The sequence below is a fragment of the Nuphar pumila genome, chromosome 9, assembly GCF_984573655.1.
Source record: "Nuphar pumila chromosome 9, dmNupPumi1.hap1.1, whole genome shotgun sequence".
Classification (NCBI taxonomy): Eukaryota; Viridiplantae; Streptophyta; class Magnoliopsida; order Nymphaeales; family Nymphaeaceae; genus Nuphar; species Nuphar pumila.
Window position 1 is genome coordinate 62,135,570 of NC_143257.1, and position 72,089 is coordinate 62,207,658.

The window sequence follows — 72,089 nt, forward strand, 5'->3', positions numbered from 1 at the left end:
TAATTGCTTGAGTCACTAGACCTTCTATTCTAATAGTTTACGTATAGTCTTCCTCTCGTCATATGCAATGTCTCTATCTCTTAGGCTTTCTATGCAGTTCATGTAACAAGCTTTCGAACTGGTGGCTCCCAAACCAGCTGGCTTTGGGGCACCAAGTGTAAAACACCCTTCAGATTCTACTTACTCGAACTACAAAGGCCACAGATATCAGCTAGACAAGAAGATGATCTCCTTCGTTATCCTTTTCGTCGAAAGACTCAAACACTTCATCTCGTGTCTGAGTTCCACTACTAGGATTCACGAAGACATCAACAACTAAACATAGCTCTATTCTTTTAACTCATTTTTCTAAAACATCTTTCCATTGCTTATTTCTTTCACAAAACATATTGTGCATACTTATACTAAAGTGATTCAAAATTTTCTAACGATCAAATACTATTTTTTCTTTGAATTTTCTCATAAATAACTACTCCATTCGAATTAGTTCAGAGAAAAAGAAATTTTTTATGGGGCTTAAAAATTTATAAACTGTTAGATTATGCCAAAAACAATCATATATGCTACAACTTGTTCTCAAATGCCTACTTTAATTACCAGTCATAAAAAAAAAAATTGAAATTTTTGTGCATCTAAACCACCCCCCCATGCTTGAATGACACTGTCCCTAGTGGCATACAAAATATATAACAATATGATGCACATACACTAAAAGACCATAAGAATATGGGAGAAAGGATAGATACAACCTGATCTGCTCTGAGCTTCTGAAGTTGAATTTCATCTGATCTTTGAATTCTTTGAAAGCTCTTCTCTGTACCTGGTAACTTGATATATTAAGTGTTAGATTCATCTTGCATACATCAAAACAAATGTTAGCACATATGAAATGAAATACTGAATAAAGAAAAATACTGAAATGAAAAATAAACTAGTGTACATATGATACATCCATCTGGTTGAATCCTCATGCCTTTGTGAGATGCACTATCTCACACTCACCATCCTGCAAGGAATTTGAAATAAAGGGCTTCAGTCTTTGCCCATTTACCTTGAATGTACCTTGGGTCATAGGATCGAATAATGTCACTGCTCCATGGGGAAATACTTCTTTCACAATGTACGAACCTGTCCATCTCGATCTCAACTTCCCTGGGAATAAATGCAAACGAGAATTGTATAGCCACACTTTCTGATCTGGCTCAAACACTTTCCTGATAATATGCTTATCATGAAATAATTTCGTGCGAGCTTTGTATAATTTGGCATTCTCATACGCATCATTCCTGAGTTCCTCTAATTCTGAGAGCTGGAGTGCTCTCTCTTTGCCAGCCTGGGTAAGGTCAAAATTCAATTTCTTGATAGCCCAATACGCTCTATGCTCTAGCTCGACAGGAAGATGGCATGCTTTCCCGAATACAAGGCGATACGGGGACATGCCAATGGGAGTCTTAAATGCAGTTCTATATGCCCAAAGTGCATCATCTAAGCGCTGGGACCAATCCTTGCGGTCCGGGCGAACTGTCTTTTCTAAAATTCGCTTAATCTCCCTATTTTACACTTCAACCTATCCACTAGTCTGCGGATGATATGGAGTGGTGAATCTATGATTGACAGAATATCTTCTCAGAAGAGAAGCTATTTGTACATTCCTAAAATGCTTGACACCATCGCTAATCATCGCACGTGGCACACCAAAATGACTGAAAATGTTGTGCTTAATGAACTTAAGCACTACTCTATGATCATTGGTCTTGGTTGCCACAGCCTCGACCCACTTGGACACATAATCAACCGCAACCAGAATGTATAAATTTTCGAATGAAGGCGGAAATGGTCCCATGAAATCAATGCCCCAAACATAAAAAAATCTCGACTATCAAAATCGGAAGCAAGGGCATCATGTCCCTCTTGGACATGTTCCCAATCTGCTGACATCAAAGACATCGCCTACAGAACTCATGAGCATCCCTGTGGAGTGTAGGCCAATAAAATCCTGACTGCAAAACCTTTGCAGCTGTCTTCCTACTGCTAAAATGCCCTCCACAGGCTAATGAATGGGAAAAATTAAGAATGGACTGGTACTCCTCCTCCGGAACACATCTCCTAATGATCTGATCTACACAGTATTTGAACAACTCTGGTTCATCCCAATAATAGTGCCTCAACTGAGATAGGAATCTCTCACGCTCATTTTTGTTCCAATGCTCAGGTATCTGCCTCGAAACCAGATAGTTCACAATATCTGCAAACCAAGGTAACTACATTGTACTGACTGACATGATCTGCTCGTCGGGGAAAGAATCACTGATCGGTCTCTAATCCTGCGTGGTCTCCACGATCAGTCTGGGCATGTGGTCTGCTACTACATTCTCGCTTCCCTTCTTATCTTGAATATCGAGATCAAACTCCTGTAGTAGTAGAACCCAACGAATCAATCTCGGTTTGGTGTCTTTCTTATTCAAAAGATATTTCAATGCCGCATGGTCAGAATAGACAACCACTTTCAAACCAAGTAAATAGGATCTGAACTTATCCAATGTGAAAACTACCACAAGTAGCTCCTTCTTTGTCATAGTATAATTCATCTGAGCATCAGACAGAGTTCTACTAGCATAGTAGATCACATAGGGCTTCCTATCAATGCGTTGTCCTAAAATAGCCCCCATAGCATAATCAAATGCATCACACATAATCTCAAATGGGAGACTCCAATCCGGAGGTCTCAAAATGGGTGCAATAATCAAGGTCTCTTTGAGAATCTCAAAGGCCTTCATACAATCCTCACCGAAAAGAAAGGGCTGGTCTTTCTTCAGTAAAGTACATAGCGGTCGAGAGATTTTACGAAAATCTTTTATGAACCGCCTATAAAAACCCGCATGCCCTAAAAATTACCAAATCTGCCTCACAGAGGTGGGTGGAGTCAGACAGGAAATAGATTCTACCTTCGCTCTGTCAACCTCAATGCCTCGCTTGGACACAATGTGTCGAAGCACAATCCCCTCCTGGACCATAAAATGGCTCTTTTCCCAACTAAGGACAAGATTTGTCTCTGCACACCTACTCAGTACTCGAGTAAGTTTTTGGAGGCAATCTTCAAAAGAAGAGCCATAAACTGAAAAGTCGTCCATGACAACTTCCATCACATCATCAATCATGTCTGAGAAGATAGCAAGCATGCACCTCTGAAAAGTTGTCGGGGCATTGTAGAGCCCAAACGGCATACGTCTAAACGCGAAGGTGCCATAAGGACATGTAAACGTAGTCTTCTCGTGGTTATCAGGATGGACAACTACCTGATTGTATCCTGAGTATCCATCTAGAAAGCAGTAGTAGCTCTGTCTTGCGAGCCTCTCTAAGATCTGATCAATGAATGGCAATGGGAAATGATCTTTCCTAGTTGCCACATTCAGCTTCCGATAATCGATACAAACTCGCCATCCTGTGGTGGTTCTCATCGGAATTCTCTCACCCTTCTCGTTCTCTACCACAGTGAGTCCTGACTTCTTCGGCACAACCTGAATCAGACTGACCCACTGGCTATCAGAAATAGGGTAAATGATTCCGGCATCCAACCACTTCACCACCTCGTTCTTCACCACTTCCTTCATGTTGGGATTTAGCCTTCTCTGCATATCCCTAACTGGCTTGACTTCCTCATTACAATGAATTCTATGCATGCAGAATGAAGGATCAATCCCCTTCAGATCAGCAACTCCCCAGTCAATCGCTGTCTTATGCTCTCGAAGAATAGTCAACAATCTCTGCTCCTGCTCCTCAGTGAGAAGGGACGAGATGATCACAGGCAGAGTCTCATTGTCTCCGAGATATGCATACTTGAGTGAATCCGGTAAGGGTTTCAACTCGAGTTTCAGAGGTGACTCGATCGAAGATTTGGCGGGGGTCTCCGCAAGTGGGGGAAGAGTCTTAATGATAGCTCCCCAAGGTGGTCTCTCTGACGACACTCTAGACACATCTACACTATCTACACCACTATTCTTCTCTATATGGTACAAATCTAAAGAATCCTCAGTAATATACAAATTGGGCTGCTCCTCCACTAACTCATGTGCAATATCTACATGAAAGCAGTCGATGTCTCCCACTGGTCCCATCGCGGCATTGAAAATATTTAGCTTGACCTTCCGATTGCCGAATGAGAGATCCATGGCTCCGGTCCTACAGTTGATGCACGCATTGGCAGTCGCCAAGAATGGTCTGCGTAAAATAATCGGAGTCTGGTGCTGGCTGTCTACTCCTTCCATATCAAGAATAATGAAATCAACTGGGAAATAAAAATCATCCACTTTAACTAGCACGTCCTCCAAGACACCTCTCGGTACCTTGATAGAACAATCTGCCAGCTGCAGTGTAATCGGAGTCGATCTCATCTCTCCTAGCCTGAAAGAATCAAAGAAATACCCAGACAGAGTGTTCACACTTGCTCCAAGATCGAGCAATGCGCGTTCTATCCAGATGTTCCTTATGGTACACGCAATGATAGGGGCTCCAGGGTCCTTGAGCTTTGGTGGTGTATGATGCTGAAGTACTGAACTCACCTGCTTAGTCAGATGGACCCTGTTAGGAACTCTCTCTCTAGATTTACGCTTCTGCGTACATAGCTCCTTCAGGAATTTGGCATATGTCGGCACCTGCTGAATCGCATCGAGCAAAGGTAGGTTGATCTGCACATGCTTGAAGATGTCAAGCATGTCCTGGATCTTCGCACCTTGCTTCCCTCTAAAACCGGGAGACTCTAATGCTTTGGGATAGGGTGGTGGGGGAATATACTCGGGTGGTTCCTTCTCTTTGTGAGAAGGCTCACTCCTATCCTTCTTCTGCACTGAGGATGAAGATGAAGATGATGATGGGGATGGGGCTGATGATGATGGCTGAGCCAACGTAGGTGAAACGATGGTCTCTGGCTCCTCTATCCTCTCTCTACTCTCTCTCTCTCTGCTCTCGACGTGATACTCACCTCCACTCCTCAGGTGCATAACAGATTTGGCCTGCTGCTGTGTCTCAGTATAAAACAGGCCTCCAGTCATCTGGTCCTTGCCCTTCGGGTTCATGACAGCCTGACTCGGCAATGTACCCTCGGGTCTCCTACTAATAGCCTCAGCTAACTGTCCCATTTGCGACTCTAATTTCGCAATGGACTCCGTATGTGAGCTTAATATCTGGCTACACTTCTCGAAGGCATTCTGATTAGAGGTTTTCACCTCTTGGAATGCCTGGAGAAGTCTCTCCTCAAAAGATGTCTGCGGGGCAGACTCCTGCTGAATCGGAGGAGGGACTGAAGAAGAAGACTGAGAATAGCTCTGTCTTTGGAATGACTGAGTAAAAGATGGCTGCCGAGCTGGCTGAGAGGATGTAGGCATCTGCATGGAAGACTGTGGATTCTTTCATGAAAAATTGGGATGGTTACGCCAACCCGGATTATATGTCGATGAGAATGGGTTGTTCGGCGGTCTGACGTAACCCTGAGCTGCCTGAACTTGTTCTTGAACAAATTCAGGATACTGAGCTGCCGAAGGGCACTCAGTGATATCGTGTGCCGGACTGGCACAAAGAGTACACACCTGATGTGTAGTGGTTGGTCTTGAGAGAAGCTGATCCAGCTTCTGAGCAATCATGTCTACCTTGCACTGTAGTGCAGTAGATGGACCAATCTCAAGAACACCAGCTTTCTTCTGAATGCTGGGTGTGGCTCTATCCGAATGAGAGCTCGAAGCATGGTGGAGGGAATTCTCGGCCAATGTATCAAATAACCTCCATGCTTCGTCCTCGCTCTTTAGCATAAATGTCCCTCCACATGAAGAGTCGATCATCTGACGATTCTTGTCAGACAATCCATCGTAGAAGCTCTGCACCAGTTGCCATTTCGGCACCTGATGATGGGGACATTTCCTGAGGAAATCCTTCATTCTCTCCCAGGTCTCATGGAAGTGCTCACCATCTAGTTCCGCAAAACTAGTGATGGCTCGACGATACTGATTCGTACGACCAATGGGAAAGTATTTCCGAAGAAACTCCTGTTGTAACTTCTCCCAAGACTGTATTTCTACAGAATCTAAGGACTTTAGCCAATACTTGGCTTTGTCCTTCAATGAAAAAGGGAATAGAGTCAACCGCAAGGCATCATCATCGAAATTCTGTATCTTTACCGTAGAACAGATTTTGAGGAATTCATCTAAATGGCGGTAGGGATCCTCGTGACTAAGGCCATAAAAAGATGGGAGCATCTGAATAATGCTGGCCTTAATCTCATAATGAGGCGCTCCTACTTCGGGTCTCCGAATGCAGGATGCCTGAACATAATCTGTGGGAATGAAGTATTCCCGCAGAGGACGTGGATGAGCTGGGGGTGGAGGTGGAGGATCCATGTCAGCCATTGTTGTCGAACTTTGATGAGAATGTAAAATTCTCTCTGGGTTGTCAACAAATGGGTGTAATGGGGTTCCTAGACCTCGTCGCCCCTGCATACATTGGTACTAAGACCAGATGTAAGCCAACGACCTAAATCTAAATCTAAACTAACACAGGTACTAAAATGTAAATAAAACAAATAACAGTACTACGAAACAGAGATGCTATCTATCTATGTCAGAATTCTATAACTAAATAAAGAAATAACAAAGTAAACTATTCTAAAATACTGAAACAAATAAATACAGGAAATCACAAACTAAGTTTTTCTAAAACCCACCTGTCTAATCGCTCCTTGCAGAATGAAAATTAAGTGAATCCTAGAAAGAACAGTACGTGAATCCTATATTTACTAACTATGTTAATACTATATTCACTTACTAATCCTACTAACTAAAAAGAAAACAACTAATTAACTAACTAAAACAAATTAATAAATCAAACTCTAAGAAATAAAGTAATTAATTCGCCGTTCCCCGGCAACGGCACCAAAATTTGGTTGATATTTTGAAATGATCTTTTTAAAACAATTATTTTCAATAAAACTTTGGAAAATCGTCAACCAAAAGTATAAAAACCGACTTTCCACAAAGTGGTAAGTACGGGTCGAATCCTCAGGGAACAGGAATTAATCAAGATATTTCTATAAAATTTAATTTATTAATTATAAATATCAATCTACAATTACAAAACTAATACAACTACAATTAATCACTAAAATGAAAATGAAAAAGCAACTAAGTCTTCTGCTCCACGCCAAGGGTATTTCCATCTTTTCACCAATTAATCACTCTTCGCATTTAGACAATAACCCTGGATAATGATTATGCTTTTCAACCTAAAATGAAGAAAAGACAAAGTTAGTATTCTATTCTGACAATGAAAACGATAAATAAAACTAAGTCTAATTTTATGAAATTAATAAAACAAATGCTAATTATCAGGCAATAATTCAATAAAATACTAAATTAATTCTAAAATTAGCTAAATTAATTCTACTAATGTTGTATGATAATTAGGCAGCTCCTAAATTGCATAAACTACTGAAAACAGGTCTAAAATGCCGAAACTAAGAAAATTACGAAACTGCCCCTAACTAGTGTAAAATAGAATTCTGATAGGTTGTCGGAAAACCACTGTTTGACAGAGCAAACTAGGTCCGATTTTCCAAAAATTTGTTCTGTTCTGCAACTGACAGATTAAAAAATCTAACAGTTGTTACAGAATGAAAAAACGATATCTGGAACTCCAGATATAAGCGTTTCAAAATTGGGAAAATTCAGGATATCGAAAGTCCTGTAATTTAAAAACCAGAAAAAGCGGTTTTTGCAAAACGCTTAAAAATCAGACCAAACCAGCACGGATCGAGCTGAAATTTGGTCTGCAGTTAGCTAACACGTTGATAAAGTGAATAGAAAAAAAAAATTCGAAAAACTCAGAATTTTTGCCTATGAAATTACGACAGTGCGATGCAGCAAAAATCAGTCCTTTCTTTCAATGCACTATTCACTCTATGAATCTATTTTACACACTAAGAATGTAATCTAAATGTAATGCAATCTTAAATGATCCTCTATGACTGATTATATGCTGATATTAACTACGATGAAGCTAAATGAGATCTAAATGAAGTATGACATGCATTTTATGACTCTAAGCTAAATGAAATAATAATGCAATTACAACTAACGCACTAAATCATGTATTTAACTATATGACTAAGTATTGCACCAAATATAAACTAAATGCACTATACTAACTAAATTATTAACATACGACAAACCCACAAACACGCATCAAATCAACAAATATAAAATTTAACTAAAACAATTAAATAAATAGCTACACTATCTATTCTAAAATCACGATGGATTAAATCTAAAAAGAATGAGACTAATAGGGACCAATCGGATACGGGGTTGAATTAGGACTAGAGGCGACTCTACTAGGCTCGGTTGACTTAGGTGGACTAGGTTTTGACCTAGCTAAGGTTGGATTAACTTGGCTAAGGTTGACTCGAACTAGGCTCGAGTTTGACTCACCCTGGGTTGGACTAAGACTCGACTAGGCTTAGGTTTTGACTAAGTTAGGTTTAACTAAGACTAGGTTAGACTCGGTTTAGGGTTGACTTAGTCAACTAAGGTCGGTTTGGTTTAGGTGGGCTCGGTTTAGGTTAGGTTGAGTGAGATAGGCTCAGACTAAGGTTGACTCAACTAGGCTTGGCTTAGATTAGGTTAGGTAGACTCGGTTGACCTAAACTTAGGTTAGGTTTGACTAAGACTTGACTAGGGTTAGGTCTTGGTCTTTGACTTGACTTAGACTAACTAGGTTTGATTTTGGGTTGACTAGGCTCGAGTTGGGTTAAGTAAGGATTAGGTTTGACTCAACTAGACTTAACCTAGGGTTTTGACTTGGGCTAAGGTTGACTCGACCTAGGCTCGGTTTTGACTAGACTCAGGTGGGTTTAGACTAGGGTTTGACTCACTTAATTAGGTCGACTAAATTAGTAACCTATTAATTATCCTAAAGTTAATACAAATCTAACGATTTTAATGTAGAAGGTTGGGAAAATAAAGTAATAATTATCAATGCTCAAACTTTGAAATAATTTGGATTCTCAAAAATCGCCCCACTTAATGAGGGAGTTACACTCCTTAATTATCTTTAAAGCTCACTTTGGAAAAATGAAAAGTCCAATCTAGAAACCCACGATTTTTGCTTTTCAAGATGGAATTGAATTGCTTTTAATTCTTTATGGAAATTGTGGAGCCTAGATTGGAGGTTTAATTAAATTTCAAAAACACTTTCCAAAGCTAAATAGTAACTCCTTCCTTAATGCAAACTCAAAATTTAAATCTCCCTTAAATGCCCGAACACGATTTTTGAAGAAACTATTCTTTCAAAAAACTTTTCAAATTCCATTACTTTAATTACCTTCCTTCTCAAAAATCGCCAACCCTAATGGTGCTACTTTCTAAACTAATGCAATTAAAACTACCTAGGGAATAAAAGGCATTAAATAGAAAAACGATTTTCTAGGATTAAATGCTAACCTAATTCCAAAACTTACTTAAATGACCCATAAAAACGGCTAGACAATAAAACCCTAATACATTAAATCTAGACAACCTAATTAAACCTACCTAATTGCAATTACTAATTACCAAAAATAGCCTAGAGCTCGAATTGAGCTCTAATGGCTGCCGCCCCTCCTTGGGGAAGAAGAAGACCAACAAAAATAAAAATATAAACTAAAAGAAACGATTAAATTTAAGTAACAACTATTTTGATAAAACTAAAACTAAATTAAAATATAATAAAAAAAAACTCCTAATTACACAAATGCAAACATGAACAAGACTATGCTGGAATTCATTAACAACATAAAGAAAATAAAACTCAATTTTTGTAATTTTTCAATAGACACAAAACACAAAAACACAAAATGATTAAATCGATTATTTAGAACAATCCTAAAATGCTAAACTCAACCACAACACACTTTGCAAAACTATAAAATCACCAAAAAGATGCAGACATGCAACATGAAATAGAAGATTACACGCACATCACGAACTTCCTAAACACAAGGATCGGCTAGAAGTAGTCTAGCTGATAAATTTTTTTTTTTTTTTATGTTCAAACAATGCTCAATCACAACCAACGAATACACTACATCAAATGAAATTTTTCAACATTTTTTTTCTGTAAAAACAACTTACTGGAACACGCTGGACAAAATAAAAATAAAATAAAAGAAATCGGCTAGATGAGGTTCTAGCCAATTTTCACAATTTGAATGAAAAATCTAAAAAAATCAAACGACAAACAAATCAAGCAATGACTCAAACCTAAACAGATCTGCAATAAACTCACTGAAATATGATCTCTGTAGGGTCTCTTAACCCAGCTTTGCTGCCAAAAACCGAACTAAGGCGAAAATGAAAGGTAAACCAAAATCGGCTAGAATGGATCTAGCCGATTTATTGGTTTTCAAAGAAAAACGCCTTTGGATCTAGACCCAACACCAAAAATAACTCAAACTAATCTTTTGAAAGGCTTTTTATGTTGAAATAACACAGACACACACGTTGGAGAAGACAACCCAAAACGGATAGAAGAACCTCTAGCCGATTTTCACATTTTTCTTGAAAAGCAATGGAAATCAATACTCGAACATGTAAACAATGAAAGAAACCTAGAGCTAACGTGATGGTCTATGCATGGATACTATTCTACGATTGAAACAATAAAAATTAAAGAAAACACACAGAAATAATAAAAGAAAACCAACACACAATTCGGTTTTAGCTAGAAGAGAAGGGAGAAGAAGACCTACCTCTTGGAAGATCCGACGACCGGGGGGATGAAGAAGATCGGACCGTGGCTTGATCTTGACATCTCAAACAGTTCGAGAATTCTGGACTTCACCAAAGAACAAAACTTTTTCAGCTGCTACACGTTGGAGATCCACCGAAAATGGAGTATGCGCCGATTCTCGATCGGAGGGTGTAGAAAACCGGATGGGGGTAGGGCCGACTCACCTTGTTGGTGTGTTTCGCACTCCCACACAAGGTTAATGGTCTCCACCTCTGCTACACCTGCAAAAGTACAGAAAAATGGTGAAAACACAGCAAGGAAAAAGAAAGAAATAGAGAGAAATCACAAGAGAGGTCGAAATATGCTTGGAAACCAAGCATGAACCGATCTTCAATGGCCAAAACGTGGGAGAATGAAGAGGAAGGAGGTGATGGATCTAGAGGCACTGCAAGGGGCGTCCAAACAAAGCCAAAGACGCCTAGGGTTCCTCTAAAAAATCTATTTATACTTTTTTGGAATTTCAGAAAAAGGGTTAAAAAATAAAATTTTGCTAGACGCCACTTTCTGGGTGGTTTTCTGCAAAACTTTTTGAATTGGATATGGATAGGCGTGTGGGTTGGGTTTTGGGCTTTCTAAGGGTTGATCCAAAGTCCAAATAACCTAATTGGGTCGGATATGGGTCCGATCCACCTCGAAATCCATGCCCAAACACTGAAATAGCCATAACTCTCTCATTTTAACTCCGATTTTTCTGAAATTTGAACCATAATCCCTTACTATCAAAATACATCTAAACATGGGTTTAAAACCTTAACTTGTTATAAAATGCATGAAAAACTTATAAACATGATGCGCATTTCATGCATCATCAGTAGGGACAACACAGTCTCATCTTTTGTCGATGTCTTCTAAATACTTCATTTCCAATCAATAAAAGATCAATTTTCTCTTCACATTTGATCATCTATCATTCTTATCTTATATTTTCTCTATGCCATTATTCCTTGCTTTATATGAAAGGCTCACTTTTTGACTTGTATTTTCTCTTAAAAACCTCCTCTTGGCATTTTCAGGACCATTAACTCCTGAATCAATGACAAAATTCGTTATCAATCCCAAATATCTAAAATTGGCAAGGTTTCCTGAGATAAAAGACAGAGCAGAGGTCAGTCAGGCAGCAGAGCAGACCGAAGAGCCAGCCGAATTTGATTCCACCATTCAGGAATTGCCAGAATTTGCTCACATTCAGAAGCAGGATGAACCCTCATCTTTGGTTCAAGATCCAACTGAGGATATCAACATTGGGTCGGAAGATGATCCAAAAATTCTCAAAATCGGGTCAGGTCTAAGCGAGGTTGAAAAAACAAGATTCATCCAATTCCTTAAAAAGCATCAGAAAGTATTTGCCTGGACTTACGAAGATATGCCAGGATTAGATACCAAGCTGGTTGAGCATCGACTCAAGTTGAAACCAGAAGCCAGACCAATCAAGCAGAATTGAGGAAATTAGACCCTCGAATTGAGCAGCAAGTCAAGGAAGGACTTGAAGACTTATTAAAAGCAGGCTTCATTCGGGCCATTGATTACCCAGATTGGTTGGCAAATATCGTAGCAATCCCTAAAAAGAATGGAAAAGTTTGGATCTGCATTGATTTCAGGGATCTCAATAAGGCTACCCCGAAAGATGATTATCCACTTCCTAATATTGACCTGTTGATCGATAGCACAGCAGGTCATGCCATGTTTTCTTTCATGGACGGATACTCAGGTTATAATCAGATCAAGTTGGCCGTTCGCGATCAGTCAAAGATTTCATTTACTACACCATGGGGTACCTTTTTCTATACACTCATGCCATTCGAGCTCAAAAATGCCGGAGCAACTTATCAAAGGGCAATGGTCATCATTTTCCACGATCAAATGCACAAAAATATGGATGCATATGTGGATGACAATTTGGTTAAGTCTAAAGAAGAAGAGGATCACCTTTATGCTCTTAGCCAAGTTTTTGAAAGACTTATCCTCTACAAGTTAAGACTTAATCCTCAGAAATGTGTTTTCGAAGTTGAATCCGGCAAATTGCTCGGCTTCATCATCAGAAAGAAAGGAATCGAGGTGGATCTGGCCAAGGCAAAAGCCATTATTGATATGCCGCCTCCAACTAATCTCAGAGAACTGTGAAGCCTTCAAGGGCGTATTCAGTCTATTCACAGGTTCATCTCTAATTTGGCTATGAGATGTGAGCCCTTCAATCATCTGCTAAGAAAAGGAGTTAAATTTCAATGGGGACCAGAATGTCAACTCTCATTTGAGCGCATCAAGCAATATCTCCTTAACCCACCAGTTTTGAAGCCGCCAAAGCTGGGAAAGCCTCTCTTGCTATATATTTCAGTCAATCAGAATGCCTGTGGTGGATTCCTCGCGCAGTATAAAGAGGGCAGCCTGATAAAGCACGCCATCTACTATGTGAGCAAAACTTTCATTGATTATGAAAAGAAGTATTCTCAGATGGAGAAAACTTTTCTAGCTCTGGTTTGGATGTGCCAGAAATTAAGACATTACTTGTTGGCTTCTGAAATTAAATTTCTATCGAAGCTTAATCCTCTCAGATATATTTTGGAACAACCATTTCTCACTGGACGGATTGCAAAATGGCAGGTCCTCCTAATGCAATATGACTTAGAGTATGTTTCTCAAAAGTCGATTAAAGGCCAAGCGATCACAGATCAGTTAGCAAATTTCCCTTTGACAGAAGAAATCAAAGCAGAGGATGATTTTCCTGATGAACACATCTGTAATATCCAACAGCCCCCAGTTTGGAACCTTTTCTTTGATGGCTCTAAAAATATGTCTGGTATAGGGATCAGAGTCTTGCTGATCACTCCAGAAAAAAATGATCCCTTATTCCCTCAAGCTTGGTGTCCAATGCACCCATAATATGGCCGAGTATGAAGTTATAATACAAGGCCTCAAAATCCTGCAGAATTTCAATGTCAAGAGAGTGCATGCTTTTGGTGACTCTTTACTTGTTGTCAGTCAAGTTAACACTGAATGACAAGTGAAAGATTCCAAATTGATTCCGTATCAGAAGATCGTCCTAACTCTTGTGGACAGCTTCAAAGAATTTCAGCTCAGTCATATCAGAAGAGAGCATAATCAAATAGCTGATGGTTTAGCTAGTCTGGGCTCCATTTTATCCTTCAAGGGCAGTGAATCATGTCGTTCTTTTGAAGTCGGCAGACTAGAGCAACCTGCTTTCGCTTCAGTTATGCAAGTAAACCAGGTCGATCAGAAGGAGAAGCCTTGGTACCAAAATATCAAAAACTACATTGAGACTAGTGAGTTTCCACCAGAAATGCCAAAAAATGAGCAACGTGTGATTCAACGTATGTCTACCCATTATTTCATTCTCGCCAATGTCCTTTACCGCCGTGGTTTCAGTTCTGAGTATGCAAGATGCTTAGACAAAGAAGAAGCTATGGAAATTATCCAAGAGGCACATGAAGGGATTTGTGGTGGCCATGTCGGCTATCAAACTCTCGTCAAGCAGATCGTCCGAGCAGGTTACTACTGGAATACCATGCAGCAGGACTGTCATAGATTTGTAAAGAAGTGCATCAAGTACCAGTTGCACGCGCCTTACATTCATGCTCCGGCCACATATCTACAATCAGTTGTTTCTCCTTGGCCATTTTCTATGTGGGCTTTTGACGTCGTGGGCCCAATTACTCCTTTTGCTTCCAACGGCCACAAGTACTTTCTGGCTGCTACAGAGTATTTCATGAAATGGGTTGAAGCTGTTACTCTACACACAGTAGAAGGTCGCCATGTGGTTTCTTTCATTCACAAGAACATTCTTTGCCGCTTCGGCATACCACATGACATTGTTTCAGACAATGGAACTCATTTTAAAAATAAGAGGATGAAAACATTTTGTTCTAAATTCAGAATTTCCCATCATTTCTCAGCTCCCTATTATCCTCAAGGGAACGGCCAAGCAGAGGCTACCAATAAGATTCTAATTCGTATTCTGGAAAGGACTGTGAAAACAGGTCGAGACTGGCATGAGAAGATTCATGATGCACTTTGGGCATACCGAACCATCATTCAGACTCCGATTAATGCCACTCCTTCGGAACTTTTTTACGGGACATAAGTGGTGTTACCTCTCCATATCCAAAAGCCAGCTCTCAAATTTGCTTCACTTATAGAATTGTTACTTGATCAGTATCAGCAGCAGAGATTGGTGCAACTAGATTTACTGGATGAAAAGAGGCTCAAAGCAGCAGAGCACACTCAAGCTTATCGACAAAGGATAGCTCGACACTATGCCAAGTCCGTCATTGAGAGAAAATTTTGAGTTAATGATTTGGTGCTCAAATCGACAGCTCATCTCAAGCACCGACCACGGGGCAAGTGGTCACTCAATTTGGAAGGCCCCTATGTGGTTAAGGAAGCATTACCTCGCAATTCTTATCGTCTGATCAATGCAGACGGGGTTGAAATGCCAGATCACATCAACGCTCTGCATCTGAAGAAATATTATACTTAGAATTTTTATTCTAAAGCCTTTATACTCTTCAAAAAGCCATTTCAATAAAACAATGCTCTTCTATCAATTCTTACATTATTCTCCATGATATTAGGGCATTTTATTGATCTATAATCATCTTCTTTCATCATATGCCGGCAGGATTAGACGAAAGATCTTTTCCTCAAAATTTTGTTAATTCTCATTTTAATCTCGTGATCTTTATTTTTTATTTCATTTGATTCACTTTTGGTTTGAGCAAATTTTCTTCAAGCTATTGCTCATCTCTGTCAAGTTTTAAACAAATTTTTTGATCTTACTAAAATTTCATCTACCTTTATCTTTAAAATATCCCCTTTCAGGTTAAGGGATAAACCTGATGGCTCCTTTCAATGAGGTATTTCTTTTTGTTATTTTTCCCCCGTTCAGGACAAGGGGACAAAATCCTGAAAGTTGATCACATGCAATTAAACTATGATGGTCCACTAATTTTTACCAAAGAATCTTTATTTTCTAAAAATTTCACTTTGTTAATTCAACTTTTACAACCCAGTCCTCGCACTAGGGTATTTCTCAAAATCTTCAATCATATATTAAAGCCCATTTGGGGTTCTATATTCAGTCCTTTGATCAAAATCTTTACTTTTACAAAATCCAAGTTCTAAATTAAGTCTCTCAAAAATTTGATGTATATACAAAAGATCCGACACTCGTTGGACATGTATTTCAAACGTTCCAGCTTCTTGCTTGTCAGATATTTCAAACGTTCCAGCTTCTCGCTGGTCAGATATTTTAAATGTTCCAGTTTTTTGCTGGTCAGGTATTCCAAAAAGATCCAACACTCATTGGTCATATATTTCAAACGTTCCAGCTTCTTGCTGGTCAGGTATTTCAAACGTTCCAGCTTTTTGCTGGTCAGGTATTTCAAAAGATCCGACACTTGTTGGACATATATTTCAAATGTTCCAGCTTCTTGCTAGTCAGGTATTTCAAATGTTCCAGCTTTTTGCTGGTCAGGTATTCCAAAAAGATTCAACACTCGTTGGTCATATATTTCAAACGTTCCAGCTTCTTGCTGGTCAGGTATTTCAAACGTTCTAGCTTTCTGCTGGTCAGGTATTTCAAAAGATCTGACACTTGTTGGACATATATTTCAAACGTTCCAGCTTCTTGCTGGTCAGTTTTTTCAAATGTTCCAGCTTTTTGCGGGTCAGGTATTCCAAAAAGATCCAACACTCGTTGGTCATATATTTCAAACGTTCCAGCTTCTTGCTGGTCAGGTATTTCAAACGTTCCAGCTTTCTGCTCGTCAGGTATTTCAAAAGATCCGACACTTGTTGGACATATATTTCAAACGTTCCAGCTTCTTGCTGGTCAGGTATTTCAAATGTTCCAGCTTTTGCTGGTCAGGTATTTCCAAAAAAGATCCAACAACTTGTTGGTCATATATTTCAAACGTTCCAGCTTCTTGCTGGTTAGGTATTTCAAATGTTCCAGCTTTTTGCTGGTCAGGTATTTCAAAAGATTCAACATTCGTTGGACATATATTTCAAAACGTTCCAGCTTCTTGTTGGTCAGATATTTCAAACGTTCCGGCTTTTTGCTGGTCAGGTATTTCCAAGAAGATTCAGCTTTCTATTGGTCATGTATTTAAAACGTTCCAGCTTGTTGCTGGTCAGGTATTTCAAACGTTCCAGTTGTTGTTGGTCAAGTATTTCAAACGTCCTAGATTTTCGCTGGTCATACATTTCAAACGATCCAGATTTTGTCGGTAATATATTTCCAAGAGACCCAGCTCTCGCTGGTCATATATCTCAAAAAGTCCCAGCTATCGAGCTCCCAAAACAACCTATTCCACAAATCAAGACTTCAGGGTGCAATTTCCCCATTCTCTAATTTCTAAGCCTTCGGGTTTCAACCTCTCAATTCTATCAAATTCCCCAACTTCCGGGTATAATGTTTATAACCAGTCGTGTATTTCTTAAAAGACCCAACACTCGTTGGTCGTGTATTTCCAAAATGTTCCAGTTTTGCTTGTCATGTATTTCAAAGGTTCCAGCTTTCGCTGGTCAGGTATTTCAAACATTCTAGCTTTCGCTGGTCAGGTATTTCAAAAGATCTCAACATGTATTCCAAAAGGTTCCAGCTTTTGCTGGTTATGTATTTCAAAAAGGTTCCAGCTTCCGCTGGTCATGTATTTCAAAGGTTCCAGCTTTCGCTGGTCATGTATTTCAAAGGTTCCAGCTTTCGCTGGTCATGTATTTCAAAGGTCCCAGCTTTTGCTGGTCATGTATTTCCGAAATCGAAGATTGCAACTCAAGTTCTCATCAAAATCTATATTGAGTGATTATTTCAACAAAGAATTCGTGAAAACTTTGCCAATTTGCTAAAAACACTCATTGATTCTAAAAATCTAATTACACAAAAGGATTTCTTCAGATTACCTCCAGTATTTCCTTCCGAAAAGGTGAAACTTTTTTGCGAAAAGAGGTAAAATTCAAATCGTTTTCTGATTGATCAACCAAAAGGATATAAGAAATGTCCTCGATATGATCAGTAAAAGAAATCTTTGATGATGTTGAAAAGCCAAAAATGAATTGATATTGATCTGGGCTATGGTGCATGTTTAAAAATGACTTGTTGGCAATCAGGCAGTAGAAATATCTTGAGCTATAAAAAGAATCCACTCAACCCATATCTTCTCATTCATTTTAAAGTTGCAATCAAATATCCGCAAAAGGGATCTCTCAATTGTCGTCAAGATGAAGACGAATATGCGAGCAGACCCTCGGGGCCAAAGAAGATTTGGATCATCTCCGAGATGAAGGGGTTTGTGAAGGATCCTTCCAGGGAAAGTTCAGATCACCGTCAAGATGAAGGCGAGTGCGATGAACCTACCAAAAAACCCTAAAAGATATTTGATTCCAGCTATCATCTAAAGACCTTTTGAGCCAATGTCATTAATAGAATCCTTGAGATAAAAGAAGGATCGGAACATCTCCAAGATGAAGGAGTTTGTGACGTACCCTTCCCTTGAAAAAGAGAGAAAAGTCAGAATACATCCAAATGAAGGATGATGTAAAAAACATGAGAAAGTTCAATGACTCAAAAAGAGTGCAAAAGGATCATCATGGGAAAACACCCAGATATCAAACTGCCAAAGTTGCCAGGAGTCACTGTTTCTCATGCAAAATTCCTTTATCAATATCTTTTCACTACTTGTTTTTATGAAATTAAGAATATTTCTTCTTTTCTCATATCAGAGAAATGGATAACTTCCTTGAAGAAAATCATTAGCGCTAAAATTTTGAATTTGACTCTTAAAACCGAGGAGTTAACCTCATTGGAGGAAATACTCTAGGTAAAAGAGGGAATATCTTCGCACATACGTGCACATTTCCAAGCATTTGAATCAGCTACAATTTTATCTCATTGGCAAAATTTGCTAGCTATTTCAAGAATGAAATAAACATTCAAAATCTATTTTGATGCAACTTAGCGTTGTTTATATCTTCCAGAAGAGTTGCCTCATTCAGTTGAAGTATCTCTTCCTGTCCCATCGTGGTTTCTTCAGTCAATGATTCCGTATGGTGTTCCCACTCAGGTTAAGGGTCAAAACCTGAATTTTCTGCGAAAGGTCATTTTCAAAAAGCTATATCAGTCTCAGCAAATGAGGCACCCAAAATCATTCCTTTTTCCAAGCTTTAGGGAACCCTATCTTCCTCCTTTTGCAAACCCCTTTCGGATTTGTTCATCCAAATTTCGAAGGTCCCATTATGGTCTCTCCATTTAAGAAACCAATATGGTAGATTTCCTATTCAGGCTAAAAGTTAACCCGGAACCTCGCTTCGCGAGGTATCTTCCTTGAAGGTTTGGGTTAAACCTGAGTCTTGTTCCTACAAAATTCCTCGTTTTAACGTGATGATTTCTTCCAATCCCATCATGGTTCTTCCCATCAAGGAACCCATGCTTTGTATATCCATCCAGGATAGGATCCTACTTGAGCTTCATTTTACGAGGCATTTTTCAAAGATGTCCCATCAAGATTCTCATGTATTCCTTTCCTCATTTCAAATTCATCTTGATATATCTTCATCCCATCCAGGTTAAGGGCTAAACCTGAATCATTCCAAAAAGAGTATCTCGTCTCACCCATGAGACCTGATCGAAATTCTGATTTTCCACCATTTCGGGATTCTCGTCCAAAGTCCCATCACGATTTCCTCATCCTCTATTATTCAATCATATCATTTTCGAGGATTTCTTCTCCCCAAAACCATTTAGGATAAGGTTTTAAGCCTGAGAAGTCATGTTTCCAAAATAATTCTTCCACACCCAACTCAGATCTGCTGACTGGGGCATTTTCAAAATTTGGAGTGTTATCTTTGCCACTAAGCTCAGCTTTCAACCGGCTTAGTAGCAAAGAGGGGCATCTGTGAACACCCCAAATTTTTCAAAGTTTTGTAAAAATGACCCTTTTTCCCCTGGCCCTCATTCTCTGAGAAGATAAAAGCAATTTCAAAGCCAAAATTCGGTTATTCTTTAGATTTTCTGAAATAAATTCCATATTAATGTATCCAACTTGATTCTGGATCCGAATCCAATGTTTTAAACTCATATTTCCTCAAAATCCGGATCCAAAGCCATTTCTAAAGAAATTCTCTCAAAAGAGCTTTTTAAATTCTCAGAAAAAATCCCTTTTATAAATATTTTTGCAAAAACACAAAAAAAAAATAGTTTTAACCTTTGATTTCTCGTAAAACTTTAGGATTCTATTCTAAAAATACAAAAAAAAAAATTGAAAAATAATAACACAAAAACCCAAAAAAAATTGGAAAAGCTACGCGAGAAAGGAGTGACTTTAAACTTCTTAAAATTGGTTTTGCTAAAAACCTCGCTTTGGAAAACCATTTTATAAAATTTCTTTTTAAGGGGGACCTCCTTTTTGAAAAAGGAAAAACTTTCAACGGCCCTCTTCGCCTCTCCTCTCTCCATCACAGATCTGAAACTACCCCTTCTCTTCTACCCTCCATCTTCAAACGCCCTCCTCCTCTCTCCACCTTCGATCTTCAACAAACCTCCTTCATTCTCCCCCATTGATCCGGAATGAACCCGCTTCGAGAGCCTTCCTTCCCCTTTAAAAGAGAGAGGCACCCAAGCCTCAGGGGATCGATCTTTTTCCTTACTAATATCCATTAAATCCATCTTCACTCGGCAATTCTTCTCCAGCATCTATCAGATTTTCCCTTCGAAGGCATCAAGTTTTTCTTTTTTTTCGCTTCATTCTCCTTTTGATCATGCATATAATTCAGGGTTTATTAACATTTAAATATGCATGATTTTATAAAATAATGTTTCAAAAACCCAATTTTATGATAGTTTTCGAGTAAATATGCTAAAATGATTTAAAAATAGAAAATGCATGAAAAATAATTTTATTTTACATTTTTATGCATATTTTAGTTTTTGTTATAGTCATAGTAGTTTTAGTTTTAGTTTTCAATAAAAATAATAATAAAAATAAAAATTAGAGTTAGATATATTGTGAAATAAGGTTAGTGTAAATAATTTTTTTAGAATAGTTAGTTCGTTTGAGGTTTTTAGTAAATAGTTTGTTTTTTTTTATACTCTTTTAAATAGTTTGTTGTTTTTAGATTTTTTTAATAATAATAAACCAAACCGGTTCAAACCGGTTTGCATTTGGTTTTTAAACTAAAATAAAAAAAAATATAATAAATCAAACCGGTTCGAACCGGTTTGCAATTTTGAAAAGAAAACCAAAAAAATAAGTAACCGGCTTGAACCGGTTTGTATTTGTTTCAAACCGGTTCCAGCCGGTTTGGGGTTTTTAAAACCCAAAAGCTTGAAAATAATCGGGCGCCTCCTTCCATTCACGCCTGAAGCCGTTCTTTCCCCTATTTCCCTCTATTCCCTCTCTTCTCTCCTCCCTCCACCATTGCCGGTGGCTCTCCTTTTCCCTAATTTCTCCTTCTTCCTCTTTCTCTATCTACACTCCAGCCGGCGACATTGGTGGAAGATCCTTATTCCGGCGACAGGTGGTGGAGGCCGCCACCTCTTCTTCAGCTTCTTCTTCATCACGGTAAGTTCTGACTCTTCTCCTTCAGATCTTCTTCTTCTTTCAATCTCTTCTTCTTCTTCTTCTCCTTCATCTGTTCTTGTTCTTCATCCGATTTCTTCTTCCGATCTGTTTTTGTTTTTTTACTTCTTCTTCTTCTTCAATAAATCCTATTTTTCTTCTCCTTTCTTATTCTTCAAATCTTCTTCTGATTGGTTGTGCTGTGTTAGTTCTGTAGAAAAGAAAAAAAAAACGAAAAAACAAAAAGAAAAAAAAAAATCGATGGATGTTGTTTCAGTTTATGTTTTTTTTCATCATCCAATCTTCTATTTTGTATTTCATTTGTAGTTAAATTTGTTTTTGATTCATATTTTGTTCTTAATTTGTAATTTGTACATTAGTTGTTAGTATAGTTTCCTGTTTTTACTGTTTTCATAATGCTGTTTTCATAATGTTTTAGTATAGTTTCCTGTTTTTACTGTTTTCATAATGATGTTTTCATAATGTTTTAATGTTTTCATAATGTTGAGTTTTAATGTTTTCATAATGTTTTTATAATGTTTTCATAGTTGTCTAAGAATATAGTTTTTACTGTTTTCATCATGTTTTTCTTCTGAATTTCTGTTTGATGTCTCATTTAATTTGAATTCTTGTTTTTCATTCATTACATTTTTTCCTGATAACTGCATTTCTATTTGTTACTTCTCTTCGTAGTCTGCATATTTTGTTTTGTCATTCATTAGTTCTGGTTTTTATTTTGATTTCATTTACCTTGATTTCCTGCTTTTAATTTTTCCTTCATTTTCCTATTCTTGTTAAGTAAACTGTAGTTAAGTGCTTGTAATCAGTTAGTTAGATTTCTTTCATATTTCTAGCATGTAATTAGTATTTTTTTAGTATAATTCTACTTCTATCTCTGGTACTACTCGTGTTCAGTTGAATTGTGCAGGATAGCATAGGATTGGAGCGGAATTGATTACATGACACGAAGTACGAAGAATAAAGCTTCGTTTTACTTTTTAGTTTAGAATTAGAAATTTGAAATTGGGTTTGTAAATATTGCACTTTACGCCCTCTGCGAAGGGTATTCATTTGTTGTAATAGTTAGTTGTTTTTACTTTTCTTGAACACTTTACATTTCAATAATTCAGCAATAAAGAATAGTTTAGAATTGTGTGTTTGAATACAACATATTCCCGTTCCCTGAGTTCGACCCGGTCTCATCCACTAGTGAGAACCGGTTTTTATTATTTGATGTCTGGTTTTTACATGTTTTACATTTAAAAATCTTTTCAAAATTACTACGATTTAAAAAAAGACATCAAATTTTTGGCGCCGTTGCCAGGGAACGGCGTAATATTAGTATTCACTTTATTGCCTAGTGTTTGTGTTGCATTTAGGTTTAGAACCACTTATGTGCATATCTTAGAGACGAGCTTACTTTTCTGCACAGCCCACCTACTAGGATCCCCTTAGAGGTGACTCTGTACGATTGGTACCGTACACATAGATTTGATATTTCTTATGCATAATCTCTGCTATGTGTAACTGCGTGGTGTTTGTTTAGTTTTTTTTAGTTTACTCGCTTTGTGGTTTGCGTGGTTTGGCCGCTAGCGCGTTAGTTAGGTAGAAAACCCAAAATTAAGACGGGTGCTACATCGGTCTACTTCAAGGTGTATGCACAAGCAACGATCACTCGACCTGAGCTAATTGAGTCCCGAGTTTCTTGTTAGGAGAACTCCTTATCCTATCACCATGGCCGAAAATCGGTCGTTGTTCCATACCCTTAAGGAGTACTTCATGCCCACCATATACACTCCCACCTCCTGCATCACGAGATCTGATGTAGGAGCCAATCAATTTGAAATAAAGGCCAGTATCATTCAAATGCTACCATCCTTTCATGGCCTTAGCAACGAAGACCCATATAGTCATATTGATGATTTTTTGGAGATCTGCTCGACAGTGCGGATCAACAATTTTGGAGATGACGCATTGAGGTTGATGTTATTTCCGTTCTCTCTCAAAGATAAAGCTAAACATTGGCTAAAGGCTCTCGATAGGGTTCAAATTACCGCTTGGGAAGGAATGCAGCGCGAGTTCCTTAAAAAATACTTCCCAATTGGTAAGACGAAGCAGTTTCGTAAAGCCATAATCAGTTTCTCACAGATTGAGGGAGAACAATTTCACGAGTCTTGGGAGAGATTGAAAGATCTTCTCCACAAGTGTCCCCATCACCAGGTGCCTCGTTGGCAGTTGGTGCAGTATTTTTATGACGAGCTTACTGAAAAGCACCGTCAAATGGTTGATTTGTCTTGTGGTGGCACTTTTATGCTCAAGAGTGAGGATGAGGTGTGGTCTCTATTCGAGACCTTGAGTGAAAACACGATGCATCATGCTTTGTCTTCACGGCTCGATAGGACTACATCTCTGTCTAGTGGTCCTAGGAAAGTTGGGATTTCCGAAGTTGGGTCTGAGTTAGATTTACATAACAAGGTTGACCAGTTGACTAGGAAGTTAGATCAATTCCTAGCAAATTCTTTGAGAAGTCAAATAGGAAGAGTGTGCGAGCTATGTGCTAGCCCTGCACATTGTGTTTCTGAATGTCCGGCAGCGCCATTATATCCTGAATTCGTTCAGGAGCAGGTGAATGCTGCCCAAGGTTTCGCTAGACCCATGCCTGATTCATTTACACCATCAGATAACCCAGGTTGGCGAAACTATTCCATTTCCCCATCCCATCAGCCCTCTCAGACACAGTATAGACCCAGTAACCCTTCACAAGGTTACTCGCATCCCATTTTTCCACAGGTTCATCCCTAGTCTAGTCTACCTTCTCTTCAGGAGCCCATTCCAAGTTCATCATTTCAGGAGAAGATGTTAGAGGCCTTTTCTGATATCAAGGCCACTTTTTGCTCCCATACGCAGTCGATAGCCAAGCTAGAGACTCAAATGGGACAGTTAGCTTAGACGTTGAGTAGACAAAGCCAGGGGAACCTTCATAGTGAGTCTGTTGTCACATCCAAGGGAGAGGAGTCCATGTCATTTGACTTGCAACCCACTGCTTCATATCCTGTGCAAGTCGAATCTGTTACATCCCTTCAGAGCGAGAAGGTATGTCTCCCCACTCAGGAATCGACTCATGAGCCCCATATCATTTCTACTGACGAGTCGATTTCCGTTATACCTCAGCAGAAGGGGCAAGGCCCTCAGTTGTTACAGTCATCATATAAAGCCCCATTTTCTCAGCCCTTAGGATCATCGAATGTTTTCAGTAAGCAAGAGGTACAGATGCAGAAGGTGCTTGACCAAGTCAAGCCAAATCATATTCACCACTTGTCTGAAGTAGCATTCATTGATACTCGGTCGGTCCTAGACTCTCATTTCCTGACCAGTCTCTCAGATGAGACTAATCTCCGTTCTTCATGTCAAGAGAGTCATGATACTACATTTGGAGGTAGAAGGGATGGAAACACAGTGCGTAGTGTCACAGATGACACTCTTTTCTACATAGAGCCCGGTTGAGTCTGACTTCATGTCCATTGATCTCATGGACGATGAAGGTTTTTCCAGGGATCCGTCTGGCTGGGGACGTCAAACTTAGCGCTTTATGGGAGGCAACCCATATTCTGTATAGTTTTACATTTGTTATTAGGATTTGTAGATTTCATTTGGTTTTATTTTTCGTTTTCTATCTTTTCTATGAGTTTCATGTTTTGTCATGTATATATTGCATTTATTACATTCATAGAACATGTATTTTTAATTCATGTCAGGTAATTCTACTATTTTCCCTCATTTATTTCTCTCATGTGCATTCACGTAGTTTCATTCAAGCATGGGGGAGGGTGTAGAATGCACATCTTGATATTTCTGTTTACGTTCTTGCACATGTTTACACATCTCTCATGAAAAGTAGATTTTTAAAGAAAGAGTTTGAACTTATATGAATGTTATTTCAAATCAGATGTTTTTAGAGGATTTTTAAGCCCCACGAAATTTTTTTCTGACATAGATCTAAAAATTATGGTTGTTTATGCGAATTTCGAAGAAATGATGATAGATACATGTTAGAATTTATTTTGAATCATAAATATGAATATACACAGTTTTATTTTTAAAAAACTAAGCAAATGAACAAAAGCGTAAAAATGAGCTCAAGAAGAGAAAATAGCATGCGTTAGGTTGTTTGGATAATTCCATAATCCTTAGTAGATGGAACTTAGATGTAAGTTGAAACTTTTAATTCCATTTCGAAAAGGAGAGTGAAAAACTTCATGATCCTAAGTAACTGAGAACAGATACAAGTTGAAATGTTTGATTCTCATGTTATAAAGGTGAATGAAGGAAGTCACTTTTATGTCTTAGTTGATATCTTTTGGTATGTATTGAAAAAGTATAGAAGATATTAACATTGCACAAGGCATAAAAGCAGACCACACGCAAGCTATAAGAGAAGAATAAGTACGCAAAAAGAAAAAGCGTGAAAAAAATGAAAAAAATTGAGAAAAGAGCTGAAAAAGAAAGAAAAGTTCAGTGCTTAGAAGTATGATTGAGAAAACCTGTGCAGAAAACATATGAGTGAGGATAAGTAAATAATAATATGTTTTTATTGGATTTTCTAAGAATTAAACATAAATAATTGTGATATTTAGAAAAGTGAAAGAAATTCTTTTTCTGTGGTGGTATATAAAAGACTCTAATTATGTTTGATTTTTTTTTTACATGAAATATTTGTGAAAACAAAGTCTTTAATTACCTACTGATTGTGAGGATGTGTAATATTATGCATACATGACAGAGATGTTTGTAGGTAGCATCACTGCAAACCCTCACGAGACCTTACTCGTCCACTGGGGTAACCCAGGGGTTGAAAGGGCTTGTTGCATAAGCTAAATGCAACCGTGATTCCTATGAAAGTGAGTTAGATGATAGTCTCATTTCTTGCATTTTTCTAGTTTGCTCGAGGACTAGCAAAACATAAGCATGGGGGTATTTGATCATGCATATAATTCAGGGTTTATTAACATTTAAATATGCATGATTTTATAAAATAATGTTTCAAAAACCCAATTTTATGATAGTTTTCGAGTAAATATGCTAAAATGATTTAAAAATAGAAAATGCATGAAAAATAGTTTTATTTTACATTTTTATGCATATTTTAGTTTTTGTTATAGTCATAGTAGTTTTAGTTTTAGTTTTCAATAAAAATAATAATAAAAATAAAAAAAAAATAAAAAATAGAGTTAGATATATTGTGAAATGAGGTTAGTGTAAATAATTTTTTTAGAACAGTTAGTTCGTTTGAGGTTTTTAGTAAATAGTTTGTTTGTTTTTATACTCTTTTAAATAGTTTGTTGTTTTTAGATTTTTTTAATAATAATAAACCAAACCGGTTCAAACAGGTTTGCATTTGGTTTTTAAACTAAAATAAAAAAAAAATATAATAAATCAAACCGGTTCGAACCGGTTTGCAATTTTAAAAAGAAAACCAAAAAAATAAGTAACCGGCTTGAACCGGTTTGTATTTGTTTCAAACCGGTTCCAGCCGGTTTGGGGTTTTTAAAACCCAAAAGCTTGAAAATAATCGGGTGCCTCCTTCCATTCACGCCTGAAGCCCTTCTTTCCCCTATTTCCCTCTATTCCCTCTCTTCTCTCCTCCCTCCACCATTGCCGGTGGCTCTCCTTTTCCCTAATTTCTCCTTCTTCCTCTTTCTCTATCTACACTCCAGCCGGCGGCATTGGTGGAAGATCCTTATTCCGGCGACAGGTGGTGGAGGCCGCCACCTCTTCTTTAGCTTCTTCTTCATCACGGTAAGTTCTGACTCTTCTCCTTCAGATCTTCTTCTTCTTCCTCTTCTTCTTTCAATCTCTTCTTCTTCTTCTTTTCCTTCATCTCTTCTTGTTCTTCATCCGATTTCTTCTTCCGCTTTCTTCTTCCGATCTGTTTTTGTTTTTTTACTTCTTCTTCTTCTTCTTCAATAAATCCTATTTTTCTTCTCCTTTCTTATTCTTCAAATCTTCTTCTGATTGGTTGTGCTGTGTTAGTTCTGTAGAAAAGAAAAAAAAAATGAAAAAACAAAAAGAAAAAAAAGAAATCGATGGATGTTGTTTCAGTTTATGTTTTTTTTCATCATCCGATCTTCTATTTTGTATTTCATTTGTAGTTAAATTTGTTTTTGATTCATATTTTGTTCTTAATTTGTAATTCGTACATTAGTTGTTAGTATAGTTTCCTGTTTTTACTGTTTTCATAATGTTGTTTTCATAATGTTTTAGTATAGTTTCCTGTTTTTACTGTTTTCATAATGATGTTTTCATAATGTTTTAATGTTTTCATAATGTTGAGTTTTAATGTTTTCATAATGTTTTTATAATGTTTTCATAGTTGTCTAAGAATATAGTTTTTACTGTTTTCATCATGTTTTTCTTCTGAATTTCTGTTTGATGTCTCATTTAATTTGAATTCTTGTTTTTCATTCATTACATTTTTTCCTGATAACTGCATTTCTATTTGTTACTTCTCTTCGTAGTCTGCATATTTTGTTTTGTCATTCATTAGTTCTGGTTTTTATTTTGATTTCATTTACCTTGATTTCCTGCTTTTAATTTTTCCTTCATTTTCCTATTCTTGTTAAGTAAACTGTAGTTAAGTGCTTGTAATCAGTTAGTTAGATTTCTTTCATATTTCTAGCATGTAATTAGTATTTTTTTAGTATAATTCTACTTCTATCTCTGGTACTACTCGTGTTCAGTTGAATTGTGCAGGATAGCATAGGATTGGAGCGGAATTGATTACATGACACGAAGTACGAAGAATAAAGCTTCATTTTACTTTTTAGTTTAGAATTAGAAATTTGAAATTGGGTTTGTAAATATTGCACTTTACGCCCTCTGCGAAGGGTATTCATTTGTTGTAATAGTTAGTTGTTTTTACTTTTCTTGAACACTTTACATTTCAATAATTCAGCAATAAAGAATAGTTTAGAATTGTGTGTTTGAATACAACATATTCCCGTTCCCTGAGTTCGACCCGGTCTCATCCACTAGTGAGAACCGGTTTTTATTATTTGATGTCTGGTTTTCACATGTTTTACATTTAAAAATCTTTTCAAAATTACTACGATTTAAAAGAAGACTCCTTCCCGGAGTTTCTCCTCGGCCAAGCGTTGCAGAACAATCCTTCCTCGAAGACGTTTCCTCTGCAATAAAGCTAAAGCACCCATTCTTTTCCCTGTCGGCTGAAAAGAATCGATTGGTCTTACGGTTCACTACAGGTAAGTGACTGCTCTCTCTCTCTCTTTTCTTTTCACAATCCTCTCGATTCCATTCCTTCCTCGAGATTTCATTTTTTTTTTTTTTAAAAAGCATAACACATAGAATCGACTAGCGGATAGTCGATCTATGTAATACTACAGCAAACGGGATGTTTCATTCCGATATATTTTCTTTTTCTTTTTTTTTTCTTTCTTTTCTCTGGTATCTGCTTATCATCTGTACTGTAAATAATTCAATTTCTAGATTGGTCGTGTTTAGAACTTGGACCCATCTCTGCACTTCATGTGATATTTATCATCTTGGTTTAGTATTTACTTCTATGTTCATCATTAGGATTTGATTAGACAACAGATCTGCGAACTCACTAGTTCCAGAACTGTGTCTGGATTGTCTTCCATCGCATTTCTTCCTATTTGATTTTAGTCATCTTTTTTTATCAACACGCTTACCCGTTCCACAGTTGATTTTAATGTAAGCGGGGTAATCACTAAGCAAGACATGCTTATCTGATTTCTGATTCTTATTTGTTTGATTTTCTTCCTTGTAACGTTAATTCACATATATTATCTTCTCTATCTGTTTGAATACACTGAATGAAGAAATCAGAGAAATTTATCCTCCAGAGGAAATATGCTCATTCAGATATGGGCAGATCTTGGCATCTTTGGTACAAATTGTGATACAGATGACTAATGATGAACTCTGTCTTTTTTTTTTTTTTTAGCCATGAATTTTGTTTTTAATCTTGTTCTATTCATCATTTAGTGTATGTATTTTATAGATAAAACTTGTACAAATTTCATTATAACTTCGAGCACATAAGGTTGTTAATTGTAATTAAATTCCGAAGGTTATTACGCCTTGTTAGGCGCAGATACTTATCAACTTGCAAGAATATAATGTATATTATTACCAATGATGCACCACCTGAAAGTGCACTAGGAACGAGGCAACGAGCACTAGAGGGGGGGTGAATAGTGCTTTTAAAACTTTCTGTGGAATATTGAATGATTTTGCAAATCTCAAAGCAAACACACAAAGAACACAAGATTTTATCCTGGTTCGGTCAAACCCGACGTACATCCAGTCCCCATGCAAAACCCGCTTGAGATTTTCCACTATCAACCTTGTAAACTACAAGATCACACAGACCATAACCGGTCCCACTTTCAGTAACAATCCTACTGAAAGCAAACAACTCCTTTACACCAAGGAGTCCTTTTTTTTACACAAAAGAAATAACAACTTACAATACAACCTATGAGCCTTCCTTTTGAATGAAAATGAGATGCAATTGGCTTTTGAGGTTGTTGAAACACTCTACTCACGAATTCACTATCTCTCAAAGTGATTTGAGTGAAAAACTGAAGTGAAAATATCATGTGAGTGAGAAAACAAATACTTGAATGAATAGGAGTGAAAAGCAAGAAGTAATTCAATATAATTCTATTTAATTTGATGTTTTTGAGTGTAGAATGCACTCATATTTATAGTTAAAATATTCCATACGTTGAGAGTATGAAAGGGTGTCAAAACTGTCCATTTTGAACGATCAAATTGTTTGAAAAATGAAAAGACACGCCTTTTTGAAGTTTCAGAAAAACGGCAAAATTAGTCGACTGAAACATCAGTTAGTCGACTAATAGTTAGTTATTAGTAGACTGACAGTTATCGTCGGTCGACTGATCTGTTAATCGAGCCGTTTGAAATCTCAACTTTTGAAACTTAGTCGACTGGAGAAAAGTTAGTCGACTGATAATATCAGCAGTAGACTGAAAAACCTTTTAGTCGACTGCTGCTAAAAACTTCTGAAAAACAAACATTATGTTTGGTCGACTGATAAAAAGCATTAGTCGACTGCTGCTAAATTTTCAGAAAACACATGTTCTGTTCTGTCGACTGAAAAACCATTAGTCGACTGCTGCTAATTTTCCAGAAAACAGACATTCTGTCCAGTCGACTGATAAAACCTTCAGTCGACTAATTTGAAAAAATTGATTTTTTGGAGAATATGGTGCGAAAGGATTAGTCGACTGATAAGTCTATTGGTCGACTAATAAACATGAAAATTTAAGAAAAGAGTTTTCTAAAAAGATTTTCAAAAGAGTTTCTTTTAGAAAAGTTTTTCTAAAGACTTTTAAGGTGAAATGCAACCTAAATATGCACTCTAAGTAAGGCTCTTACAAGAATCTAAGACTTTTAATGAATTAAACATTTGCACACTAGTCTTCAAGGATTCTTCACTGAATTCTTCAATTTCTTAATAGCCTTAGCTGAAATGCAGTTGATTCCACTTGCTCATCATCAAAACCTTGTACTTGAAGTATCATGTATGGCTTCATTGTCGTAACAATCTCCCCCTTTTTGATGATGACAAACTTAATCAAAGATGAAGCATTTAGATGCATAGATGGAGATTTTACTCCCCCTATCAATATGCTGCAAAACATTAAAAGTTAACACATTTAAAGCACATATATCACATATTGATTGGTTTGCATTTTCATTCATCATGTATTCATGTATTTAGAAATACATTCATTCAAAGCTTTCTTTTTCTCTTAATTTTGCATTTCTCATGCAAAATCTCCTGTAATGTAATTGCTATCATCTTTTTCTCAAGATCTCCCTACAATTTCAAAGTAATGCTATCTTTATCTTTTTCTCCCCCTTTGTCAGAATCAAAAAGAGTAAGGGCAAAAATAGCATAAGCAGAAATAGAGATAAGTTTAAAATATTACAACCCATAAAGTATGTTTTTCAAAGATCAAAGATCAGAAAAGAGAGTTTAGCAAATCCTTAATGGCAGTTACATCCTTCTGAAATGAAGCAAGTTGTTGAGTCACATCTTCACGAAAGGTGTGTTGATGCAACTCCAAAGCTTCCCGTCTCTGCATAACTTCATCATGGTCTTGATTTGTCGAAAATTTCTTTCTTTTTGCATGAGATGAAGGTGTCGTAGAAGTTGAAGGTTCAGAAATAGATGGTTCATAAGGATCAGATGGTTCAGTTTGATCAACATTTAAGGGAGGCAAATATTTAATTTTCATTCTTTTAAAAATTGTTTGATCAAAGAACTCTTTTTGCTTAATGTACTTTTCATTTGTTAAAGGAACTTTAAAATGTCTAAAAATATGAGTTAAAAGACAACCATAAGGAAGAAATGGTTTTTGTTTCCACAAGTTTGTAAAATACACATTGGCCCAGTTGACAGAAATATTTCCAAATAAAACATAAAGAGCCGTAGATAGATTTGTGGAATAATAATCAAAAGAACCAGTTTTGGGTAGAACATTGTGGGCAAGGATTCGTTCAGCAATGCGTGCACGAGTTTGAAGATTAGTATTTTTGAAAGGAAGGCAGTGAGGTGCTTCTCGAAGAAGAATTTGTTCAAAAACTCTTTCATCATTCAATTCAATAGTGTTGAAAAGAGTGTCTGAAGGTGGAATTTCAAGAATTTCTCCAAGCAATTTCGAATCAAACTCGATTTCAACATCACGAACAAGAGAAGACAAAACTCCAGTTTCATGATTCATTTGTAAATTTGTGTAAAACAAGTGAATGAGAAAAGGATAGTGAAGGGTATCTGCACAAGCATCAAAAAGATGTGAAATACCAGGAAATAATTCTCTTATTTTGTAACGAGAAAACAAGTGAAATAGAACATTTCGGCCTGGTAAAATAGGTAGTGCAGAAATTGATCCAAAAATGTCATAGAGAAGAGGGTTGCGAAGTAATCTTAGTGAAAAACCATGTCTTGAAGTAGGTGTAGGAAAAGGAGAACCTAAACCTTTTGCAGATGCAGACTTCGTGCGAGGCATGGTTACCAAAATGTCGGCTTCCAAATAACGTCCGACAAGGGGAAAAAGCTTTCCAGCGTTCAAAAACAAAGGACGATGCGGTGGCTGACGGTGAGGAGAGGTCGGCCAAAAGGGGATTCCGGCAATGCACTGTCACGGCAAGAGAGTTCCGGCGTGTTTTTGAAGATGTGCCAGTCACTACAAGAGGATTCCGGCGTTTGAAGATTACGGCCACAAGATTCCCGGCGATGATGGAGTCGAACGACACTCCGAGGGTTTTTCGGAAGAGAGAGAGAGAGGCAAAAGAGAAAGAGGGGTTTTTGGTTTAAGGGTTTTGTTTTAAAAAAAAAAACAAAAAGGTACGAAGTTAAACGATGCCTCTTTTGTTTTTAAAAAAAAATGGGTTTTAAAAAAAATCCAAGGGGTGTCGGGTCCCTTCACTTAAATTTTTTTTAAAAAAAATTTAGTCGACTAAAACTTTATCGGTCGACTAAAAAAGTACGACTTATTCTAAAAATATCATCAGTCGACTAGAACTATATCGGTCAACTAATATGATGCGATACATTCCAAAATATAAAAACACCAGTCAACTAGAATTTTATTGGTCGACTAATATAGTGCGATTTTGAGATTTTGTTCAAAAATCAACATTTTTATAAATCCAAAAATGAGCAAATACCTAGTTCTCTCCTAATTCTCATAAAATCTTCATTTTTAAGAGATTTAGTGAAGATATCGGCATGTTGTTCTTTAGTGGAAATAAAATTTAACGAAATATCTCCTTTTAACACATGATCTCTTAAAAAATGATGTCTAACTTCAATATGCTTAGTTCTTGAGTGCTGAATAGGATTTTTTGAAAGATTTATAGCACTAGTGTTATCACAATAAATAGTTGTTGTGGAGTAGTTTAAACCAAAATCTTTTAAGGTCTGTTTCATCCAAAGTACTTGTGAACATGCTAAACTAGCCGCTATATATTCAGCTTCAGTTGTTGAGAGTGATACTGAATTTTGCTTTTTACTAAACCAAGAGACTAAGGAATTTCCCAAGAAATGACAAGTTCCACTAGTACTCTTGCGATCAGATTTACTTTCTGCAAAATCTGCATCACTATATGAAACTAAATCAAAGGAAGATGATTTTGGGTAAAACAAACCGAAATCTGAAGTATCTTTCAAATAACGAAGAATTTGTTTTACTGCAGTTAAATGAGATTCCTTTGGATAAGCTTGAAATCTTGCACACATACAAACACTAAACATAATATCAGGTCGACTAGCAGTTAAGTATAATAGAGATCCGATCATACCTCTGTAGAGCTTAGTATCTACACTTTTACCATTTTCATCTTTATCAAGAGAAGTAGTTGTACTCATAGGATTCCTTCTTGATTTCGATGAGTCCATACCAAATCTCTTAAGAAGTTCTTTTGTATACTTAGCCTGATTGATGAAGATTCCTTCTTCATTTTGCTTTATTTGAAGTCCAAGGAAGTAGTTTAATTCGCCCATCAAGCTCATTTCAAACTCTTCCTGCATAGCCTTAGCAAATTCTTTACAAAGAGAATCATTAGTAGAACCAAATATTATGTCATCAACATAAATTTGCACAATAAGAATATCTGAATTAAAATGTTTAATAAATAAAGTGGAATCTACCCGACCAATGGAAAAACCAGATTGTTCTAGAAAATTTCGTAGTCTTTCATACCACGCTCTTGGTGCTTGTTTGAGTCCATACAAAGCTCTTTTCAATTTGTAGACCTTTTCTGGATATTTCTCATTTTCAAAGCCTGGAGGTTTCTCTACATTAACTTCTTCATTGATGTGTCCATTTAAGAATGCACTTTTAACATCAATTTGATATAACTTGAAGTTCATGTAACTAGCAAAAGCAAGCATCATATGAATTGACTCTAATCGAGCCACTGGTGCATAGGTTTCATCAAAATCTATGCCTTCTTCTTGATTATAGCCTTGTGCCACTAGCCTTGCTTTGTTACGAATGACTTCACCATTTTCATCCAGCTTATTTCGGAAGACTCATCTTGTTCCAATTACTGGATGCTCCTTTGGTGTATCAACTAGATCCCAAACATCATTCCTAGTAAATTGGTTAAGTTCTTCAGACATGGCTAAAAGCCAAAATTCATCATCACATGCCTCATTGATATTCTTTGGTTCTAATTTAGATATGAAAGCAACATTTGCAATATATTTTTCTAACTGCCTTCTAGTTTGGACACCACTCTTTATTTCACCAATAACTTGTTCATGTGGATGATTAGGAACTTCTTTCCAAACCGGTTGAAGAGGAATATTTTCTTGAGAAGTACTCTCTATCAAGGGTTCTTCTTGAAGTATTGCTTCTTCTTCTTCGCTTAGAGGAATAACCTGCTCACAATTCTCATCAAATGCAACATGTAGAGATTCTTCAATACAAGATGTTCTTTTATTGAAAATACGATATGCTTTACTTCTAGAAGAATATCCAAGAAATATTGATTCATCTGATTTTGAATCAAACTTATCAAGATTATCTTTGGTATTTAACAAGAAACATTTACTACCAAAATTTTTGAAATATGAGATCTTTGGTATACGATCATAATACAATTCAAAACATGTTTTATGTAAAATTGGTCGAATAAGAACACGATTTAAGACATAACATGCTGTATTAATTGCTTCAGCCCAAAAATATTTTGGTAATTTTTTATCTTGAAGCATGGTTCTAGCACATTCTTGTAAGGTTCTATTTTTTCTTTCAACAACTCCATTTTGTGGAGCCGCTCTAGGAAAAGCAAAGTTGTGAGATATACCACGTAAATCACAAAACTTTAGAAAAATTCATTTTCAAATTCACCACCATGATCACTACGAATTTTAATAATAGATGTAGATTTTTCATTTGTAATTCTTCTACAAAGTTTAGAAAATTCTGAAAAAGCATCATTTTTGCTTTTTAGAAAAATCACCCATGTAAACCGAGAATAATCATCTACTATAACAAAAGCATACTTGCTACCATTCAAACTTTGAATTCTAGATGGTCCAAATAGATCTAAATGTAAAAGTTCAAGAGGACATTTTGTTGAAACTATATCTTTAGTTTTAAAAGAACTCTTGATTTGTTTACCCCTTTGACAAGCATCACATAAGTGATCCTTTTTATATGGTATTCTAGGTAGGCCTCTTACAAGATCATTCTTGGATAATTTTGAAATAATTTTAAAATTAACATGTCCAAGTCTCTTGTGCCATAACCATTGAATTTCATTTGAAACAATAAGACATTTTTCATTAAAAGAGGGTAATTCATCTAGATATAGTTCATACACATTGTTTCTTCTTTTACCTTTAAAAATGATCTTTTTAGATTGAAAATCAGAAATTAAGCATAAATCATTTTCAAAAGAAACATGAAAACCTTTATCACATAATTGACTAATAGATATTAAATTATGCATTAAACCATCTACTAAAAGAACATTTTCTATCAAGGGAAATTTTGGATTACCAATATTACCAATACCTATCACTTTTCCCTTGTTATTGTCACCAAAGGTGACGGTTCCTCCATCCTTATTTTGGAGGGTGGAAAATAACTCCGGCCTTCCAGTCATATGTTTGGAACAGCCGCTGTCCAATATCCATTTGCTCCTTATGTTGTGTACCTACAACAAAATCAGAAAACAGAGCATTTGACCCCTTTCTATTTTCGGGTCCATGAGAGTTAGTCTTAGGAACCCATATCCATTTGGATTTTGGTTTCCTTTGATAATAAATATTCTTTCTATAAAAGGATTTAGAATAAACATGTCTAGAATAATCATTTCTAGATGCATTTCTATTACAACTAGAAAGTTTAGTTTTATGAACAAAAGGTTGAGAATAATGTCTTTGATTTTTCACCACATAGTTTGGTCTATTTTGAGTATCAAAGAAGCTATATCCCAATCCGGTTTTATTAACCGAGCATCTTTGAGAACCAAGAAGTTTTTCTAGATTCTCTTGACCATTCGTGAATTTGGTCACTATTGAAAGAAGATCATTTGACTTTTCTTTAAGACTAAATATTTCATTTTGTAAGAGATTGGTTCTAACTCCAATTTCTTTTATCTCAAGTGCTTGGCAAGAATTTTCCTTCTTGAGATCTTCTATTTCTTGAAGTAACACTTTATTTTGAGAGTCAAGAGTTAAATTTTCAGTTTTTAACTCTTTATTTTTAGAACTAAGACTCTTAAATTTAGCATATAAATCATTAAATGCTTCAAATAACTCATCATAGTCAAATTGACTTACCGAATCTTCTTGTGCTACAAAACACATGTTGGCGACTTCTTCATTTGATTCTTCATCGGAAGAGGAGTCACTATCATCCCAACATGCTTGAAATGCCTTTTTCTTCTTGAATCGGTCCTTGGGCTTAAATTTGAGAAGAGGACAATCTTTCTTGATATGTCCTGCCTTTTTGCAGTTAAAGCACTTTACTTCATTGGGAATGGAAGAATCTGCTTTCTTTGCTTTTCTTTGAAATCTTCCCTTTTTGATGAATCTTCTGATTTGTCTTGTGATGAGGGCAATATCTCCATCTTCATCTTCTTCAGAATTTTCTGAGTCAGAAGTAGCCGTAAAAGCAAGAGATTTCTTTTTAGGCTTTTCTTCTTGTCTGTCTTGAAGTTGGACCTCATATGCCATTAGGTTACCGACTAAGTCTTCAAGAGTGAGAGTATTGAGATCATTTGCTTCTTTAATAGCAGTGGTTTTTCTCTCCCATTCAGAAGTTCAACACCTTAGAATTTTTCTGACTAAATCCACTTGTGAATATTCTTTTCCAAGGGATTTCAAAATGTTAGTTATATCGGTCATTCTAGTTACCATGTCCAATATAGATTCATTTTGCTTCATTTTGAACAATTCAAATTTATGAAGTAAAGAAGCAATTTTAGATTCCTTTACCTTTGACGTACCTTTGTGTGTTACGAGAAGAGTATGCCAGATTTCATTAGCTGTAGAGCATTGAGAGATGCGATTGAACTCTACCTTGTCAACGCCACAATAAAAAGCATTCATTGCCTTGGCATTAAGTGAAGCAATCTTCTTTTCATCATCGGTCCATCGGCTGAAATCAGTTGATGGAGTTTGGTACTTTTCTGAAACAACTCTCCAGATATCGAGAACTATGCATTGCAGGAATATTGTCATTCTTACTTTCCAGTATCCATAGTTTGTTTCATCGAAGAGAGGAGGACGAACAGAGGAGCTTCCTTCTTTGTGCTGAGATGTTGTAGTTGCCATGCTAGATGATGGTCAAATCAAAGTAATAGCAAATCTGTGCTCTGATACCAAATGAAAGTGCACTAGGATCAAGGCAACGAGCACTAGAGGGGGGTTGAATAGTGCTTTTAAAACTTTCTGCGGAATATTGAATGATTTTGCAAATCTCAAAGCAAACACACAAAGAACACAAGATTTTATCCTGGTTCGGTCAAACCCGACCTACATCCAGTCCCCAAGCAAAACCCGCTTGAGATTTTCCACTATCAACCTTGTAAACTACAAGATCACACAGATCATAACCGGTCCCACTTTCAGTAACAATCCTACTGAAAGCAAACAACTCCTTTACACCAAAGAGTCCTTCTTTTTACACAAAAGAAATAACAACTTACAATACAACCTATGAGCCTTCCTTTTGATTGCAAATGAGATACAATTGGCTTTTGAGGTTGTTGAAACACTATACTCACGAATTCACTATCTCTCAAAGTGATTTGAGTGAAAAACTGAAGTGAAAATATCACGTGAGTGAGAAAACAAATACTTGAATGAATAGGAGTGAAAAGCAAGAAGTAATTCAATATAATTCTATTTAATTTGATGTTTTTGAGTGTAGAATGCACTCATATTTATAGTTAAAATATTTCATACGTTGAGAGTATGAAAGGGTGTCAAAACTGTCCATTTTGAACGATCAAAACGTTTGAAAAATGAAAAGACGCGCCTTTTTGAAGTTTCAGGAAAACGGCAAAATTAGTCGACTGAAACATCAGTTAGTCGACTAATAGTTAGTTATTAGTAGACTGACAGTTATCGTCGGTCGACTGATCTGTTAATCGAGCCGTTTGAAAATCTGAACTTTTAAAACTTAGTCGACTGGAGAAAAGTTAGTCGACTGATAATATCATCAGTAGACTGAAAAACCTTTTAGTCGACTGCTGCTAAAAACTTCTGAAAAACAAACATTCTGTTCGGTCGACTGATAAAAAGCATTAGTCGACTGCTGCTAAATTTTCAGAAAACACATGTTCTGTTCAGTCGACTGAAAAACCATTAGTCGACTGCTGCTAATTTTCCAGAAAACAGACATTCTGTCCAGTCGACTGATAAAACCTTTGGTCGACTGATTTGACAAAAATGATTTTTTGGAAAATATGGCGCGAAAGGATTAGTCGACTGATAAGTCTATTGGTCGACTAATAAACATGAAAATTTAAGAAAAAAGTCTTCTAAAAAGATTTTCAAAAGAGTTTCTTTTAGAAAAGTTTTTCTAAAGACTTTTAAGGTGAAATGCAACCTAAGTATGCACTCTAAGTAAGGTTCTTACAAGAATCTATGACTTTTAATGAATTAAACATTTGCACACTAGTCTTCAAGGATTCTTCACTGAATTCTTCAATTTCTTCATAGCCTTAGCTGAAATGCAATTGATTCCACTTGCTCATCATCAAAACCTTGTACTTGAAGTATCATGTATGGCTTCATTGTCGTAACACCACCATTAGAAGAATCAGAGACAATAATGCGAGATTGAACATTGTAAAACCTGTACTAACTCAAGTCCTGTCAAATCTGTGTGCCATTTATCAAACTGGACTTCAAGTTATTAAAGAGTATAATCATATAAAATGTCTTGGTGGTCATCTTCCAAAAAAAAAAGGGGGATTCAGATACAGCACTGTGTGGAGGTACGTTATGGAAAGCCTTGGTTGAGATGGTCGATCCTGCAGGAATTGTACAAAAGGGCTGATTGGGATAGGGGAAAGCATTTGTTCACATACATGTTTCATGCAGAGGAGACGATAAAGAAGCTTGCAGGTTGGACTGTGGGTTTTGCAACAAGCAACACGTTCTGAATTCATTGATAGGTTGTAGCCAATTGATGCATCTCCCTTGTAGCACGCACATTCATTACTGCTCCGGTTTTACCACCTGTGTTCGGTTCATTTCAAAAGTGACATTCGCCCATTGTATATTATGTTAGTTTAAATATTTGTGTGTTAAGATAAATTAACACCTGCACTCCATTTTTTTATCATTTGCACAGGGTCCACTTGCATTTTATTGTTATCTGTACATAGGTTGTATCATCCATTTTATCTATCTATATTTTGTCACGTTAGATTACGTTTGCAATAAATCACAGGTGAATGGCACCTGCATACCATCATCAGCATACCATCTATATATATCATTCACACTACTTTCACAATCACCACTATATCATTCCCCTTTCACAATCATACCTGTTTCACCCACTAACAACATATTATTTCACTAATTATATCAAACAAACATCATCCCATTGTATTTTCTTTTCTTTACAGTAGCATTTTCACTGCATTTAGATACTTCTTGCAACACCATCATACCATTCTTTTTTTTTTATCATTTTCCATCAATTGCACCCATTTCCCTTTTGTTACTTAAGCTGAAATTCACCCGTGTTCCAGGCTTAGCATCACAACACATCTTCGTCTCTACACAGTAATGCCTCCCATTACAGTATATTGTCCTCACCCTCCTGTTATCTGGCATACTCACAGCAAGTTAATTGTGCATTACATATGCATCATTTTAAAACCACCATCCATCTAACTGCTCCCTGCTTTAATATATGTTGTTCATTCCTTTAGCACTCATCTGTCAATACTCCCTTCACTGCTGTCACCATTTTGCAGCACCCCTTGCTGCAATCTACACCAACCCAATCGTCAGCACATTTCTTGCTACTACACACCTGCAGTCACCTTCACGACATTAACACCACTCGTACCCCTCATACTCACTCACCTGTTATGCCACCCACCATCTATCATTACTACATACACCACCTATTACATCTACCAACATGCAACACTTCTGTCATGCAACCTTTCACAGCAACATTGCTGGTCTTTTCATGTAGTCTTCCATTTTAGCTCCACTACCCACAACCCATTGGTTCATCTTTTTTTTTTTTTTCTTATGCCATATATATATATATATATATATATATATATATATATATATATATATATATATATATATATATATTTATATTTATATATACCTACATACCTATATATACATATATATAAGTGTATGTATATATATCATTTCCCATCTTTTCCATCATGAATGAATACTTTTGACATTTATATGATATGTGCAATTTCCTTCTACTAATCAAATGTTTTGAAGGGAATATGTTGAGAATATCACTTAGAAGTTATAAATTCAATTTTATGTGTTGTAATAGTTAGATCCTAATGAGAATTTGCATTTTCTAGATTAAATAGAATGAATGAGCATGGTGAACAACATAAATTGTCTATTTTCATGCTTTTGCCTTTATTTCTCAAAATCTCACAATGGTGAAACACGAATGGCACGTGCACCATTTCGTAAGAGGTAATTAATCCTAAGTTGATGATTTACATCAATGGCCATAGTCAGGATGTAAACAAGACTTAGTGTTTTTATCTTTTATAAAATAACACTGGATCCACACTGGATCCTTTTTCAAAATCATCATATTTTCTTTAATTATTTTTCTCTTTTATCAGAATTTAATCTGAAATTAACTCAATATATATACCAATGGCCATAGTCAGGGTATATTGAGAGTTAATTTTATTTTAAATTCTATAAAAGCACCAAAATGTATTTTATTCTTCACTTGAATTTAAATGTAGTTATTACATAATACATTCAATGACCATAGTCAAGGATGTATTATGTCTTCAACTTCATTTTAATTCATTTAAAGAATGAAATAGCTTTTCAAAATCCAATTTCAATTATTTAGATTCATTCATCATTTAGGATAAAATTGCATCATATTTTAAAAATTCCTTTTAAAAATCCAAGTGATTGTGAATATCTCTTCTTCAAATTCACTTTTCAATCATGTCTCATTTCCAAAACTTTGCAATCAAATTCAAAGTTTAAAATTCAACTTGATTCATTTTTCCAAATGCAAGTCCAAAGTTCAATTTGACTTTGAAATTCATTCTCAAAATCAACTTTGAAATTCCAAAATCCAAAAGTTAGATGCTAATCTCAACTTGGATCCAGATTTTCAAGTATCAATCTCTACTTTAGATCTCAGGCTTAAGATCCAAATTCCATTTAGGATCTAGATCCCAAATTCTACTTTGGATCTCAGACTTCAGATCCAATTCCATTCTAGGATCCAGAACCCAATTCTACTTTGGATCTCAGATTTCAGATCCAAGTCCATTCTAGGATCCAGAACCCAATTCTACTTTGGATCTCAGATTTCAGATCCAAGTCCATTCTAGGATCCAGAACCCAATTCTACTTTAGATCTCGGATTTCAGATCCAAGTCCATTTTAGGATCCAGAACCCAATTCTACTTTGGATCTCAGATTTTAGATCCAAGTCCATTCTAGGATCCAGAACCCAATTCTACTTTGGATCTCAAATTACAGATCCAAAAATCTATTCTAGGATCCAGAATCCAATTTCACTATGAATCTTAGACTTCAGATCCAAATTCCATCTTGGAATCCAAATCTTGGATCCAATTCCATTCAAAACTTAGATCCAAAATTCCATCTTGGATTCCAAATTTTGGATCCAATTCCATTCAAAACTTCAGATCCAAATTCCATCTTGGATTCCAAATCTTGGATCCAATTCCATTCAAAACTTCAGATCCAAATTCCATCTTGGATTCCAAATCTTGGATCTAATTCCATTCAAAATTTCAGATCCAAAATCCATCTTGATTCTAATTCTTAAATCCAATTCCTATTTCCAGGTTCTAAGTCCAAAATTCAACTTTGAACTCTATTTAGAATCCAGACTTTTGGATTCAAATTCCATCTTGAATTCCAACTTTCAAATCAATTCCATTTCTCAAAATTCTATTTAAATTTCCTACATTTTCATCTTGATTTCAAACTTTAAAAGTTAGAATTCAATTCCATTTCATCTTTATTCTAATTCAAAATCCATTTATGACTTTGAAGTTTCCTCCCTTCTCCTTTATCTCAGCTTCAAAACCATTTCTCTTAAAAATCCAGATCTATTTTTCCAAAGCTCTAATTATTCCAAAAACTTAGAACTTTAAATCTTAAGTTCTAAGTTAGAAACCATTTCTTCACTCTATCATCAGATTCATCTCAGAAACACTTGGGAGAATTTTAAAATCATTTTTCAAAAGAAAGCATATATCCTTGCATTGCACAAGCATGATTTTTTGTGCATCTAGACTTAGAATAAATTCTTTGATAATTTCTTAGCAAAGCAAAATGCATGAATTCGACCTTTGGTTCGATTACCCCTGGTAAAGGCGCCAGGAACGGTCGAACCTCGTACCGACGAGTGAATTCCGTCTCCCAGTTTTCCCGCAAATATTTCAAAAATGGAGGCAAGTTATTTTCTTAAATATTTTCGAAATTAAGGTCAAGTGAGACCCCGCAAAAGAGTTCCTCTCTCTCTTCTCTTTCTTTTCTTTTCTTTTCTCTTCTCTCTTCTTTTTTGTCTTTTATTGTCTCCCTTCAAAAAGGAGGAAATAAAGGATAGAAAGGAAGAGAGAGAAAGATACAAGAGAGGAAAAATTTTGCGATGACCACACCACCACGCTCCGTTGGTCCAATAAATCTTTGCAAATGCTTAAACATTGTATAACTCGACACACTGGATTTTTCGTCAGCCAGGGTTGTAACACCACCTTCCTAGTTGCAGCTATCATATCAGTAAAACCAACATTTCCTTTACCAGCATCAGCGAAATTCTTTGGATAATTGAACTGAGCATCACTTGACTTGGCCATGATATCTGAGACTTAGGCCCAATCACTGAGAAAGTAAACTCCTGTGAAAATTCATGCTCAAAACAAAACAAAAAAAATCATGACAAGGCTGGAAATCCAGACATCTCTTGCCTTAGAACCAAGAGAGCTTAAAACAAATTTTTTTTACAGCAAATAGGATGAAGCCTCACGATGACTTATACTAAATTCTGCAGTGAGGAGTGGATACTTATGGCAATGAAAGAGGAACCTGCAAATTGACAATAATTAGACGAACCAGATTCGGGCATCAAATTTAGGATTTGAAAATATAAATTCATTGTCCGACTGGTTTTGGATATCGGGGTTAAGCATCCCACTGATTAGTAAATCAAAACTTTAAAATCTATCCTTCAGAATTCAAGCAATGAATCGATTAACTGATCAGATACGGGGCATTGGACATTCTTGATGGGTGCATAACTGCAGATCGACCCTTCACCTTTTACAGAGAATTCAAAATTCAATATATATTCTAAAATCAGAGATATATGGAAATAAAAACCATTAGCACCATTTTTTTGTAGAAGTGTCATTCTAAAGTGAGCAACCAGTGGATGAGGTAATTTGAGAAACTCAGCTGTAAATAAGAAAGAAAGGCATGCAATCAATTCGACCCATTGTTTCCTTATTATAAGAATGCTTTTTGAGGACACATTACCAGGCTTCTCTAATGCCATCCTTGCTACAGACTGCTCTGTATCTTTCTTTTGAATGAAGACATCTGAAACAATCGTGCATCTTAAAAAATTCCAAGTGACAACAAAATTTGCACTGGCTCCGCTGTGGTATAGCCAATCCAGGACATTGATTCATTAGGTGCTTCTTCAATATCATAGCATACCTTGTTACCATACCTTTTCTTTGTTTAAGATGATTTTCGGAGTAGCACCTGCCTTCTGGAGTGATACTTTCGAAGTTTGATCCAGTTACACCAGGAACATAACATGGACTTAACCTCGCATAAACAGAGCAACTCCAACGACCACCTCAGCACCAAACCCCCATCAAAAGAATCGTGAAGAAAGATGACTGAGAAACAAAAAGGAAAGAAAAGAGAAAATAAAAAGAAGAAAAAAAAAGAAACCGAGTGGCAAAAGTAGCACAAGGTCGCCAGTGGTTGAGCCACATGGGGACAGGGTGGGTCATGCTACGAGCATTGGATTGGATATAATGTCGACAATCAAACACAAGAGGACATATACAAATGAAATGAAAAATTCACTGGATCTGATACATAAACAGATATTTGAGAAAATCAGAAAGAATCCGTAAAGAACAGATAAAACAAGAAACCAATAATCTCAACAGAAAATCAAAATATACCAAAACAGAAAAAAAAAGAAAACGATAAATAAAGAAGAGGGGAAAATCAAAGTAAAGGAAAATCAAGTATAGGAACATGCAGATTCCATCAATGTCGCAAGGTTTAGGTCGATATTGCTAGAGGCAAATCGACACTACATATATTGCTTCTTAAAAAAAAATACAACAGATATCAAGTCGTGATAGAAGTGTAGCTAGGAAAATTTCTTAAAGAAAAGCGGCGATAAAAACGGAGTTTAAGGAAAATTACAGTCAATAGAGAGAGGAAAGAATACTTACGAGATGGCTGATGCTTTGGAGGATCATTCCTTTAGTGGTTTGCAGGGATCCTGAAGGGCGAGACTGAGGCTTTCCCCTATTGTGGAAGGCCTTTATTACTGTAGTCGCAGGAACTTCTCAATGGTCGACTTCCTGTAGAAGAGGCACCATGAAGGAGGAGTCAATGGCAACCACTTGCAGAGGAGATCCGAAAGGGGAAGGGATTCAGAGAAGGAGAGAGAAATAGAGGTGAAAAATGGGGAAGAAAAGTGGTCGAGAAGAAGAGGAAGAAGTGTAATGGTAGGGTGAAAATGGTTCGTGAAGGAGGAAATGGGGAGGTGAAAAGCGATGATCATGAAGGAGGAAGAAGAGGTTTGTTAAATAGGAAAGAAAGGAAAAATCCAGAAGGGGTTTGTTATTGATGAACGGGAGATGGAGGCCGTGGAGGATCGGATGATGGAGAGGAGGTTGCACATGGGGAACATCCTTCTGGAAGGAGGGCGGCGGAAGAAAGGGGATTTTCGAGAGGGAGAGAGTGTGATCGAGAGAGACCCCAAAAACCCTAAACAAAAAATTCGTTAAAAACGTTTTTCAGAAAAATGGACCTTTTCAAAAAGTATTTTCAAAAAGATGGTTAAAAGGATGTTTTTCAAAAAAATTATTTTTTCCTTTCCTTGTATTTTTCATTTTTTTGGTATTTTTGGATGAAATTCTAATACTTAAGCAGTAGGAGAGATAAAACTATTTTTTTTGTGTTTTTGATAAAAAATTATAAAAAGAGGGGTTTTCTAAAATTTTGGTTTGAATTCTTCAAAAAATGGGTTTGGACCCAGGTTTTGAGAAAATATTCGAGTTTTTAAATCTCAAATCGAGGAATATAACATGATGGATCCAAACGGATACGGGACGAACTTGTCTGAGATTTTCAAAAGTTATTTTGGTAATTTTGAGAATTTGGTTTAAAAATTGGACAACGAAGCTCAGATCTGGATTTTGATATTGGATCCGAATCCAAAATCAAGTCAGATATGTAAAATGAATTTAATTTCAGTAAAACTTGAGAAATAAACTGGAATTTAGATTTAAAAAATGACTCAATGGCTCAAAAAATGAAATCAGGGGCAAAAAGGGGATATTTAAAAGATTTTGAAAAATTTGGGGTGTTCACAGATGCCCCTCTTTGCTACTAAGCCGGTTGAAAGTCGAGTTTAGTGGCAAAGAAAACACTCCAAATTTTGAAAAATGCCCCAGTTAGCAGATCTGAAACTAGGTGTGGAAGAATTATTTTGGGAAAACATAGCTTCTCAGGCTAAAAACATTATCCTGAATGGTTCTTGGGGAGATGAAATCCTCGAAAAATGATATGACTGAATAATAGAAATGAGGAAATCGTGATGGGACTTTATGTGAAGATCCTGAAGTGATGAAAGATAAGAATCTAGATCAAGTCTCAAGAGTGAGGTGAGATCAGCTTTTTAGAATGACTCAGGTTTATCCCTTAACCTGGATGGGACGAATATATCTCAAGATAACCTGAATGGGGAAAGGAATATGAGTGGACCTCGATGGGACATTTTTGGGAAATGCCTTATGAGATGAAGCTTGAGTAGGATCCTGTCCTGGAGGGATATACAAAGCATGGATTCCTCGATGGAAAGGACCATGATGGGACTGGAAGGAAATACCTCATCAAAACAAGGAACCTCGTCAGAACAAGACTCAGGTTTAACCCAAACTTGAAAAAGGAAGATACCTCGAGGGGCAAGGTTCAGGCTTAACCCTTAACCTGAAGGGGACGACCAAATGAAATCCTCGAATGAAGAAACCATGATGGGACATTCGGAGTTTGGACGAACAAATCCGAATGGAGTTTGCGAAAGGAAGAAGAAAATGGGGTTCCCTAAAGCCTGAAAAAGGGATGAACTTGGGCGTCTCATTGCTGAGACTAAATTAGCTTTTGAAATTAATGACCTCTCGCAGAAAGTACAGATTTGACCCTTAACCTGAGTGGGTACAACCATACGGATTTCTCGAATGAAGAAACCGTGATGGGACAAGAGAGATACTTTAACTGAATGTGGCAACTCTTCTGGAAGATATAAACAACGCTAGGTTGCATCAAAATGGATATTGAATATTTATTTCATTCTTGGAATATCTAGAAGATTTTGACAATAAGATAAAATTGTAATTGATTTAAACGCTTGAAAATGTGCACGTATGTGCAAAAGACATTCTCTCTTACCTAGAGTATTTCCTCCAATGAGGTTAACTTCTCGGTCTTAAGAGTCAAATTCAAAAAATTTAGCGTTGATAATTTTCTTCAAGGAAGCTATCTATTTCTTTGATATAAGAAGAGAAGAAATATACTCAATTTCATAAAAGCAAGTAGTGAAAAGATATTGATGAAAGAATTTTGCATAAGAAAAGATGATTTCTGACAATTTTGGCAGTTTCGATATCTGGGTGTTTTCCCACAATGACTTTTTTGCACTCTTTTTGAGTCATTGAACTTTTTCGGGCTTCTACGTCTTCCTTTATTTTGAAGATGTCCTGACTTTTCTCTCTTTTTCAGGGAAGGGTACGTCACAAACTCCTTCATCTCGGAGATGTTCTGATCCTTCTTTTATCTCAGGAATTCTATTGATGTTATTGGCTCAAAAGGGTCTTTAGATGATAGCAGAAATCAAATATATTTTAGGGTTTGTTGGTAGGTTCATCACATTTGCCTTCATCTCGACGGTGATCTGAACTTTCCCTAGAAAGATTCTTCACAAACTCCTTCATCTCGGAGATAATCCAAATCTTCTTTGGCCCCGGGGGTCTAGCTTGCCTATTCGCCTTCATCTTGACGATAATTGAGAGATCCTTTTGCAGATATTTGATTACAACTTTAAATAAAATGAGGAGACATGGATTGAGTGAATTCTTTTTATCGCTCAGGATATTTCCACTGCCTAATTGCCAGAAATTTGTCTTTAAACAAGCGTCATAGCTATGATCAATATCAATTCGCTTTCGGCTTTTCAACGTCATTGAATATTTCTTTCGCTAATCATACCGAGGATATTTCTTACATCCTTTTGGTTGATCAACAGGAAAAGATTTGAATTTTATCCCTTTTCCGCATAGAGTTTCACCATTTTGGAGGGAATACTAGAGATAATCTAAGGTGATTCTTTTGTGCAATAAGGAGTTTCACCATTTGGAATCAACGATATTTTTAGCAAATTGGCAAAGTTTTCACGAATTCTATATGAAATAATCACTCAATATAGATTTTGATGAGACCTTGAGTTGCATCTTTTGATTTTGGAAAATTTCGACCAGCAAAAACAGGGACCTTTTATTTAACAACCAACGATGGAGCTAAAACCTTTTCATTTAACGACCAGTAAAAACTGGGACCTTTCATTTAACGACCAGCGAAGGAGCTGGAACCTTTCATTTAACGACCAGTAAAAAGTGGGACCTTTCATTTAACGACCAGTGAAGGAGCTGGAACCTTTCATTTAACGACCAGTAAAAACTGGGACCTTTCATTTAACGACCAGCGAAGGAGCTGGAAACTTTCATTTAAGGACCAGTAAAAACTGAGACCTTTTATTTAACGACCAGCGAAGGAGCTGGAACCTTTCATTTAACGACCAGTAAAAACTGAGACCTTTCATTTAACGACCAGCGAAGGAGCTGGAACCTTTTATTTAACGACCAGTAGAAACTGGGACCTTTCATTTAACGACCAGCGAAGGAGCTGGAACCTTTCATTTAACGACCAGAAAAAACTGGGACCTTTCATTTAACGACCAGCAAAGGAGTTGGAATCTTTCATTTAACGACCAGTAAAAACTGGGACCTTTCATTTAACGACCAGCGAAGGAGCTTAAACCTTTCATTTAACTACCAGTAAAAACTGGGACCTTTCACTTAACGACCAGCGAAGTAGCTGGGACTTTTCATTTAATGACCAGTGGAAACTGGGACATTTCATTTAACGACCAACAAAGTAGCTGGGACTTTTCATTTAACGACCAGTGGAAACTGGGACCTTTCATTTAATGACCAGTGAAGGAGCTGGAACCTTTCATTTAACGACCAGTAAAAACTGGGACCTTTCATTTAACGACCAGCGAAGTAGCAGGGACTTTTCATTTAACGACCAGTAAAAACTGGGACCTTTCATTTAATGACCAGCGAAGTAGCTGAGACTTTTCATTTAATGACTAGTGGAAACTGGGACATTTCATTTAACGACCAACGAAGTAGCTCGGGCTTTTCATTTAATGACCAGTGGAAATTGGGACATTTTATTTAACGACCAATGAAGTAGCTGGGACATTTCATTTAATGACCAGTGGAAACTGGGACATTTTATTTAACGACCAGCAAAGTAGCTGGGACATTTCATTTAATGACCAGTGGAAACTGGGACATTTTATTTAACTGAAAGTGCACTAGGATCGAGGCAACGAGCACTAGAGGGGGGGTGAATAGTGCTTTTAAAAATTGTCTGTGGAATATTTAATGATTTTGCAAATCTCAAAGCAAACACACAAAGAACACAAGATTTTATCCTGGTTCGGTCTAACCCGACCTACATCCAGTCCCCAAGCAAAACCCGCTTGAGATTTCCACTATCAACCTTTTAAACTACAAGATCACAGAGACCATAACTGGTCCCACTTTCAGTAACAACCCTACTGAAAGCAAACAACTCCTTTACACCAAGGAGTCCTTCTTTTACAGAAAAGAAATAACAACTTACAAAACAACCTATGAGCCTTCCTTTTGAATGCAAATGAGATGCAATTGCTTTTGAGGTTGTTGAAATACTCTTACTCACGAATTCACTATCTCTCAAAGTGATTTGAGTGAAAAACTGAAGTGAAAATATCACGTGAGTGAGAAAACAAATACTTGAATGAATAGGAGTGAAAAGCAATAAGTAAATGATTCAAATCGATTGAATTCTTGTTCTTTTGAGTGTAAAATGCACTCATATTTATAGTTAAAGTTTTCCATACGTTGAGGGTATGAAAGGGTATCAAAACTGTCCTTTTCGAACGATCAAAACATTCGAAAAATGAAAAGAGACGCCTTTTTTGAAGTTTCAGGAAAACAACAAAATTAGTCGACTGAAACATCAGTTAGTCGACTAATAGTTAGTTATTAGTAGACTGATAGTTATCGTCGGTCGACTGATCTGTTAATCGAGCTGTTTGAAAATCTGAACTTTTGAAACTTAGTCGACTTGAGAAAAGTTAGTCGACTGATAATATCATCAGTAGACTGAAAAACCTTTTAGTCGATTGCTGCTAAAATCTTCTGAAAAACAAACATTCTGTTCGGTCGACTGATAAAAAGCATTAGTCGACTGCTGCTAAATTTTCAGAAAACACATATTTTGTTCAGTCGACTGATAAAACCATTAGTCGTCTGCTGCTAATTTTTCAGAAAACAGACATTTTGTCCAGTCGACTGATAAAACCTTCGGTCGACTAATTTGACAAAAATGACTTTTTAGAAAATATGGCGCGAAAGGATTAGTCGACTGGTAAGTCTATTGGTCGACTAATAAACATGAAAATTTAAGAAAAGAGTTTTCTAAAAAGATTTTCATCAGGGTTCTTTTTAGAAAAGTTTTTCTAAAGACTTTTAAGGTGAAATGCAACCTAAATATGCACTCTAAGTAAAGCTTTTACAAGAATCTAAGACTTTTAATGAATTAAACATTTGCACACTAGTCTTCAAAGATTCTTCACTGAATTCTTCAATTTCTTCATAGCCTTAGCTGAAATGCAGTTGATTCCACTTGCTCATCATCAAAACCTTGTACTTGAAGTATCATGTATGGCTTCATTGTCGTTACAATCTCCCCTTTTTTGATGATGACAAACTTAATCAAAGATGAAGCATTTAGATGCATAGATGAAGATTTTACTCCCCCTATCAATATGCTGCAAAACATTAAAAGTTAGCACATTTAAAGCACATATATCACATATTGATGGGTTTGCATTTCCATTCATCATTTCTTCATGCATTTAGAAATACATTCTTTCAAAGCTTTCTTTTTCTCTTAATTTTGCATTTCTCATGCAAGATCTCCTGCAATGTAATTGCTATCATCTTTTTCTCCCCCTTTGTTAGAATCAAAAAGAGTAAGGGCAGAAATAGCATAAGCAAAATAGAGATACAAGTTTAAAATATTACAACCCATAAAGTATGAAAGTTTAGACAACAAAGATTAGAAAAGTGAGTTGATCAAATCCTTGATTGAAGTAATCTCTTTCTGAATCGAAGATAGTTGTTGAGTCACATCTTCACGAAAAGTATGTTGATGCAACTCTAAAGCTTCCAGTCTCTACATAACTTCATCATGGTCTTGACTTGTCGAAAATTTCTTTCTTTTTGCATGAGATGAAGGTGTCGCAGAAGGTGAAGGTTCAGAAATTGATGGTTCATTAGGATCAGATGGTTCAGTTTGATCAACATTTAAAGGAGGCAGATATTTAATTTTCATTCTTTTAAAAAATTGTTTGATCAAAGAACTCTTTTTGCTCAATGTATTTTTCATTTGTTAAAGGAACTTTAAAATGTCTAAACATACGGGTTAAAAGACAACCATAAGGAAGAAATGGTTTTTGTTTCCACAAATTTGTAAAATATACAATGGCCCAGTTGACAGAAATATTTCCAAATAAAACATAAAGAGCCGTAGATAGATCTGTGGAATAATAATCAAAAGAACCAGTTTTGGGTAGAACATTGTGGGCAAGGATTCGTCCAGCAATGCGTGCACGAGTTTGAAGATTAGTATTTTTGAAAGGAGGGCAGTGAGGTGCTCCTGGAAGAAGAATTTGTTTAAAAACTCTTTCATCATTCAATTCAATAGTGTTGAAAAGAGTGTCTGAAGGTGGAATTTCAAGAATTTCTCCAAGTAATTTCGAATCAAACTTGATTTCAACATCACGAACAAGAGAGGACAAAACTCCAGTTTCATGATCCATTTGTAAATTTGTGTAAAACAAGTGAATAAGAAACGGATAGTGAAGGGTATCTGCACAAGCATAAAAAAGATGTGAAATTCCAGGAAATAATTCTCTTATATTGTAACGAGAAAATAAGTGAAATAGAACATTTCGGCCTGGTAAAATAGGTAGTGAAGAAATTGATCCAAAAGTATCATAGAGAAAAGGATTGCGAAGTAATCTTAGTGAAAAACCATGTCTTGAAGTAGGTGTAGGAGGAGGAGAACCTAAACTTTTTGCAGATGCAGACTTTGTACGAGGCATGGTTAAAAAAATAGAGTTACCAAAAACAATGACGGCTTCCAAATGATTTCCAGCAGAAGTAGATTGTTGTCCGGTGATGTGAAACAGAACCAGAGGAGGATACAATGGCTGACGGTGAGTGAGAAGTCGGCCACAAGGGGATTCCGGCAATGCACTGTCACACAAGAGGGTTCCGGCGTGTTTTGAAGATGTGCCAGTTACTGCAGGAGGATTCCGGCGTTTTAAGATCACGGCCAGAAGATTCCAGCGTCTCCCTGTCACGGCAAGAAAATCCCGGCGAAAATGGGATCAAACGGCACTCCGAGGGTTTTTCAGAAGAGAGAGAGGAAAGAGACCAAAAGGGGTTTTCATTTTTAAGGGTTTCGTTTTTAAGAAAAATGAAAAGATACAAAAACGAAGTGAAACGATGCTTTATTTTAAAAAGAACGGGTGTTTTAAAAATCCAAGGGGTATCGGGGCCCTTCATTTAAAAATTTTAAAAAATTTTAGTCGACTAAATCTTTATCTGTCGACTAAGAATGTGAGACTCATTCTAAAAATATCATCAGTCGACTAGAAATATATCGGTCGACTAATATGGTGCGATACATTCCAAAAATTTAAAACAACAGTCGACTAGAATTTTATCGGTCGACTAATATAATGCGATTTTGAGATTTTGTTCAAAAATCAGCATTTTTATAAATCCAAAAACGAGCAAATACCTAGTTCTCTCCTAATTCTCATAAAATCTTCATTTTTAAGAGGTTTAGTGAAGATATCGGCATGTTGTTCTTTATTGGAAATAAAATTTAACGAAATATCTCCTTTTAACACATGATCTCTTAAAAAATGATGTCTAACTTCAATATGCTTAGTTCTTGAGTACTGAATAGGATTTTTTGAAAGATTTATAGAACTAGTGTTATCACAATAAATAGTTATTGTGGAGTAATTCAAACCAAAATCTTTTAAGGTTTGTTTCATCCATAGTACTTGTGAACATGCTAAACTAACCGCTATATATTCTGCTTCAGTTGTTGAGAGTGATACTGAATTTTGCTTTTTACTAAACCAAGAGACTAAGGAATTTCCTAAGAAATGACAAGTTCCACTAGTACTCTTGCGATCAGATTTACTTCCTGCAAAATTTGCATCACTATATGAAACCAAATCAAAGGAAGATGATTTTGGGTAAAACAATCCGAAATCTGAAGTATCTTTCAAATAACGAAAAAATTGTTTTACTACAGTTAAATGAGATTCCTTTGGATTAGCTTGAAATCTTACACACATACAAACACTAAACATAATATCAGGTCGACTAGCAGTTAAGTATAATAGAGATCCGATCATACCTCTGTAGAGTTTAGTATCTACACTTTTACCATTTTCATCTTTATCAAGAGAAGTAGTTGTACTCATAGGATTCCTTCTTGATTTCGATGAGTCCATCCCAAATCTCTTGAGAAGTTCTTTTGTATACTTAGCCTGATTGATGAAGATTCCTTCTTCAGTTTGCTTTATTTGAAGTCCAAGGAAGTAGTTTAATTCTCCCATCAAGCTCATTTCAAACTCTTCCTGCATAGCTTTAGCAAATTCTTTACAAAGAGAATCATTAGTAGAACCAAATATTATGTCATCAACATAAATTTGTACAATAAGAATATCTGAATTAAGATTTTTAATAAATAAAGTGGAGTCTACCCGACCAATGAAAAAACTAGATTGTTCTAGAAAATTTCGTAGTCTTTCATACCACGCTCTTGGTGCTTGTTTGAGTCCATACAAAGCTCTTTTCAATTTGTAGACTTTTTTTGGATATTTCTCATTTTCAAAGCCTGGAGGTTGCTCTACATAAACTTCTTCATTGATGTGTCCATTTAAGAATGCACTCTTAACATCAATTTGATATAACTTGAAGTTCATGTAACTAGCAAAAGAAAGCATCATTCGAATTGACTCTAATCGAGCCACTGGTGCATAGGTTTCATCAAAATCTATGCCTTCTTCTTGATTATAGCCTTGTGCCACTAGCCTTGCTTTGTTACGAATGACTTCACCATTTTCATCCAGCTTATTTCAGAAGACCCATCTTGTTCCAATTACCAGATGATCCTTTGGTCTATCAACTAGATCCCAAACATCATTCCTAGTAAATTGGTTAAGTTTTTCAGACATGGCCAAAAGGCAAAATTCATCAACACAAGCCTCATTGATATTCTTTGGTTCTAATTTAGATATGAAAGCAACATTTGCAATATATTTTTCTAACTGCCTTCTAGTTTGGACACCACTTTTTATTTCACCAATAACTTGTTCATGTGGATGATTAGGAACTTCTTTCCAAACCGGTTGAAGAGGAATATTTTCTTGAGAAGTACTCTCTATCAAGGGTTCTTCTTGAAGTATTACTTCTTCTCCTTCGCTTAGAGGTATAACCTGCTCACAATTCTCATCAAATGCAACATGTAAAGATTCTTCAATACAAGATGTTCTTTTATTGAAAATACGATATGCTTTACTTCTAGAAGAATATCCAAGAAATATTGATTCATCTGATTTTGAATCAAACTTATCAAGATTATCTTTGGTATTTAACAAGAAACATTTACTACCAAAAACTTTGAAATATGAGATCTTTGGTATACGATCATAATACAATTCAAAACATGTTTTATGTAAAATTGGTCGAATAAGAGCACGATTTAAGACATGACATGCTGTATTAATTGCTTCAGCCCAAAAGTATTTTGGTAAATTTTTATCTTGAAGCATGGTTCTAGAACATTCTTGCAAAGTTCTATTCTTTCTTTCAACAACTCCATTTTGTGGAGCCGCTCTAGATAAAGCAAAGTTGTGAGATATACCATGTAAATCACAAAACTTTAGAAAAGATTCATTTTCAAATTCACCACCATGATCACTACGAATTTTAATAATAGATGTAGATTTTTCATTTATAATTATTTTACAAAGTTTAGAAAACTCTGAAAAAACATCATTTTTGCTTTTTAGAAAAATCACCCATGTAAACCGAGAATAATCATCTACTATAACAAAAGCATACTTGCTACCATTCAAACTTTGAATTCTAGATGGTCCAAATAGATCTAAATGTAAAAGTTCAAGAGGACATTTTGTTGAAACTATATCTTTAGTTTTAAAAGAACTCTTGATTTGTTTACCCCTTTGACAAGCATAACATAAGTGATCCTTTTTATATGGTATTCTAAGTAGGCCTCTTACAAAATCATTCTTGGATAACTTTGAAATAATTTTAAAGTTAACATGTCCAAGTCTCTTGTGCCATAACCATTGAATTTCATTTGAAACAATAAGACATTTTTCATTAAAAGAGGGTAATTCATCTAGATATAGTTCATACACATTGTTTCTTCTTTTACCTTTAAAAATGATCTTTTTAGATTGAAAATCAGAAATTAAGCATAAATCATTTTCAAAAGAAACATGAAAACCTTTATCACATAATTGACTGATAGATATTAAATTATGCATTAAACCATCTACTAAAAGAACATTTTCTATCAAGAGAAATTTTGGATTACCAATATTACCAATACCTATCACTTTTCCCTTGTTATTGTCACCAAAGGTGACGGTTCCTCCATCCTTATTTTGGAGGGTGGAAAATAACTTCGGCCTTCCAGTCATATGTTTGGAACAGCTGCTGTCTAATATCCATTTGCTCTTTATGTTGTGTACCTACAACAAAATCAGAAAACAGAGCATTTGACCCCTTTCTATTTTCGGGTCCATGAGAGTTAGTCTTAGGAACCCATATCCATTTGGATTTTGGTTTCCTTTGATAATAAATATTCTTTCTATAAAAGGATTTAGAATAAACATGTCTAGAATAATCATATCTAGATGTATTTCTATTAGAACTAGAAAGTTTAGTTCTATGAATAAAAAGTTGAGAATAATGTCTTTGATTTTTCACCACATAGTTTGGTCTATTTTGAGTATCAAAGAAGCTATATCCCAATCCGGTTTTATTAACCGAGCATCTTTGAGAACCAAGAAGTTTTTCTAGATTCTCTTGACCATTTGTGAATTTGGTCACTATAGAAAGAAGATCATTTGACTTTTCTTTAAGACTAGATATTTCTTTTTGTAAGAGATTGGTTCTAACTCCAATTTCTTTTATCTCAAGTGCTTGGCAAGAATTTTCCTTCTTGAGATCTTCTATTTCTTGAAGTAACACTTTATTTTGAGAGTCAAGAGTTAAATTTTCAGTTTTTAACTCTTTATTTTTAGAACTAAGACTCTTAAATTTAGCATATAAATCATTAAATGCTTCAAATAACTCATCATAGTCAAATTGACTTACCGAATCTTCTTGTGCTATAAAACACATGTTGGCGACTTCTTCATTTGATTCTTCATCGGAAGAGGAGTCACTATCATCCCAACATGCTTGAAATGCCTTTTTCTTCTTGAATTAGTCCTTGGACTTGAATTTGAGAAGAGGACGATCTTTCTTGATATGTCCTGCCTTTTTGCAGTTAAAGCACTTTACTTCATTGAGAATGGAAGAATCTGCTTTTTTTGCCTTTCTTTGAAATGTTCCCTCTTTGATGAATCTTCTGAATTGCCTTGTGATGAGGGCAATATCTTCATCTTCATCTTCTTCTAAATTTTCTGAGTCAGAAGTAGCCTTAAAAGCAAGAGATTTCTTCTTAGGCTCTTCTTCTTGTCTGTCTTGAAGTTGGAGCTCATATGCCATTAGGTTACCAACTAAGAGTTCAAGAGTGAGAGTATTGAGATCATTTGCTTCTTCAATAGCAGTGGTTTTTCTCTCCCATTCAGGAGTTAAACACCTTAAAATCTTTCTGACTAAATCCACTTGTGAATATTCTTTTCCAAGGGATTTCAAAGTGTTAGTTATATCGATCATTCTAGTTACCATGTCCGATATAGATTCATTTTGCTTCATTTTGAACAATTCAAATTTATGAACTAAAGAAGCAATTTTAGATTCCTTTACCTTTGACGTACCTTCGTGAGTTACTAGAAGAGTATGCCAAATTTCATTTGCTGTAGAGCATTGAGAGATGCGATTGAATTCTACCTTGTCAACGCCACAATATAATGCATTCATGGCTTTGGCATTCAGTGAAGCAGTCTTCTTTTCATCATCGGTCCATTGGCTGAAATCAGTTGATGGAGTTTGGTACTTTACTGAAACAACTCTTCAGATATCGAGATCCATGGATTGCAAGAATATTGTCATTCTTACTTTCCAGTATCCATAGTTTGTTCTGTCGAAGAGAGGAGGATGAAAAGAGGAGCTTCCTTCTTTGTGCTGAGATGTTGTAGTTGCCATGCTAGATGATGGTCAAATCAAAGTAATAGCAAACCTGTGCTCTGATACCAAATGAAAGTGCACTAGGATCGAGGCAACGAGCACTAGAGGCGGGGTGAATAGTGCTTTTAAAATTTGTCTGCTGAATATTTAATGATTTTGCAAATCTCAAAGCAAACACACAAAGAACACAAGATTTTATCCTGGTTCGGTCTAACCCGACCTACATCCAGTCCCCAAGCAAAACCCGCTTGAGATTTCCACTATCAACCTTGCAACTACAAGATCACACAGACCATAACTGGTCCCACTTTCAGTAACAACCCTTCTGAAAGCAAACAACTCCTTTACACCAAGGAGTCCTTCTTTTACAGAAAAGAAATAACAACTTACAAAACAACCTATGAGCCTTCCTTTTGAATGCAAACGAGATGCAATTGGCTTTTGAGGTTGTTGAAATACTCTTACTCACGAATTCACTATCTCTCAAAGTGATTTGAGTGAAAAACTGAAGTGAAAATATCACGTGAGTGAGAAAACAAATACTTGAATGAATAGGATTGAAAAGCAATAAGTAAATGATTCAAATCGATTGAATTCTTGTTCTTTTGAGTGTAAAATGCACTCATATTTATAGTTAAAGTTTTCCATACGTTGAGGGTATGAAAGGGTATCAAAACTGTCCATTTCGAATGATCAAAACATTCGAAAAATGAAAAGATACGCCTTTTTTGAAGTTTCAGGAAAACAACAAAATTACTCGACTGAAACATCAGTTAGTCGACTAATAGTTAGTTATTAGTAGACTGATAGTTATCGTCGGTCGACTGATCTGCTAATCGAGCCGTTTGAAAATCTGAACTTTTGAAACTTAGTCGACTTGAGAAAAGTTAGTCGACTGATAATATCATCAGTAGACTGAAAAACCTTTTAGTCGACTGCTGCTAAAATCTTCTGAAAAACAAACATTCTGTTCGGTCGACTGCTGCTAAATTTTCATAAAACACATGTTTTGTTCAGTCGACTGATAAAACCATTAGTCGACTGCTGCTAATTTTCCAAAAAACAGACATTCTGTCGAGTCGACTGATAAAACCTTTGGTCGACTAATTTGACAAAAATGACTTTTTAGAAAATATGGCGCGAAAGGATTAGTCGACTGGTAAGTCTATTGGTCGACTAATAAACATGAAAATTTAAGAAAAGAGTTTTCTAAAAAGATTTTCATGAGGGTTCTTTTTAGAAAAGTTTTTCTAAAGACTTTTAAGGTGAAATACAACCTAAATATGCACTCTAAGTAAGGCTCTTACAAGAATCTAAGACTTTTAATGAATTAAACATTTGCACACTAGACTTCAAAGATTCTTCACTGAATTCTTCAATTTCTTCATAGCCTTAACTGAAATGCAGTTGATTTCACTTGCTCATCATCAAAACCTTGTACTTGAAGTATCATGTATGGCTTCATTGTCGTAACATTAACGACCAGCGAAGTAGCTGGGACATTTCATTTAATGACCAGTGGAAACTGGGACATTTTATTTAACGACCAGCGAAGTAGCTGGGACATTTCATTTAATGACTAGTGGAAACTAGGACCTTTCATTTAACGATGAACGAAGTGGCTGGGACATTTTATTTAATGACCAGTGGAAACTGGGACATTTTATTTAACGACCAGCAAAGTAGCTGGGACTTTTCATTTAACGACCTGATTTTAAGATAGAGACTTTTGAAAGACAACCAGTACGAGGACTGAGTTTTGTGACTGAACTTGATCTTTAGATTTGAAAATTTTAGCGAAATAACCAGTGCGAGCACTGGGTTTTCCAGCTGAGAGTCGGGAAGGAGACTGACATTCTTAAGATATTTAGAGATTGGAGCAGGAATGATTGTCGGGGTTTCAGGATTATCCCTTATCCTGAAGGGGAAAATAATATAGACATTTGAAGGGAATTTTAAAAGAAATGATTCAGGTTTACCCCTTAACCTGAAGGGAAAATAGAATAGACATTTGATGAGAATTTAGGGAAAGTAATTCAGGGTTATTCTTTAACCTGAAGGGGAAAATAGAAGATTTTGTGAACAGATAACCTGGGACTTGAATTTAGAAGGGATATGACAAGATTTATGGTTTATGATTTATGATTTATGATTTATGATTTAGATAGACCAGCACAGTTTGTTGTATGCAGTCTAATTTTTAGGATTAACCCCTTATCCTGAATGGGGAAAAGAATAAAATTTTATAAAAGTGAAGAAAAATTGAATAAATTTATGATAAACTTTGTTTTTGAAAAGAATGCTCACAGATAGCCTTGTTGCTTCTGTGAGGGCTATCTAGATTATCCGTTATCCTGAAGGGGAAAGAAGAATATAATTTAAGGAGATTTATTGAAGAGAAATTGATATAAATTTAGAAAATCGATAAAGGTTGACGAAACTTGTATTTACAAAAGAATTCTCATAGGTAGCGTTATTGCTCCTACAAGGGGTCTCAGGATTATCCCTAATCCTGAATGGGAACACCTCGGATAACGAGGGTCAGGTTTATCCCTTAACCTGAAAGGGAGAAAGAATAAAATTTTATAAAAGTGAAGAAAAATTGAATAAATTTATGAAAAACTTTGTTTTTGAAAAGGATGCTCACAGATAGCCTTGTTGCTTCTGTGAGGAGTGTCAGGATTATCCCTTATCCTGAATGGGAAATAGAATAGAATTTAAGGAGAATTTAATGAAGAGAAATTGATATAAATTAAAAAAAATCAAATAAAGATTGATAAAACTTGTGTTGCAAAAGAATTCTCGTAGGTAGCATTATTGCTCCTACGAGGGGTCTCAGGATTATCCCTTATCCTGAATGGGAACACCTCGGACAACGAGGGTCAGGTTTGTCCCTTAACCTGAGCGGAAACAGCACGGACAACGAGGGTTAGGTTTATCCCTTAACCTGAAAGGGTAAAGAGTTGTTAAAATTTAATAGAATAAGGAAAAATTGATAAAACTTGATAAAACTTGATAAAATTGATGTAAACTTGATAAAAATATGAATAAAATGAATGAAACTGATAAAGATAACAAAATTTATCTGAAAATTTATAAGATTTTGAGAAAAATGAGTTTTTCTGATACTGCCTGCATATGGGATCTTGAAAGGAAAAAAATGTTCATTTAAAAGGTAAGTGAGAAATCATTTTTGGGAAGAGGATCCACCTCGAGAAGACTGATCAGCACGAGATTTGATCCTTCAAAAGGGGAATCATCATGAGAGATCATCATGAGGTTTGATTTTGAAGATAGTGGATCGAAACCAATTTTGAAAAGGAAAATCAACACGAAGGATGACTTTGAAGACAATGGTTTTAAAACCCAATTTGGAAAAGGAAAATCAACGTGATAGTTTTTTTTGAAAAAGATAAGATCAAAATATTGAACTTTTGGTGATCATGAAGACTTTTGCAGAAATTTTCGAGATTTTATGATTTTGAAAAATCGTCATAGGTAATATCATTTCTCTCATGAAGGAGGAAAACAAATTTTTTAAAAAATAGATGACAAGGATTTTAAAATTTTAAAAAATAGCAGGCAGGATCAAAAGATTTGAATAAATCAGGAGAAGGAAAGGACAAATACCCCTGGGTTCTTGAAAACAAAGAGGAAATTCTGAATAATATATACCCAGGGTTTTGAAAAATATAAGGAAGATATATATAAAATATCATACAATCACAGATATACAAACAAGGATGCACAAACAGCACTCCCTAAAGCTGACTCTAAGTGCAAGTATTTGAAATGGCTGATAGGACCTTAATCCTAACTCTAAGATTTAGATCATCTGATTCCAATCAAGGTATGCCGATGTACTCAAGCCGAAGCTCGAAGTACGTGGCAAGAAATATTTCTCTGGTTCTAAGGTAATGACTTCCCAACATCCTTGAGCACCTACCGATATACTTCGGACTATGGCCCTTAGGTACGTGGTAGAGGGGCGTGAACCCAAATAAGTGGTCCAGTTGTGAGGCTATCTTCCGAACTATGGTTCAGTGAGACAGCCCAACAACGTGAAGACCGGGACAATATAGGTAGGGATGTTTTAAAAAATATGCTCAACATGCAGATAAAACCAGAAAGCTCTAATGCAAGTCCTAAAAGAGATAGAATTTAAATGAAAAGAGGCATACACTTGCATACATTGTTTGCATTCAATCCCTAGAATTGAGGAGAGTTGTATTTCAGACCTAAGTCTAATGTGAGCATGAAATAATCTCCTCAATATGGTCCTACCAAACCATACTTAGATCCTATATGCAATGATGTCAGCTTTAGGACAGAGTCTAGGCTCCTAAGGTTTGCATGGAAATGAAGCTGACATTTGTAGAATAAAGACTTAGATAATATCAAAGCAAAGCAAAGGCATAATTCGACCAGATGGAGATGGGTCCCATCTCGGTCGCCAAACCTGTGATCATCGCAAAAATTTTCCTCTCTTGTGGTTTTCTCTCTCTTCCTTATCTTTTTCCTTTCTGACCTCTATTTCTCCTTTTTGAGGGGAGAAATGAAAAGACAGAAAAAAAGAGAAAAGAGAAAAGAAAAGAAGAGAGAAGAGGAACTCTTTTGCGGGGTCTCACTTGACCTTGATTTGAAAATATTTAGAAAATTACTCGCCTCCGTTTTGAAATATTTGCGAGAAAAATTAGGAGACGGGATTCGCTCATCGGTACGAGGTTTGACCATTCCTGGTGCCTTTACCAGGGGTAATCGAGCCAAGGATCGAATTTATGCCTTTTGCTTTGCCTTAATATTATCTAAGAGTTTATTCTAAATCTAAATGCACAAAGAATCATGCTTGTGCAATGCAAGAATGTATGCTCTTTTGAAAAAAATGATTTTTGAAAATCTAGGATTTTCCCAAGTGAAAATGAAGTGAATGTGATAATGAAAATAGTTGAATCTAACTTAGAACTTGAGATAGATTAGGAAGGATATTTTGAAGTTCTAAGTCTTTGAAATGATCAGAGTTGGGAAAATGATCTTTGAATTTTGAAAGGAATGATTGAAAGATGAGTGAAAAGGAAATGAAGAAGTCAAAAATGGACTTTGAATTTGATTTTGAATTTTGAACTTGAATTTAGGAGAGGAAATGAATATTTAAAGTGGAATTGAATTCTAGCTTTGGAGTTTTGAAATCAAGATGGAATTTTGGATTTTGAGAAATCCAAATGGTATTTAACAATAGAAATGGATTTAAGAAGTCCAGGTGTGATCTGAAAATAGAATTGAATTTGAAACCTGGAAATCAAGATAGATTTTGGATTTGAGATCTGGAATTGAATCTAGATCTGAGGTCTGAGATCCAAGATGGAATTGGATTCTGCATCTTAAAATGGATTTGGATCTAAAGTCTGAGATCCAAGATGGAATTGGATTCTGGATCCTAAAATGGATTTTGGATCTGAAGTCTGAGATCCAAGATGGAATTGGATTCTGGATCCTAAAATGGAATTGGATCTGAAGTCTGAGATCCAAGATGAAGTTGGATTCTGGATCCTAAAATGGATTTAGAAAGCCCAAATGGGACTTTTGAAAACCTAGATTGAATTTAAAACTTTAGAAAAGAATCAAATTTTGAGATTCAGAGTCAATCTCAAAACTTGGATTTTTGAATTTGAAGATAAGAAAATAAACTTGATTTTGAATTTTGAAATCAGAAATTTCAAAGTTAAATTGAACTTTGAAATTTGATTTGAATTAAAATTTGAATTTTGGATATACAAATGAATTTCAAAGTCAATTTGGACTTCGAATTTAAATTTTGAATCAAGAGATGGATCAAAAATCTCAAAGTTTAAATAGAACTTTGAAATTGGACTTGAATTTTGAAATGGAATTTTGAATATAAATTTGAGTTTTGAAATCTCAAAGTCAAATTGGACTTTGAAATCAAAATTTAAATCTTTGAAATAAGATAGAAGAATGAATTTAAAATAAATATTGAAGAAAGATATTTGAGATAACTTGGATTTTGGAAAAGAATTTTGAAAATATAATGTTGTTCTATCTTAAAATGATGAATGAATTTAAAGAATCTTGAAATTGGATTTGAAAATCTTTATTTTATTCTTTAAATTAATTAAAATATGATTTAAGATATAATACATCCTTGACTATGGTCATTGAATGTATTATATAATAATCATATTTTAATTCAAGTGGAGAATAAAATACAATTTGGTGCTTTTATAGAGTTTAAAATGAAATTAACTCTCAATATATCCTGACTATGGCCATTGATATATATTTCGAGTTAAATTTTAAGTTAAACTCTAATAAAAGAAGAAAATATTTGAAAATATAATGATTTTTGAAGGGGATCCAGTGTGGATCCAGTGTTATTCCATAAAAGATGAAAATCCTAAGTTTTGTTCACATCCTGACTATGGCCATTGATGCGAATCATCAACTTAGGATTTAATCACCTCCTATTAGAATGGTGCACGTGCCATTCGTGTTCCCATTTGTGAGTTTTTAGAAAGAAAGGAAAATAATGAAACAAGTGTTATTTACATGCTCATCCATTCTAATCTAAGACTGGAAATATAGAATTTTCATTGATATCCAGCTTATTACAATATTGGAATTGAAAACATCGAAAATTTCTAATTTCAAGCTTTCCTCATGTTTCTGCAAGATAGAATTTGCACAAAAGGAGATTTAAAATGTGAGTGTAAATGACTATTCAAAATCTTACACAAGATGCTTTATTTGTATTTGAATAAGAAAGGCATATGGCCTACCCTGCATTTGTTAGAAAACACACACATATATATAGGAATATGTATATATATGCATATGTACAAAGAGAGAAGAAGTTACAGTGGTTCCCTGTGAACCACTGTAAAAGAATGATAAAAAGATGATAGTTATGATAGTTCAAGAATGAACCATCATAACAAAGAGAGAAGAAGTCACAGTGATTCCTTGTGAACCACGGTAAAAGAATGATAAAATAAAGATGATAGTTATGATAGTTCAAGAATGGACTGTCATAACAAAGAGAGAAGAAGTAACAGTGGTTTTCCGTGAAACACTGTAAAAGAATGATAAAATAAAGATGATAGTTATGATAGTTCAAGAATGGACTGTTATAACAAAGAGAGAAGAAGATTATAGTGGTTCCTTGTGAACCACTGTAAAAAGAAAAATAGTTATGATAGTTCAAGAATGTACTATAATAATAAAGAGAAAGGCCATAGTGATTCGTTGGGAACCACTGTGAGAAAAGAAGGAACATAACAGAAAAGAGAAAAAAATGTGATGAAGATGTTAATACAGGTGTAACATGGGTATAGTAAAGATAAAGTGCAACACAGTGTATATCCTGGAAGTGTGATGGGCAGCTGGACAGTATTACAAGACTTCCTAAACTAGGGATGAGAAGGATGTAGATGTTGTGAAAAGGGGCACAACAGTAGATGCATCATCCACTTTCCCTTCATCTTGCAGAGGTAATCGCACGACCTGTTTCTGGATGGGCTCCTTCATCACCTTCAGTAAGCATCATGATCTTGGTAATAGACTGATTTCACACCACTAATGATCGTTCTTAGACACGACAGACTTATGCATTACAAGACAATGCAAAAGAACAATATAATGATATGATGAAGCTTGACAGGGGATAATAAAACTCAAGTCTGATAACAGGGCAAATGACATCAATGTACAGGAATTAACAAGGTATAAATACCAAAAGGGAATGAGAAATATAGTACAACAGTTATTGTATAAAATGGAAAAGTGGAAAGGACAAAGAAAAAAAAAATTATACCAGATCATATAATGAACAGGAGCACCCAATTTCCAGTGAGGTACCTCAAAACAGAATGCATTAGTCCTTGCTACCGATCCTGTAACACATTCATAGCAGAGCATGCGTTTGATTTTTGCAGTGATGGTGTCGCTACAACGTTATGGTGACAATATGCTGGAGCTGATTTTGGAGACATCGTGCCCTGGAACCCAGTCATATCTCAAAAATTACTGGACATTAGGATGGGTGATCTGCTGAATGGCCAAAATCACCAAATGTACGGCTGACTTGGTTTCACCAAGTTGGAATGCCTGAATAAACCCTATTGTGAATCGATCATGCAGCCAACACCACTGTGTATCTGGAGTATACACAAGTGGGGCGTATGCATTGTGGTAAGTTAAGCAGCAGTGAGGGTGAAGAGGGTGAAATATGACATATTACAGAAAATGTGCCTTCAGCAGGTGAGTGTTGTGTGGTGAGATATCACAAAAGATATGCTTTCGGTGAATATGATAGTATGAGGCCTTAAACTCATTGATGGGTCTGAGGAAGCGGCATCAAATGGCTTGATTTTGTATACAATGACACCTCCATCCCACCACGCTCCGTTGGTCCAATAAATCTTTGCAAATGCTCAAACATTGTATAACTCGACACACTGGATTTTTCGTCAGCCAGGGTTGTAACACCACCTTCCTAGCTGCAGCTATCATATCAGTAAAACAAACATTTCCTTTACCAGCATCAGCGAAATTCTTTGGATAATTGAACTGAGCATCACTTGACTTGGCCATGATTTCTGAGACTTAGGCCCAATCACTGAGCAAGTAAACTCCTGTGAAAATTCATGCTCAAAACAAAACAAAACAAAAAATCATGACATGGCTGGAAATCCAGACATCTGTTTCCTTAGAATCAAGAGAGCTTAAAACAAATTTTTTTTACAGCAGATGGGATGAAGCGTCACGATGACTTATACTAAATTCTGCAGTGAGGAGTGGATACTTATGGCAATGAAAGAGGAACCTGCAAATTGACAATAATTAGATGAACCAGATTCGGGCATCAGATTTAGGATTTGAAAATATAAATTCATTGGCCGATTGGTTTTGGATATCGGGGTTAAGCATCCCACTGATCAGTAAATCAAAACTTTGGAATCAATCCATCAGAATTCAAGCAATGAATCAGTTAACTGATCAGATACGAGGCATTGGACATTCCTGATGGGTGCATAACAACAGATCGACCCTTCACCTTTTACAGAGAATTCAAAATTCAATATATATTCTAAAATCAGAGATATATGGAAATAGAAACCATTAGATGACCCTTCACCATTTTTTTGCAGAAGTGTCGTTCTAAAGTGAGCAACCAGTGGATGAGGTAATTTGAGAAACTCAGCTATAAATAAGAAAGAACGACATGCAACCAATTCGACCCATTGTTTCCTTATTGTAAGAATGCTTTCTGAGGACACATTACCAGCCTTCTCTAATGCCATCCTTGCTACAGATTGCTCTGTATCTTTCTTTCGAATGAAGACATCTGAAACAATCGTGAATCTTAAAAAATTCCAAGTGACAACAAAATTTACACTGGCTTCGCTGTGGTATAGCCAATCCAGGACATTGATTCATCAGGTGCGTCTTCAATATCATAGCATGCCTTGTTACCATACCTTTTCTTTGTTTAAGATGATTTTCAGAGTAGCACCTGCCTTCTGGAGTGATACTTTCGAAGTTTGATCCAGTTGCACCAGGAAGATAACATGGACTTAGCCTCGCATAAACAGAGCAACTCCAACAACCACCTCAGCACCAAACCCCCATCAAAAGAATCATGAAGAAAGATGACTGAGAAACAAAAAGGAAAGAAAAGAGAAAAGAAAAAGAAGAAAAAAAAAAGAAACCGAGTGGCAAAAGTAGCACAAGGTCACCATTGGTTGAGCCACATGGGGACAGGGTGGGTCATGCTACAAGCACTGAATTGGATATAATGCCGACAATCAAACACAAGAGGACATATACAAATGAAATGTAAAATTCACCGGATCTGATACATAAACAGATATTTGAGAAAATCAGAAAGAATTCGTAAAGAATAGATAAAACAAGAAACCAATAATCTCAACAGAAAATCAAAATATACCAAAACAGAAAAAAAAAAACAATAAATGAAGAAGAGGGGAAAATCAAAGGAAAGGAAAATCAAGTATAGGAACATGCAGATTCCATCAATGTCGCAAGGTGTAGGTCAATATTGCTAGAGGCAAATCGACACTACAGATATTGCTTCTTAAAAAAAAAAATACAACGGATATGAAGTCGTGACAGAGGTGTAGCTAGGAAAATTTCTTAAAGAAAAAGGGTGATAAAAAGGGAGTTTAAGGAAAATTACAGTCAATAAGGAGAGGAAAGAATACTTACGAGATAGCTGATGCTTTGGAGGATCGTTCCTTCAGTGGTTTGCAGGGATCCTGAAGGGCGAGACCGAGGCTTTTCTCTATTGTGGAAGGCCTTTATTACTATAGTCGCAGGAATTTCTCAATGGTCGGCTTCCTGTAGAAGAGGCACCGTTAAGGAGGAGTCGATGGCAGCCACTTGCAGAGGAGATCCGAAAGGGGAAGGGATTCAGAGAAGGAGAGAGAAATGGAGGTGAAAAATGGGGAAGAAAAGTGGTCGAGAAGAAGAGGAAGAAGTGTAATGGTAGGGTGAAAATGGTTCGTGAAGGAGGAAATGGGGAGGTGAAAAGCGATGATCATGAAGGAGGAAGAAGAGGTTTGTTAAATAGGAAAGAAAGGAAAAATCCAGAAGGGGTTTGTTAGCGATGAACGAGAGATGGAGGCTGTGGAGGATCGGATGATGGAGAGGAGGTCGCACATGGGGAACATCCTTCTGGAAGGAGGGCGGCGGAAGAAAGGGGATTTTCGAGAGGGAGAGAGTGTGATCGAGAGAGACCCCAAAAACCCTAAAAAAAATTCGTTAAAAACTTTTTTTCAGAAAAATGGTCCTTTTCAAAAAGTATTTTCAAAAAGATGGTTAAAAGGATGTTTTTCAAAAAAATATTTTTTTCTTTCCTTGTTTTTTTCATTTTTTTGGTATTTTTGGATGAAATTCTAAAACTTAAGCAATACGAGAGATAAAACTATTTTTTTTGTGTGTTTTTCGTAAAATTTTATAAAAAGAGGGGTTTTCTAAAATTTTGGTTTGATTTCTTCAAAAAATGGGTTTGGACCCAGGTTTTGAGAAAATATTTGAGTTTTTAAACCTCGAATCGAGGAATATAACACGATGGATCCAAACGGATACCGGACAAACTTGTTTGAGCTTTTCAAAAGTTATTTTGATAATTTTGAGAATTTGGTTTAAAAATTGGACAACAAAGCTTAGATCTGGATTCTGATATTGGATCCAGATCCGAAATCGAGTCAGATATGTAAAATGAATTTAATTTCAGTAAAACTTGAGAAATGAACTAGAATTTGGATTTAAAAAATGACTCAATGGCTCAGAAAATGGTGTTAGGGGCAAAAAGGAGATATTTAAAAGATTTTGAAAAATTTGGGGTGTTCACACCGTCCAGTCGAATGGTCCTAAAATCTTGTCGATAGGTCCGTAGCGGATCTCACACTTTCCTTGATTTCCGTTTCGGTTGACTAGCTGTGTACGAGGGTAAGCACTGTTGCTAATCCCCACATGTTTAGAGCCTACGTGGTTTCAAGTCACGGACATTGTCCAATGTTTTATTTTGGGTCTGCGGGCGCGGCACCCCAAACCGTGGAAAAGCCAATGTAATCCCCATTAGATGGGTTATTTCCAGAATTCGCTCTTGACACATAAGTGTGTCACACTTCTTGAAGAAAATACTTTCACCTTGGTAAATGCTAATGTTATTCCCATAAGTTAGGAATATCCCAGATTCCTTCAGTGACACGTAAGTATGTTGAATTAAGTAGCCTAGCAAGGTATAAGCCTACGATTGCCCTTCGGGCATATTTCTATCTTTTCCTCCTGCAAGAGCGACAATCCACCTTGAAATGCGAATGTAATTCCCATATGTATGAGAATATTGTAAAGTTCAATCTCAATACACAAGTACACCAAATCGCGAGTCTTCTCTACAAGGGTGGTCTCATGTTACATAAAATGCCAAATCGAGATCTTTGAAGTTCTGATTTGTCTAAGATTGTGAAGAGAAACTTGCAACGATTGCTTCAGTAGGTTGTGTTTGAAATAATAATTACATTCTTGAACTCTTGCATGTCTATTGAAATTGACGAGTTGAACACTCATATGCACATTATCATGTAATAGCATTATGTTTCTCAGTTACACAGTTTTATCATGCCTTTGTTCTTTATGATATGCAATTAATGAAAGATCATGTTGCACTTTGCACACAGCACATCCTGACACTAATACTGAGTAGTACGTACCTTGACTGGTACATTGCTTGAGGCATTGATGAGTGCATGAGGTGCACTTACTTCATGAAATGAAAAGGCTGATACACAAGTTAAACACCATAGGGTATGAATAAACATGATTTGTATTGGACTCGGTTGGAGTCTTTGGGCAACGACCCTTCTATCGTGAGTGAACTCACGTGTGACTGTACCCTAAATTAGAAAAAAATAATATGGTGTCAAGATCGCTTTCGCGAGCGATGTGCTCTTGTTAGCTGTGTGAGGCTGAGCATGTGGATGGGCAGGCTAAGTCCTCGTTTGCGTACCCCGTGGGGACCACGAGGCACAAATTTCTCGTCAGGAGGTGTGACTGAATAATGAGCCTAAGAAAGATAAACCTGCTTTGCCCCATTCACAAAACGGTTCACCTTAGAGAGGGTGGATGGTACAACCCTGAGTGACTTGTCGTTACTACGACACGTGTTTTGACAGGAGCTGTAGCGTCTTTTTGACCTCCAGTCACTCAAAGTCAGGGAGGTTGAGGTTGCCTTTTTAGGACCTCACTACTGCAGTAGTATGGATTGCAATCCTTACCTATGCGAGAGTTTCTCTCAGCTGTGTGTTGCTCGCATGAGGTTTACTCGGTCTATAGCTTCCCCGGTTACCATATTAGTAATTGAATAATAGACGCCGGGTGCATGTCTCACAGAATGCGAGGTTCCTTCGTGTACCCGAAGGAGTAATAAGAAGAACTTAAAGACTAACCAATTACAGCTGACATATTGTAGTTGTTACTTTACTTGTTCAACAATTGTTTTAGTTACTTTACTTGTTCAGCAGTTGTTTCAGTTACTTTACTTGTTTAGTAGTTGTTTCAGTTACTTTACTTGTTCTGCAGTTCTGTTACCTGTTTCACTTGGTTAGCACTGGTCACATATGCACTTACCTGACACCGACACACATACTTGTTATATCACATTACTGCATCCTGTTTTTCTTCATAGACATGAGATATATATCGTTGTTGTTTCTTCACCACCTCGCAAGAGGACTGACCCCACGTTTTATGGGGATGCAGGTGACAAATAGGTACGGTGTTGATGCGACGGCACACAGTGGAGACTTGGAGACCCACACTTAGCTGCAGATCTTGCTCCTGTTGGTTTTGTTGGGATACATTCCCTATTTTTGGAGACTTGTTGTATTGTCACATTTTGTAACTCTTAAACTGTCGGGTTGTAAACCCCTTTATACTTGTGATTGTACCTCTTAGTCATGTATGTTGTACTTACCTGTGGTTGTCCAGACTTGCGGCCTTGCTACTTTCTTTACACTCTGTTTTCGCTGTTTTCAGTAAAACATTTAAAAAAAAAAATCATAGAAAATCTAAGGTTTTTCCAAGGTCGGGGTTTGGGGCGCCACATTGTGAACTCCCCAAATTTTCCAAAAAAAATCCAAAATTTCCTCCTTTTGCCCCTGAACCCATTTTCTGGAGAAATTAAACCCAAATTTTTCTGGAAAACCCTTCTCTTTGTAAATATTTCTGAAAAATTATAAAATGACTTTTAAAATCCCTCATTTTTCTTAAATTCATAACTTTATATACTAAAATGAAGAAAAGAATAAAAAAAATATATAAATATATATATATAGAAAAAAAATCGGTTTTTGAAAACTTCTTTTTGAAAAATAAGCCTTTTGACAAAAAATAGTTTTTGCAAAAAACTTTTAAAAAAAAAAGAACCGGCCTTTGAAATTTTCGATAAAAAACCTCCTTAAACGGAAAATTCATTTTTTTAGGGTTAACGGAGGCCCTCTCTCCTTCTCGCATCGGCTCTCTCTCTCCATTCCTTTCTTTCCCCCTCTCGCCCGAACCCTCCATAGCAAAAACCCCATCGCAACCTCTTCCTCTCTCCATCGCCCTCCATCTCTGAACCCCCCTTCCTCCGCCATCGATGCCTAACGGCACCCTCCTCCTCCAGCCGCTCATCTTCAACGAACTGCCTTCCCGAATCTCCCTCTCCCTCTTTAAATGGGGCACGAAGCAGAAGCCTTCACCATCCATCTTCTTCTTCTCGACCCGTCTTCACCTCCCCATGGTCGATATTTTCTTCTTTCTCTTTCATGGCGTCAAAAGAGCAAGGGCTTT